Consider the following 72,089-nt stretch of genomic DNA (forward strand, 5'->3'; position numbering starts at 1 on the left):
AAAGTCAGATTTAAAAATTGAAAAAAGTATTAAGTTATCATGGATAGATTAAGATGATATAACAGAAATAATAATTCCATCTAAATTAATTTGCTTATTCCATGCCATACTAATCAAACATCCAAAAACCTTTTATGGAACTAGAAAAATAATAATAAAATTAATCTAGAGGAAACAAGCTCAAGAATATCATGGGAATTAATGAAAAACAATGCAAGGTATCCTAGCTTGTTGCAGTTCTAAAACCATTTGTTACTGACTAAGAAATAGAGTGGTGTACAGGGGGAAGAGATTATTTACAAAGGAAATAGTAGGAAATTCCTATCATAATCTACTGTTTGATAAATTCCAAAGTCTACCTTCTGTAAGAAGAAGAAAATGGATAAAATCTTCTGGGAAAACTGGAATATAGTAAGGCAGAAACTGGGCAAAGCTCAATATCTTAAATCCAATACCAATATAAGGTCAAAATTGGTATAGAATTTAGATTTAAAGGTTAAAACAAAAAGTCAATTAGGAAAATATAGAATCCTGTCTGATATATGGAGAGGAGAGGATATTATGATCAAATGAGATAGAGAAATGCAAAATGGATAATTTTCATTATCTTTAATTTAAAAAGTTTTGCACAAGTAAAACCAACACAGTCAAGTTTGGAGAGAACACAAATATTTGGCAAACATTTTTCAAAGTCACATTTTCTAGTAAATGACTCATTTACAAATTATCTAGAAAACTGAGTCAAATTTATACATTTAGAACAGTCCATAGTTTTGAGGTGAAGAAATCTAAGATATCAAGTGTCACATGAAAAATGTTCTCAGATGAAGAAAAGAAAGTCATCTATAATCAAGTTAAAAAAAGCTCTGAATCATTATTGGCCAAAAAAATGCACATTAAAACACCACCTCACACCTATCAGATTGATTAATATGACAATGTTAGTGAGAATATGGGACAACTAGATGCATTATAGGTAGAGTTGTGAACTGATCCAACTTCTCTGGAGAACAATTTGAAGCTATGCCAAAGTTTAACAAAACTGTGCAATATTATTACTAGATCTGTATCCCCAAAAGATCATAGAAAGGAGAAAACCTCCACATGTACAAACATCTTTTAGCAGCTTTTTTGTAGTGGCAAAGAATTAGAGTCAAAGAATACCCATCAATTGGAAAATGACTGAAAAAATTGTTTTATATGAATGTGATGGAATACTATGTATTGTTCTGTAAGAAATCAAGAGCAGGTGGATTTCAGAAAAAAACTGGGAAAGTCATGTGAAATGACATTGAGTAAAGTGAGAAGAAGCAGGAGATCATTGTACGAATGAGAAACAACATATGTGATGGTCAACTATGATGGAGTTAGATCTTCTCAGCAGTACAATGATCAAAGTTCTAGAAATTTCTAAAAAATTTGTGATGGAAAATACTATTCACATGATGAGAAAGAACTCTGAAGTCTGTATGCAAAACAAAGCATATTATTTTCACTTTTTAAAATTTTGTTTTACATTTTTTTCTTTTACTTTTTACTCTTTGGTTCTGAGTCTTCTTTCACAACATAACTAATGTAGAAATATTTTTAATATGAAGGTAGTTGTATAATCTATATCAGATTATTTACTGTCATAGGAAGGGTTGAGGAAATGGTGGTAGAAAATTATGGAACTCAAACTCTTACAGAAAATGGATTTGAAAATTATCTTTACATACAATTGAAAAAAAGATATTAAAATGAAAAAGAACCCTTGTTCATAGCAAGATCAATTCTATATTAAAGAACTGAGAAATTAGAGTACTTGTAGAAATTCCAGTATTAATATTGAAGTCCCTTAGTCTGATAGAAGAAATAGATAAGAAGAAAAAAGACTGAAAACAGATACTTGACTTATTAAAGAAGAAAGAAAAATATTCTATGAGGTCAATAGGCAACTATCGGAATCTTGATTGAAAAATTTGGATTGAGTGACCCTTAGAAGAAATTACTGAACAATACTTGTAGATGTATAACCTGAAAGTGAGAATGAGGAATAAGAAATCTCTATACTCCCATATAACATCCATTGAATGAGGGTATTGGGTTTTCCCTGAGTATGAGTAAATGTGGAAAGAATACAGGAAAGTGTAGTCAGAGAAACCATCATTAGAAGGGTGTCAGGTCTCAATAATGGCCAATAGGCAGAAGACTGAAAGTATGAGGTTTAAGATCAAAGTTAGATTGACCATTAGAGAAAAATCATTCCAAAGATAACAACAGAATTCTGAGTCCAAATTGTTCTCAGAACTTCTACCCATTATTCTCAATTTTTTATTAGAACAAGAGGAATAAGACTTCTAATGCTAGCTCTTCAGTTACATGAAGAATTTTTATATTTTTTCCTTATCTCCAACCTAGAAGGTTATTTTTTTAACCTAAACATCTACAGCTTTCTCAATTGATCTTTTCCTCATATTGCCTTATTACCATTGCCATCTCCATCCCAGTCTCTTTCTTCTGGATAATATCCAACTTGGGGATTTCTTTCCTAAAATTCAATGTTCATTGTGAATATATTATTTGAAATGTATCCTGGTTAATTCAAGGGATGGTCAAATGTTGAATTGAATTGTGTGATCTATTAATCCAGCTATATCTGCAGGAAGCAAATTCCCTACTCATGAATCCTTTAATACTTCTTTTGATCCCTTCCTAAATATTTTAACTAATATGCCAGTGGTGAAAGGGGAAAAAGCAGTTCATAATGAAAACCCAGAGATTTTAATTAAGCAGCAGTGAGACATGGAAGCCAAAAATCTTTTGAAAACTCAGCCCACATTGCTCTGAGGATGTCTCTTACTCTAAATAAGAAACGTTGTTGTTCTATTGCTCTCTGCCCTATTCAATTCATGACATGGATATTTTGTTTACTTCTGAACATCATATTATAGCAAAAACTCTGCCAATATGTAGAATTTCCAGGAGAAAATGATTATGTTGTTAAGGACATAAAACCAAGACAAATCAAAATCAGTTGAAGTAATTAAACATTTGTTTTCTCTGAAGATGACTTAGTCATCTTCCCTGTAGAAGAAAATGTAGATGAGTCAGAATAGTTGCCTTTAAATATTTTGCTGTTACTAACCCCAATAAACCAAAATTAGTAGCAATGAGCTTAAGTTTTGTGAAGGCTTATCTTGGTTCTATTTTAGGAAGCATTTCAGAAACTGAATGGGATCTCTTATCATGGTCATGGAAGATTTTCAAGAGGAGACTGAACACTAACATTAAGGATTTCACTTAGGAGATTCATACTCGGATGCAAACTGAATTTAATGAACTCTAGGGAATGCTCCAATTCTGGATTTTTTAATAATTGTAAATGTTCTGTTTACATAGCTCTAAAAAGTAAGCAAAATATCAAAAAAATAATACTATTTTGGAGTTGGGAGATGAATAGTTTAGAATTTGCGAAGTAAATAGATAAAGTATAATTCACATAAAAAGAATTTAATAATCGTTTCATACAAGGAGCATTCTATATCAAACTAATTTTTCTTCACCTTTTCCTATTGAAAAATATTATTATTATTATTATTATTATTATATTGAGAAATACTTTCATTTCCCAATGAAACAAGCTCAATATATTACGAACTTTAAAATGCCATATACATTTTTAAGATCATAGCTCAAGTACTAGAACAGACCTCAGAACCAATTTAGTTCAAATATCTCATTTTGTCCGTCATTTGTTAGCACTTTATTTGCTCTGACACAAAATAGTATTAAATAAAAAAGACTCAAACATAGTAATAAATAGAAAAATATTTCAAATAACCCATTTTACTCATTCTACTCCCTTCAAATGAAACCCTTTGTGGGACTAATGGACTGATATTTCAATATTTTTTCTTTGAACTGTCTCGTAGATGACAAGACCAAAATCTCTTGGCCAGTCATTCATGACCACTTTTAGTCCCATTTTCTATTCTCCATCATCTTTTTAACAATGTCTTTATGTTTGATTGATAGTGTAATCAAGACCTACAGATTTCAGAACCCTTAAACATGCCATTAAAGATGGAAATACAATGATAAAGAGGGTGAGTCAAAGACCTGTTCTGAGGGAAGAACATATAAAAGAAACAAAAGATTCATGGACATAAGGTCCCATCTAAGGTTTAGCGAAGCAGTAACAGAGCATTCAATATTAATATATGCTTCTCATGTATGTTGGCAATGCCATGAATGTGGTGAAATGTGGGGACAAGGATGGATCAGCAAAGACAAAGATGTAAGCCTTTTGTTATAAAACCTATAGTAAGAAAAGTCAGGTGCAGGAGAGAATAAGGACCTCAAATCCTATAGTAGATTGGTAATCTGCCTGCTTGTCATTGCTAACATTCCAAATACATCTTTAAGTTGGGGATCAATTTTTTGAGACAATAAATATGTGTATGAGACTTGGGTAGATCCAAGGAACTTGGAATCAGATTGACAAAAAACAGAACAAAGGGTCAAATGAGTTTTGTTGGTTTGTTTGTTTCATTTTTAAACAGATGAAAAATCTAAGGCCAAGATATTTAAGTATTTTTTCCCTCTGGGTGAAACATAAAATAAACAAGAAATTTAAGATTGAGTGATTAGGATCTACTTCAGATCAATAGTTTAGACTTGGAAAAGATCATCATGGAGGCCAATATTCTGCATTTTAGAAATGAAACAAAGGAAAAGTGATACCCCAGTAATAAGCATAGCAAATGGTAGGGTCAATATTTAAAATGCTGATCTCTAAAATAAAGATTGAGATCACTTTATATTTTCCATACTTGCTTTATTTCTCCCTCCTCTTCCTCTACATCTTTACTATTTCTTAGATAATTATCATACTATGTTTTTGCTCTTTTTTTTCTGCTTAACCAAAAAAAGAGTTCAAGGCAGGTAGAAAGAAACAGAATTTCAAAATCAAAGGAATACAGAGCACATGAATTATCAGTATGATTTAGTATATTTTATGTAAGTCTTGTGGAAGAAAGGACAGAACAAAAGGGAAAACATGAAAAATAAAAAAAAACCTAAGTGCAAATTTTAAAAAGGAAAAATGGTATATTTTGGGTTCCATTCAAATGCCACAGTTATTTCTCTGAATGTGGATAGAACTTTTCAACACAAGTGTTGAGGAATTGTCTTTGATCACTGTATTGCTGAGAAGAACTATCATTTTTGATCATCATATAATTCCTGTTAATGTGTACAATATCTTCCTGATTCTGTTCATTCTACTTAACATTACTTCATATAACTTTTTGTAGATATTTTTTTCTGAAATTTGTCTACTCATGATTTCTTAAAGAACAATAGTATTAATTCTACCAAACATTTAAGGAACAATTAATTCCTATTCTACATAAAATAATTTTTAAAAATAGGAGAGGAAGGAGTTATGCCAAGCTCCTTTTATGACATGAGCATGATGCTGATACCTAAACAAAACAGACCAAAAACTGACAAATACAACTATAGACCAATCTCCCTAATGCATATTGATGCAAAAATTTTAAATAAATTTTTAGCAATGATACTATGGGAAGTTATTACTAGGATTATACACCATGGTCAGGTAGAATTTGTACTGGGTAGGTAGGAGTGGTTCAATATTAGGAAAACACTCAACTTAATTGAACATATCAATAGCAAAAACAACAGAAATCATAAGATCATCAGACTAGATGCTGAAAAGCCTTTAATAAAATATACATTAATATTAAAAACACTACAACATTTAGGTACAAGTGGAGTTTTCATTAAAATAATAAATAGTATCTATCTACATCCATCAACAAATATTATATGACTTGACAATTAACTTGAAGCATTTCCAATAAAATCAGGGGTGAAACAAGGATACCCATTTTCTACCACTGCTATTCATGATAGTATTAGAAATTCTAGCAGTAATGAGAGAACAAAAAGAAATTGGAGGAATCAGAATTGTCCATGAAGAAGCAAAGCTTTCATTATTTGCAGATGATATGATGATATACTTAGAGAACCTGAGAAAATCAACTAAAAAACTCCTTGAGAAAAATTAATAAATTCAGCGTAGCAGCAGGATATAAAAATAAATCATCAGTATTTCTATATATTAACAATAAAGTCCAAAAGCAAGAGATAGAAAGAGAAATTCTATTTAAAATAACTATAGACAACATGAAATAATTAAGAATCTACCTCCCAAGACAAACCCAGAAAAAAAAAAAAATATATATATATATATATATATATATATATATATATATATATATATATACACACACACAATTATAAAGCTCTTCTCACCCAAATAAAGTAAGATATAAATAATTGGAAAAAATTTCAATTATTCATGGTTAGGTTGAGTTAATATAAGAAAAATGGCAATTCTATCCAAATTAAATTGCTTATTTAGTGCCATCAAACTACCATATACCTACTTTACTGAGTTAGAAAAAAATAGTAACAAAATTTGTCTGGAGCAATAACAGGGCAAGAATAGCATGGGAATTGATGAAAAAAATGGAAAGGAAGGTGGCCTAGCTCTACCAGATCTAAAACTATATTATAAAGAAGCAGACATCAAAATTACCTGGCACTAGTTAAGAAATAGAGCAATGGGGGGGGGGGGAAGTTAAGTGGCACATTGAATGAGGCACCAGCACTGGAATCAGGAGAACCTGAGTTCAAATCCAGGCTTAGGCACTTAATAATTGCCTAACCTTGTGACTCTGGGCAAGTCACTTAACCCCATTGCCTTAAATAGATAAAAAAAATTTAAAAATAAAGAAACAGATGTATGGATCAGTGGATTAGGAGAGGTTCAACAGAAACCATAGTAAATGACTACAGCAATCTACTGTTTGACAAACCCAAGCCATCAGGTTCTGGAATATGAACTTACTATTTGACAGAAATTATTGGGAAAACTGGAAAGTATTATGGCAACACTAGGCATAGATCTTCATCTCACACCCTATAGCAAAATAAGGCCAAAATGGGTACAAGATTTAGATATAAACAGTCAAAGCATAGATAAATTAATAGACCAAGAACTATTTTATCAGATCTATGGAAAGAGGATACATTTATGACAAAACAAGAACTAGTGTACATTATAAACTGAAAAATGAGTGATTTTGACTATATTAAATTTTAAAAAATTGCACTAATAATTTCTATAATATATAGAGAACTGCATCAAATTTATATGGTTATAAGTCATTCCTCAATTGAAAAATGGTCAAAGGATATGAATAGAAAGTTTTCAAATGAAGAAATTAAAGCTATATATAATCATATGAAAAATGCTCCAAATCATTACTGATTAGAGAAATGCAAATTACAACAACAATGAGGTATTACCTCATGCCTATCAGATTGGTCAAGATGAGAAAAAGGGAAAATGATCAATGTTAGAGAGGTTCTGAGAGGATTGAGATATTGATGCATTGATGGTGGAGTTGTGAATGAATCCAACTATTCTGGAGAGCAATATTGAACTGTGCCCAAAAAGTAACAAAAGTGTCATTCCCTTTCACCCAGCAATTTCAATTGTAGGCTAATATCCAGGAAAAAATCATAAAAAAGGGGAAAATTCTCGCATGTTCCAAAATATTCATAGCAGCTCTTGTTGTAATGGAAAAGAATTGCAAATTTAGGGGATGCCCAACAATTGGGGAATGGTTAAAGATATTATTGTACATGAATACTATGAAATACTTTTGTTCTCTCAATAAATGGTCAGACTCTAGAGAAGCATGCAATTATTTTTGGGGATCTGATGTTGAGTGAAGTGTATAAAACCAAGAGAACAATGCACACATTAATAATAACATTGTGAGATGAACAACCTTGATGGAAGCAGCTCAGAGAACTAGGATAACTATATTAGACCACCTATGAACAATGTTATCCCCCTCCAGAGAAATAAAAACAAAACAAAATAACAACAAAAAAATTCAGAAAATGATGAATACTTTATAAAAATTATCTCTTATGTATTTCTTTCCCTCAATCATATTTCTCCTTACTGAAAATGACTTATCTGTAAATATGTTTATGAAAAATATGTATATGCAATGCTAAACTGAATGTTTGCCACTAAGGAGAGGGGGTGAGAAGGGAGTGTAGAAGGAAAGTTTGTAACTTAAAAATATACATATGCATATGGATGCAAAATAAATAATTTTTTTTAAAAAAAGAATAATGTTGCTCCTTTACATTCATATACCACACCTTTTTTAGTTATTTCCCTCATAATGGACATACCTTCAGTTTCCAATTCTTTCACAACACAAAGAAATGTTATTCAATAAGATTAAACCATTTTTCCTTTTCTATTACGCTTTTTATAATTTCTTGAGTATTCTATTTGAAGATTGAATTTTCTGTTCAGCTTTGTTTTTTCATTAGCAAAATTTGAAAATTCTCCTAATTTATTAAGTGTCCATCTTATCTCCTGAAGGAATTTGCACAGGTTTTCTGGGCAGTTCAAAGTTCCTTTTGCCCTCCAGAATATCATTTGCCAGGTCCTTTGCTCCCTCAATGTTGTCGATATTAAGTCCTATGTAATCCTGAGCATGACTTCTTGGTATTAGAATTCTTTCTGATTACCTGCAATATTTTCTCCTTGACCAATTAATTCTAAGAATTTGACTGCAATTTTCCTTGGAGTTTTCATTTTGGCATCTCTTTCAGGGGATGATAAGTGGATTCTTTCAATGAATATTTTACCTTGTGGTTCTAGAATAACAGAGCTTCCTAATCAATTCTTGACAGATATTCCTTCAGTCTCTGTTTTTTTGAACATGGATTTTAGGTAGTCAAATAGTTCTTAATTTATCTCTCCTTGGTCTGTTTACCATGGCACATGTTTTTCCAGTGAGACATTTTATATTTTCTTCTATTTTTTCTTCTTTTGATTTCCTTTAACTGATTCCTAATATCTTGTAGTAACATTAGATTCCACTTTCCTAATTCAACTTTTTAATTTTTTTTCTTCAAATAGCTTTTGTATTTCCTTTTCTATTTGGACAATTATATACCTCTGGTTTGTTGTGTTTTGTTTTGTTTTGGGGTTAAGTTACTTGTAAAAGTTCATACAGCTAATAAGTATTAGATGTCTAAGGATGGATTTGAATTCAGGTCTTCACTCCAGGACTGGTTCTCTATCTTCTGTGTCACCTAGCTGCCCCACCAATTATACTTTTAAAGGAATTTCTTTTCTTTGGTAGAATTTTTTTCCATTTTCTATTTGATCAATTTCATTTTTTAAGGACTTGTTTTCTTCAGTCAATTTTTGTGCTTCCTTGTTCAAACTGTTGACATTTTTCATAATTCTCCTGCTTAAATCATTTATTTTCCCAGCTTATTATCAATCTCTCTTACTTGATTTTTTAATTCTTTTTCATATGTTTCAAACATATGGGTCTGAGACATCTCCATTTCTTTTTTACCACAGTTATCATTATAGATAGTTTTGCACAATATGTCCTTTTAATTTTCCAATGAGCTTTCTGGTTTATAAACATAAAATTAATATTTCAGGATCAAAGGCTGCACACAATTTTAAAACTTATTGTAGTTAATTCTGAATTGTTCTTAATTACAGTAGTTTACAACACAATCAGCTCTTCATATTTCAATTTTTCTTCATGTAATCCAGAATTTTTATTTTTCCTCTTATATTATGCAATCAGACATATGTGAGATGGTATATGAATTCTTTTCATTTGTGTTTCAATAATAGGTAATGCTTTAGAAAATTTTTGATATCTTTGACTATTGATAGATTATTTCATCTCAAAACTACCTATTTATAATACTTTGACTATTTATCAATTGGGAATGGCTCATTTGATTGGCTCTGATATATATTTAAGAAAAGAGACCTTTATCAGATCACCTTGCTATAATTTTTCCCTAATTCTCTTTTATTGTTTTTCTTCTAATTTAGACCACACTAAAAGACAAAAGTCTTTTAATTTTATCAATTAAAATTATCTACTTTATTTGCCTTATTCTTGTCTATCTTTTGTGGTCATAATCTCTTTCCTTATCCACAAGTAGAAGAGGTATATTTTTCTAGCTCTCCTAATTTACTAATGATATCACTTTTACCGCTAAACTCTTAATTCAGTTTAAACTCATCACTGTATATGGAATAAGATATTAGTCTCTGCCTAGTTTCTGCCAAACTGCTCTCTTGTGTTATACTAGCATTTTGTTTTCTCAGGTTGTAAGCCTCAAAAGTGTGCATCCCTAGATTTATCAAACAGAAGATTACTATAGTCATTACTATCATTATATTTTGTTCTCCTAATCTATTCTAATGATTCACTCAATCTGTTTCTTAATTCAGTAGCAGATTACTGCCGTGTATTATAGTTTTAAATCTGGTACTTCAAAGTGGCTTTCATTTGCATTTTAAAAATGATTCCTTTCATATTCTTGATTTTTTTCTCTTACAGATTAACGTTGCTGTCACTTTTAACACTATACAATAATACTTTAGAAATCTGACTGATATAGCACTGAAAAGTAAATCAAATTAATTAGTATGCAATTTTTATTATATTGACTTGACCTACCCAAGCATAATCAATATTTCTCAAATTATTTAGATCTTATTTATGTGAAAACTATTTTGTTATAAAAGTTATATAATCTCTGTCAGGTGAATAGACTCTACAGTGATTTTCAATGGGGTTTTTTGGGGGGTTTTTTGGTTTTATATGTAGTAATGTATTCTTGATTTTACTGTAACTTCAGTGAAATAGTTAACAATTTATTTTAACTGATACTATAGAATTGTCTAAATATATATTTTATTTTCTGCTAGAGTTTCATTTTAATTTTATTCCCTCATGCTTTTTTTCTGCATCTTTTCAGAATATTATATGATTTTTGTTTTTCATTATTGATATGATCAAGCAGATTAATAATTTTCATAATATTAAACCAATGCTCCATTATTTGTATAAATCCCAAATGGTTACAGTAATACACACATGTACACATATGTGATACCTTTGTGATATATAACTGTAATTACCTTGCTTATATTTATTTAAAAATTCATTAAGAAAAATGGCCTATAGTTTTCATTTTCTGTTTTTGTTCACACTCATTAGGGTATCAATACCACACTTACCTATTCTTCAAAAAGATTGGGTAGTATTGACATAATTGTTTTCCAGAAATGTTTCAGTGAATATTGGAAATATATATATGGTCCTGGGGATTATTTCTTCTCATTAGTGACTTGCTCAATTTCTAGCACTAAAATAAAGTTATTCAATTATTTTATTTTTTCCTCTTAATCTAAGCTGTTTATATTTCTGCCATCATATTTCCATTTATATTTCTGCAATTATATTTCAATTTATTTCACTTAGATTTTTAACTTTACATATAATTGGGCAAAATAATATCTAACAATTGCTATAATTCCATCTTCATTGTTGATGACTTTATGATTTTCATTTTTGATACTGGTAATTTCTCTTTTTAATTTGCAAAAATCAAATTAACCAATAGTTTATCTACTTTTTTCCATCAAACTTGCATCTAGTTTAATATTTTAGTTCATGGGTATTTTTTATTTTCAACTTTTTAAATGCTTCCTTTGATTTTCAGTATTTCCATTTTGGAGTATATTTTGTTGATTTCTAATTCAATTATTCAAGTTTAATTAGTTTCATTCATGATTCAGTTATCAACTTTTTTTTAAAAAATGATACTAATGTTTAAAGGAAAAAATTCCCATATATGTTTCTTTGATTATGTCACCGAGATTTTATTTCCCATTATCAGTCATTTTAGTGAAATTATTTATTGTTTTCATGATTTCTTTTTTGAATTACTCATTCTTTAATAGTAGATAATTTAATTATAGTTATTTTTTAATCTAGGTTTATATAAATATTAACTATGTTTTGTATTTTATAATGATCTGAAAGGGGGTATTTAATAATTCTGCTTTTCTTCATGTAGTTATGCAGATTCTAGGCAGCTAGATGGCACAATGGAAAGAACACAGATCTTGTAGGAGGACCTGAGTTCAAATTCCTTCTCTCAGACACTTGATATTTACTAACTGTATGACCTTGGGCAAGTCACTTTACTCTGCCTCACATCCAGGAGTTTCTTCAGTCTTCTTGATTCATATCTATCCCACTGCACACATATGACTCTAAAGGAGAAAGTGAGATTGGTAGCTTATCACAGCCCCACCTCACTCAAATCCAATCCATGTACTTGCCATAGCATCACCTCCCTGAGGTCATTGGTCTTCCTCAGGAATGGATAACAAACATCATCATCATCATCATCATCATCATCATCATCATCATCATCATCATTTGCAATAATATGTGGTTTATTTTTGTTGAAGGTATTATGTGCATTAGAGAAAAAAATGTTTTTCTCCCTATTCCCATTCAATTTTTTCAGAAATCTAGCTAACTTTTTATAAAACTATCTAAGATAATATTCATTCCCTTTACTTCTTAATCCATCATTTTATGCTTCCATTTATCTATCTCTGAGATGAGAAAAATTTCAATATCTACTTAGTATAGTTTCAATGTCTACTTCCACCTTTAATTCATTTAACTTTACATTCAAGAATTTTTGTTATGCTATTTTGTGAATATATTTTAGAACCAATAATATTTCATTGTTCATGACACCTTTTAATGAGATTTATACCCCTATGAGGAAAATTAATGTCATCATTTCATAATTAATAGTATTCTGTGATTTATACTTTTCCTCATTTATCAATACCACATCTCTTAAACTAGTTCAAAAGGAAACCTCTTTCAGACTGAACTAATTTGTGGTTGAGGCATATGATCACTGCTAGTCCTTGGGGCATCTGCTTGTAATTCAATTTAAATTGGAACCCCAGCTTTGGTTTATACCGTAAAAGGAGAACCATTTTGGATTAGTAGAAGAATCTCTTGTTCTTGCTCTCCTCAAAGTTACAAATGGCCGGATCTTTTAGGGTGAGGTCAAGCTGAGGGAATCCTGATTGACAGGTTCTTTCTGTCTAAGATTGAGCAGTTAGGTCTCATGAAGCAGTTATCTTTCCCTAAGTGTCAGAGAGAGAGAGAGAGAGAGAGAGAGTTATTCAGACATAACTGAAAGTCAGCAAACTTTTTCCCACTTCCCTATTACCTGAGTACTACTCCAGGCTCTAACAAAGTAAGTTATAGGGAAGGTCTGAGGTAATTCTTAACCTACTTCCTTATTAAAATATCTACCAATTGAAATTATCTTATCCTTGTCAAGTGAAGTCCAAGGTTACTCAGAAGGAAGACAAAACTAGGTTTAAAAGATCAGTTCAGCCTTCACTTGGGGACTTTGGTTTTTTGAAAGAGAGAATCTTGACTTTATCTCTTTGTTATTACTATTCTAACTAAAAAATTGATAATAGTCAGATTCCTTAACTTTTTGGCTGCCATGATCCATTTTATTAACAGTTTATGCATTGTTCTGGCTAAAACTGTCTCAGAATGCTGTTGTTGAAATGTTCCTTTCTACACCTGCTTATGCTTTTTAGTTAGGACTACTTTTCCTTTTACTTCTGAGATCATGATTGCTATTCTTACCTTTTTTTCACTACCATTAAACAGTAATAGATTCTACTCCAGTCCCTTATTTTAATCCTGTGTGTGTGTGTGTGTGTGTCTTATTGTTTCAATGTGTGTGTTTCTTATAAACAACATGTTGTAGAATTCCAGTTGCTAATCCATTCTACTATCTGTTGCCATTTTATAGGTGAGGTCATTCCATTTCATGGCAGGGGAAAAATTGCAGTTGGCTAAAATTTCAGAAGGAAAATGAAAGAATTCATTTAAAAGACTGATTCTGACTCAGTTGACATTGTATAGACCAAAAAGGGATATTCAATATAGCTCTGGTACATATAATATATCTGTAATATACTAGAAACTAAGAGAAAGACAAAGGGCAGGAAACTACTGCTCCTCTAAGCAAGTTAGACTCAGCAGCTACATCAGTAGCCTCACCAACAACAAAAGCCACTATGAGAATATGAGCAATAAGGAAAGGTATAGGAGCATGAGAGGTTACCTGGGTAATCACACTCCCAAAGAATGGATTAGACTCACTGGAAGAAGAGCAATTAGAGGATAAGTAATAAAGAAGGGTATAGGAACCTGAGGTTTTTGTGGGGACCATTATCTATCAGAGCGAACTTCCCTTTCAAAGGAAGATATGTCCATCAGGGAATAAGTATTAAATAAGGACATAGGGGTAGAAGAGTTTAGTTGATGATTCTCCCCAAGCGCAGGTTGTCACAAAAGGAAAATCAAAGAATAAATGTAAAGAAAGGCATAGAGGTGTGAGAAGTCATTTGGAGGATGATGCTTTCAAAAGAGACAGTTAGTTTCCCAAAGGAAAAGAAAAGCAGCTCATTTGAGGCGTGAGTGAACTTTTAAGGGACAAGAAGGTGAGGTAATTAGGTATGTGTAGATATCTAACTCTGAGAGCAGAGATGAAGTAATTAATTAGGGAGATAGATAGATAGATAGATAGATAGATAGATAGATAGATAGATAGATAGATAGATAGATAGATAGATAGACAGACAGACAGATAGATAGATAGATAGATAGATAGATAGATAGATAGATAGATAGATAGATAGATAGATAGATGAGGGATGGTAAGTCAAAGACAATACTTTCAGGTAAATGCAGGGATCCATAGTTTCTTGATAGGGGCTTGTTTGCCTGGATGCATGAATTTACATGGAGTTCTTACCAGGAAGTTACAATGAACTTACTAAAAGATAATTGACCTCATCTCATAGTTTGGACAATAGAATGAGGGTGGTATTATCAGTATCAATGTAAGGCATTGAGTCCGTGCAAAGGGAATAGACTTATCATAAAGCTTGTTTTTCTGCCCATTATTTTCCCTACTTCACATTGACATGAACATTATCTTTATTTTATGACCAAATAAGAAATAGAGTATTATAAATTGCAAAATGGATGATTTTGACTATATTAGTCTTTTTTTAGTTTTTGCAAGGCAATGGGGTTAAGTGACTTGCCCAAGGCCACACAGCTAGGTAATTATTAGCTGTCTGAGGATGGATTTGAACTCAGCTACTCCCGATTCCAGGGCCCGTGCTTTATCCACTGAGCCACCTAGCTGCCCCGTTGACTATATCAATCGTAAAAGCTATTACACTAATAAAACCAATGTATTCAAGATTAGAAGGAATGGAGAAAGTTAGGAAACAATTTTCACACTAGGGATTCTAAAATATTTCTAAAATATATAGAGAATTGAATCAAATTTATAAGATAACAAGTCATCCCCCAGTTGATAAATGATCAAAGGATATGAAAAGGCAGATAAAGACATTAAATCTATTTATGATTTAATATGAAAAATATGAAAAATTGCTACAGATCATTATTGATTAAAGAAATGCAAATTAAAATTACTATAAGGTACCACCTCAGACCTATCAGATTGTCCAAGATGACAAAAAAAGAAGAACTGATTCACTCATTCTGCAGAGCAGTCTGAAACTATTCCCAAAGAGCAATAAAACTGATCAAACTCTTTGATCCAGCAATACCAATACAAAGTCTATATCCCAAAGAAATGATAAAAAATTTTTTCTAATATGTCTAATATGTTTAAAAATATTTATAGCAACTCTTTTTGGAGTGACAAAGAATTTTAAATTGAGATGTCCATCATTTGGGGAATGACTGAACAAGTTGTGGCATATGAATGTTGCGAAGACATATTGTTGTATAAGAAAACATAAGCAGTCAGATTTTAGAGAAGCATGGAATTACATGAACTGATGCGGAGTGAAGTGAGAAGAACCAAGAGAATATTGTACGCCTTAACAATAACATTGTAACTTGACCAATTATGATGGATGTAGCTTCCCTCAGCAGTTCAGATTAAGCATAACCCTGAGAGACTATTACTTCTGAGGGAAAAAAAAACTATTGAGCCTTAATACATACTATCTTCACTTTTCTAAAATTTCTTTGATATTTTCCTTCCTTTCTTATGTTTTTTCTTTTCCCTTATTTCAAATTCCTCTTTCATAGCATTACTAATATGTAAATATATTAAATATTAATGGATATTTACAACTTCTACCAGACTATTGGATGTCATGGGGAGGGTGGTTAATCTCATAAATTTGCAAATGGATGAATGTTGAAAAACTACTGTTGTATGTTATTGGACAAATAAAATAAAATTTCAATTAAAAAAGTTTCATTTATATTCATATATTCATTCATATATATTTTTCTGCTTATCCTTCTACCTCTATATAATTATCCTGTTTCTTTAAAATGTTTTTGTTTTTGGACATTTCCTTCTGTCATTTGTCATTCATTTTATCACCCCGCCTCCTTATCTGCTTCGCTTTATCCTTCCCTGTTTGGTTAGATATATTTCTATTATCAATTGACTGTATGTGTATACCTACATTCTTACACAGATACATACATACATACATACATACATGCATATGTTTTTTTTTCTTCTTTGACAAACAAAGATGTGTGTGCCTCAATTACCTCCCCACTTCCCCACTGGCTCCAGTGCAAAAGTACTTCCTTGGATGCTTCTTTATGTGAGACTATTTTTGCCACTCTTCTTCTCTCTTCCACTTTCTCCCAGGGCATCCACTTTTATTTATTTTATTTTTAAAAATTACATGTATTTATTTAGTTCCCAAGCTACATGGAAACATATTTTTCAAGATTCATTTTTATTACTTTCATTCTTTTTAAGGCAATGGGGTTAAGTGACTTGCCCTAGGTCACAAAACTAGACAATTATTAAGTGTCTGAGGCAAGATTTGAACTCATGTCCTCCTGACTCCAGGGGCCAGTGCTCTATCCACTGTGCTACCTAGCAGCCTCCAAGTTTCATTTTTTCATTAAGGTTTTGAAATCCACAATTTTCTCCTGCTCTCCTTTCTCCATGCCTTCTCCTTGACACAGAGTAATATGATTTGGGTTTTATATATCTTTAGATATAGATAGATATAGATATAGATACAGATATAGATATAGATATAGATATAGATAGATATATAGATATACATATACATAATATAGATATGTTAAATATATTTTCATATTAGCTATGCTATGAAAGAAGACTCAGAACTAAAGAGAAAAAGCCATAATGTAAACTTTTAAAAATAGAAAATAGTGTACTTTGGTCTGCATTCAAGCTTTATAATTCTTTCTCTGGATATGAATGTTATTTTCCATCACAAATCCTGTAGAATTGTCTTTGTTGGTTTCTTCAGAATATTAGTACTCCATCACATCCATATACCACAATTTGTTCAGTCATTCCCCAATTGATGGAGATCCCCTCAATTTCTAATTCTTTGCAACTGCAAAAAGAACTGTTATAAATAATGTTGTACATATGATTCTTCCCCTTTTTATGATCTTTTTAGGATAAAGACCTATTAGTGATATCGCTGGATCAAAAGGTATGCACACTTTTATAGCTCCAAATGACTCTCTAGAATGATTGGATCAGTTTAGAATTCCACCAACAGTGTGTTAATGTCCCAGATTTTCCACATTCCATCCAACATTGATCATTTACCTTTTTTTGTCATGTTGGTCAATCTGATAGGTGTGAAGTAGCACCTCACAGTTGTTTTAAATTTGCATTTATCTAATCAATAAGGATTTAAAATATTTTTATATGACAATAGATAAGTTAATTTCTTCATCTGAAAACTAGGTCTGCTCATATCCTTTGACCATTTATCAATTGTAGAATGCTTTGAATTCTCATAAATTTGACTCAGGACACTTGTATATTAGAAATAAGTCTTATCAGAAATACTAGATGTAAAAATTATTCCCTTTACTCTTGGTTGCATTGGTTTCATTTTTTGCAAAACTCTTAAATTTAACATAATCAAAATTATCCATTTTGTCTTTTATATTGTTTTCTATCTCTTGTTGGTCATAAATTTCTTCCCTCTCCATAGATCTGATGGATAACTCATCCTTATTCTCCTAATTGACTTATGTTATTAACATTTATGCCTAAATATTATACTCATTATGACCTTATCCTAGTATAGAGTGTGAGATGTTGTCCTCTGTCTAGACTCTGCCCTATTTTCTAGTTTTCCCAGCAGTTTTGTCAAATAATGAGTTATCTGAGAAGTTAGTCTTTTGGTTTATGAAGCAGCAGATAACTGTAGTCATTTACTACTGCTTCTTTTGTATTTAAGGTATTCCCTTAATCCATTACTCTATTTCTTAGCTAATACCAATCAGTTTTGATGCCTCTTGCTTTATAATATAATTTTAGACCTGTTATGACTAGATCAACTCCATTTGCATTATTTTAATTAATTTCCTTGATTTCATTATTGATTTTTGTTGCTCCACATGAATTGTTACTATTTTTCTAGTTCAATGGAATAATTTTTGATAGTTTAATTGGCAGGTCACTGAATAAGTAATTTAATTTAGATAGAATTGTCATTTTTTATTATATTAGCTTGCTCTACCCATGAGGAATTAAAATTTTTCCAACTATTTAGATGTGATTTTATTTGTGTGATGGGTTTTGTAATTGTTATCATTATAGTTTCTGGGCTTCAGATACAGTGAAGACTCGCAAGTATTTTATGTTGTCTACAGATACTTCATTTTTAATGGTTTATTTATTTTCACTTTACTACAATAATCGTGTTGTGAAAGTAAATATAGACTTGCCCCCCCAAATAGAGAAAACTCAAAAAAGTAAAGTGAGAGAAAAAAAGCATACTTAAGTTTGTGTTCATATATTGACTCTGTATCTGGGATGGGTTGCAATCTTTATCATAAATTGATCACACAAGTTAATTAAATATTTTCCCCATAGTTGCTATTTTTAACTGTATTTCCCTCCATTCTATTTCTCCCCACTGCCATTTCTCTCTCTCTCTCTCTCTCTCTCTCTCTCTCTCTCTCTCTCTCTCTCTCTCTCTCTCTCTCTCTCTCTCCTATCATCCTGCTCCTCCTCCTCAGAAGTATGTTGTATTCCACAATTTTGTCTCTCTTCTATCAATTAATTACTCCCCCACCTCTTATCCTGTCCCCCCTAATTCCATTCCTTTCCTCTCCTTGTTCCTCTAGGATAAGATAGATTTCTATATCCCATTGAGTATGTATGTTATTCCTCTCTCAACCATTTCTGATGACCTGAAGGTAAACTCATTCCCTCCTCACCTTCCCCTGTCTAAAACATTGCAAAAGCTTTTTCATGACTCCTTTATGTATATCTTAGTCTACCTCTTCTTTCCCTTTCTTCCAGTACAATCCTTTTCCACCCATTGACTCCATCTTTATATTATATTATAACATTATATTCACCTCTCTCTGGTGCCTTGTCTATATATGTTCCTTCTAACTGTTTTTCTAAATGAGGTTTCATAAGAGTTATCAGCATCTTCTTCTTTCTGAAGGAATACAAGCAGTTCAAAATCATCAAATTCCTCATGATTATTAGCCCTTCTTGTCCATACTCTCTAGGCTTCACCTGAGTCCTGTACTTGAAGATCAAACTTTCTGTTCATATTTGGTTATTTCAATAGGAATGTTTGAAAGTCCTCTATTTCATTGAATGTCCATCCGAAATATGAAGTTCAGTTTTTCTGAGTAATTGATTCTCAGTTGTAATCCAAGCTCTTTTGTCTTCCAGATTATCATATTCCAAACCCTTTGAGTTCTTAATGCAGATGCTGCTAATTCCTGTGTAATTCTACATGGTAATTGAATTGTTTCTTTCTGACTTCTTGCAGTATTTTTTTATTGCTTGTAGTATTTTCTCTTTGACTTTGAAGTTCTGAAATTTGGCTATAATATTTCTGGGTTTTTTTGTGGGGAATGGATCTCTTTCAGGAGGTGATTGGTAGAAAAATTTCTATTTTACCATCTGCTTCTAGGATATCAGGACAATTTGTTGGAATATTTCTTGGAAAATTAAGTTTAAAAAAAAATATCTAGACTTTTTCCTGGTTATGAGTTTCAGGTAGCCTGATAATTTTTAAATTATCTCCTCTGGACCTGTTTTCCATATCAGTTGTTTTTTTCAATAAGATATTTCACATTTTCTTCTAGTTTTTTTTCATGCTTTTGGTTTTGCTTTATTGTTTCTTGATTTCTCATGAAATTATCAGCATATCAACATCCTTTAGCTCCATTCTATATTTGAAGGAGTTATTGTCATCAGAGAGCTTTCTTATCTCCTTTTCCATCTGACCAATTTTGCTTTTTAAGGTATTCTTTTCATCATTGATCTTTTGAACAGTTTTTTTTTTTCATTTGACCTAACCTTGTTTTTAACTTCTTTTCTTCTGTATTTTTTCACCTTCACCTAGCTGCTGGTTTGGTTTTCATGATTTTCCTATATGACTCTTATTTCTCTTCCCAATTTTTCCTCTATCTCCCTTATTTGCTTTTCAATGAATTTTTTTGAACTTTTCCATAACCTGAGATGACTTACTATTTTTCTTGGAAGCTTTGGATACAGAAAATTTGACTGTTATCTTCTGAGTGTATAGTTTGATCCTCCATAGTTCCAAAGTAAATTTGTATAGTGAGATTTTTTGTTTCACTCATTTCTCTAGCCTATGACCTGATTTTGTAGTGCTTACAAAGTTTGGGGTTTTTTTTTTGAGACCCTTCCCTCCAGGATCTTAATTCTTCCAATGTCTTCTGAGAGTCACTGACTGTTCTCCTGGCCTGAGCTCTTGCTTGTGGATGATCACAAGTTCTCCCCTCTGGTCTGTAGCTGTGAGAAGGGTCCCTGGACCCAGACTGGGACTTAAGTATGGAAAAAACAGCAGATTCCTGACCCAAGGATAGTGGAGAGATCTTTTCAGTCTCTCCCCACCCTGTTATCGTCAGTGGGCTGAGTACTCTGGAAGTAGCTGCTGGGGGTCTTAGCAGGTTCCCGTGACTATCCTAAGGCCTGTGCTAGTCTGGGCTCTAGGTTCACTCTGGTGTGGCAGAGTTCTATAGACCCTCTAAGCTGTCCCCAGTGATCACTGGGTAAAGAGGTATGGAAAATTCTCTTGCTGCTACAGACCAGGCACCACCAGGGACCAGGAACTCTGTGGCCTCTTCTGGGGAGACTGAAGCTGGTTTCTTCCCAACCAGACTGTGCTGCAGCTCTTTATAACACTGGTCCAGGTGAAATAGACCTTTCTTGTAGATCTACCACGATGTTTTTTTGCTGGAAAATTGTTTCACTTAGTCTTTCTGTGGGTTCTGTTGCTCTAGAATTTTGATAGAGTCATCATTTTATGGCATTTGGAGTTTTCTGAAGAAGAGTTTCTGGGAATTCTTGCCTTCACAACAAAATCTTGGTTCTGCCCTCTAAAATTAGTTTAATTTAAATTTCTCTTTCTATCACCTGTTGCTGTGTTTTGCTGATATCATATAGAAATGCTGATTATTTATGTGGGTTTATGTCCTGCAAATTTGCCATTTTTGTTAATTGTTTCAAATATGTTTTTGCTTGATTTTTGAGAGTTCTCTAAGTATACCATCATATCATCTACAAGGAGTGAAGGTTTTGTTTCCTTATTGTCTATTATAAATTCTTAATTTTTTTTGCTTTTATTATTGCTAAAGCTTACATTTCTAATACAACATTGAATAACAGTGGTGATAACTGACATCCTTATTTCAGTCCTGATCTTATTAGGAATGTTTTTGTCTTATTCCATTTATATTTAATGCTCACTGATGGTTTTAGAGATATCCTGCTTATCATTTTACAATTTTTTTTGCAATCGGTTTTTTTTTTTTAATTTTTGCAAAGCAATGGGTTTAAGTGGCTTGCCCAAGGCCACACAGCTAGGTAATTATTAAGTGTCTGAGGCCAGATTTGAACTCAGGTACTTCTGACTCCAGGGCTAGTGCTCTACCACTGCACCACCGAGCCGCCTCCCTGCTTATCATTTTAAGGAAAATTTCATTTATTCCTAAACCCTATAATATTTCAATAGGTATAGTTGCTGCATTTTGTCAAAAGCTTTTTCAACATCTATTGAAATAATCATATAATTTCTTTTAGTTTTGTTACTGATATTGTCAATTATGCTGATAGTTTTCCTAATATGAATGAATTCTGCATTCCTGGTATAAATCCTACTTGATTGTAGTGTATTATCTTAATGATAATTAGCCATAATCTATTTGCTAATATTTTATTTAAAATTTGTTCATCAATATCCATTAGGGAAATCAATCTATATTTTTATTTCTCTGTTTTGAATCTTCCTGCTTTTGGTATCAACAAAACATTAATATAATAAAATGAATTTGAAAAGGCTTTCTTTGCTGTGTCTGAGAGTCTATGACTTGCCTTCTCCTCAGTCTCCTGAAGTTGGTTTGCTCTCTGCACTGAACTCTATTATCTATGCTGGCCATCTCCCCTTCAACCCTAGTGAGACAGACTTTTTCTTAAGCTAGAAAATGTTCCACTTCTCTTTTGTAGGTTCTGTCACTCTAAATTTAGTGTACCTGGAGTCTTGATTAACATTGTTTCTAAGGGAAGTCCTGGTGAGTTTTGTGAATTTCCTGGTTTTCTGTCTGCCATCTTATATTGATTTTTTTTTTAAAAACATTAATCCAATTTAGTCTACCCACATTTGTGGGGATTCTTCTTCTAACTCCTATGATAATGATAAAATTCTCAGAATTTACAAGTATCGTCTTTCCACATAGAAATGTGATCAGTTTAACCTTATTGAATGCTTTATGCTTTTTCTTTCCTGTTTACCTATTTATGCTTCTCGAGTCTTTTATTTGTCACTTCAACTCTCGTCTTATCATTGAGAATGATTGAAAGTCATCTATTACATAAAATATGCTTCTTGTTTGTTTATTTTGTTTGTTTGTTTGTTTCTGAAGTATCACACTCAGTTTTACTGGGCAGGTTACTCTTTGTTGCAATTCCAGTCCTTTTGTCTTCTAAAATATATTTCACGCCCTTTGATCCCTTAAAGAAGTAGCTGCTAAAGACTAGGTGATCTTGACAGTTTCTTCATGGTATAGGAATTGTTTCTTTCTATGCATGAAGATTTTTCTCTTTGACCCAGGAACTCCAGGCTGTGACTAGAAGATGAACTTTTTTATGACCTACATCCGATGATAAGTGGAGTCTTTCAATTTCTATTTTATACTTTTGTTCTAGAACATGGATGTCCAATCTTTTCATTCTTCTGAACTGCATCATCCAACAAATACAATATTTATTAATATTTTAAATTTAATATATATTTATGACTACCATGTAACCCATATTACCAATTAGTATACTAATAAAATGTAATAATGCTGCATGAATGAACTTTTAGGGCTGTATACACTGGATACAAATATTCTGTAATAGTAAGAGAGTATTATTTGATAATACTCTCTTTTTACTTTGATTATGGTTTTAATGTAATTAATCTATTTTCAGGGCCATTTATCTTTTTCTCATGAGATATTTCACATTTTTTCATCATTTAGATTTTGTTTTATTAATGATTTGATGTTTCATGGTGTTATTAGCTTCCTCTTACCAAATTTTAATTTGTGAAAGATTACAATGCTCAGCAAATGTTTTTACCAATTTTTTTTTCCATTGGCTAAATGTTTTATATGTTATTTTCATTATTTTTTGCCTCTTTTATCAAACCTCTTTCATATTTTAACCAAAAGATAGAAACAACTTTTACACAGGTGTTCTCATTCCTTTACTAAATTTCCTTTACCACTCTTATGTGATTTTTAAAAAATTTTATTTTTTTATTTATTTAATGAAACAGGGTTAAGTGACTTGTCCAAGGTCATATAGTTAGGCATTTATTATGTGTCTGAGGCCAGATTTGAACTCAGGTCTGCCTGACTCCAGGGATGGTGCCCTATCCATTGTGTCGCCTAGCTGCCCCTCTTATTTGATTTTAAAAACTTATTTTTTAGCTTTTCTGGGAACACGTGATATGTTTATTCACATATTCACATATTCACTTCATATTTTTTTAAGGATTGTTTATTTTTTTTTCATTTTTATTTCCTTATTTATTTATTTATTTATTTATTTATTATTTTTTCCTATTTTTTATTTCCTTATTTTCTGGGTTCCCATCATTATAGTAGGTCATTTACATTCAGTTTTTTTGATGTTGTGTATAGTCATTTTCCCAACATTTACCTTAATTTTCATCTTTTATATCAATGTTTAACATGTTCCTGGTTTGGGGAATGAGGGAGAAATGAACTCCACTGTTTCAAGCTCAGATTATTTTATACTACATATTTTTTGAGTTTGTTCTGAGAGATTGAAAGCTTTCATAGCTTTCATGGTGGTATAAACTGGGGAGAGTTATGGTCATGGTTATTCTGTTCTTCATTCTGGTCCTTAGCCCAGAAGGGATTTGGACCCTTTGAATTTCAATGAACATTATTCTGCAGTTTCCCTCCTTTTGGGGCATTCAAAATGATACCATTCTGGAAGGGGCCTGATTCTTTGGTACTGGTACACTTCTATTCCTTTGGTTTTTGATCTTTTGTGACCAAAAATGATACTGCTCCTCAGGTTTCCACTCCCTTTTGACTAAAATTTGTCCTCTGCAATGGAGATGCTAAACAGCATTCCCTCTGGGCTCTCTATCCTTTTTGTCTGAAGGTGCTCCTTTTTACTCCTGAAGTATAATTCAGAAGCGGATTCACCAGAAATAGATATTGGTGATAGAGTTGCTGAACAGCATGTGGCCCTGTATCTAGTGCTATCACTGGGTCCTCTGTCATCTCTTTATGATGAGTTGCCCTCCCTATCTCTAACTTGAGAGCTCCCAAATCTGCTTCTTCTGCTGCAGTATAACATCTATGAGGACTGTGGATAAGCCTCTACTGATCTTTCCTTGTGACTTGCTAAGTTGTCTTGGCATAGAAAAAAGTCTGAATCAGATCTTTTGTTGACTTTACCACTCCAGAATGCAAATTGAGGCATTTTTAAAAGCTTACTCCAATAAGAATGTTGGGAGATTGTTTTACTGAGTGATTTACTTCTCCACATTATCCAGAAATATATTGTCAGAGTTAGATTTAGGCTCGAAATTTCCCTCTGAACTCAATGCAATTTTTTTGCTTATTCACTATAGACGTTTTCTTCTATTTCCTTGTTATGTCTTAATAATACATGTACCCTATACATACAGAATGGTGAAGGTTGACCCAGATATCCATCTGGTTTTGGAGGTATATATGAGAAGAAACTAAATCACTGCAAATGCTAAAACATGGGGTATAAGCATAGTCAATTTAGCAATTGTCATGGTAGTCAGGTAATCTAATTAATGTTCTTTTCTGAATATTCCAAAATGAAATTGGAAGATCAAACAGTAAGTTCAACAATGCTTATACATATATATATATATATAAGATTTTAATTATTGAAAAAAATTAGATCTAAAAAAAGAAACATTTTAATTCATTGTTTTATGAGCTATTATCAGAAACCGCTGACCTAGTTCGCATATTCTGTAGTTTATATTTAAACATTCTGTGTTTTAGAGTTTCTTCTGGGAATATAGATTGATGTTATAAGATCTATTTTTTATTTCTAACTTTATGTGCTTTATTTATTTATTTGTATTCCTTCTGGTTCTAACATTATAACTGGTCCCAACTAATAGAATTTCTTTAAGAGATGGATATCATATTAAATGAAGTTGATCATTCAATCAAAAATTCAGACGAAATAGAATTAAATTAGAAGAAATTGGGTAGAATAACAGTCAAATGGTAATTTGTGGCTTAGTATTACTTTCATATCATGGATCCAGAACAGACTGAGGATCCCTCTGCTTGGAGTGTTACTAACAGATTTCAAAGGACAACAGACCATAAGTTGTGTGCCCAGAGAGGATCAAATTCACAAGCAAAGACTGGTTATATGCCTTAAGTCCCTAGAGCAGAAGAAAAACTCAACTTTTAGTCCATTGGAAGCCTATAGCTTCCTAGAGGAAGGACCAAGGAACACAGTCCAGGCCAAAAAGAAGTTTGAAGCTGTAAAAGGAAGTCCAATTCTGATAGCAGTTGTCTATTCTTGTTCAGAACTAAACACAGGTCAATAATTTAAAGATTTCAGACCAAATGGATAATGATGAGATTTTTGTCATCATTCAGAACACTTTGGGAACATTTAAAGTTTCAGATCCCTAATAACACAAATGTCTGTCTTGTAAGAACCTCACAAAGAGAGCAGTCCAGACATTTTTCTTAGAAATACTCAGTACCCAGAACTCACATCAAATTTGAATTCATGAAATAAGTTAAATAATGAGAAGAATAGTAATAATTGATGATATTACACCAGAAATATACAGCATAATAACTATTATCCTGAAAAGAATGCATATAAGACACAACAAAAAGAAGAAAAAGATATATATATATATATATATATATATATATATATATATATATATATATATAGCAGAACTTCAGTTCAGTGAGATGAGAATCGATGAAGTGAATGAAAAGAAGAGGATTGTTTTATATTTTTTAATGAAATGAAAGCACTAAAGAGAAAAAAAATGTAAAGAAAGGAGAATTTACATCTAGGCCAGGAGACACAAAATTTTGGACAAGAAACAAACACCTTGAAAAGCAGAATAGATCAAATAGAATTCAATGACTCCATGGCAAATATGAAATATTTAAACTAGCAAAAGACAAAAAATAGAAACTATGCATGATTTATGGATATTGCATATGATTTATTCTATATATATATATGTAGGTATTATATGTATTAATTGTATTCTTTATGATAAGTATAAATATATGGGCTAATGTGTCTACACATATATACTTCCATCCTAAAAGGAATAAATCTCTATATACATGAATGTATATATTTCTTTAAGAAAGATTTTATTTATTTTGAGTTTTACAATTTTCTCCCAATTCTTGCTTCCCTTCCCCCCACCCCCACAGAGGAAATTCTATTAGACTTTACATTGGCTCCAATGTTATGCATTGATCTTAGTTGAATGTGAGGAATCATATTATTAAGGAAGAAAAATAAAGTTGATACAATAAAATATAATGGCTTTTTTCTAATTTGACTGTAATAGTCTTTGGTCTTTGTTCATTAATAAAAGTCCATAATTCTTTCTCTGAATACAGATGGCATTCTCCATCACAGATAACACGAAATTTTCGCTGGTTGTTGCACTGAAGGGATGAACAAGTCCTTCATGGTTGATCATCACCCCCATGTTGTTGTTAGAGTGTACAATGTTTTTTCTGGACCTGCTTGTCTTGCACAACTTCAGTTCATGCAAATCCTTCCAGGCTTACCTGAATTCCCATCCCTCTTGGTTTCTAATAGAACAATAGTGTTCTGTGACATACATATACCACAGTTTGTTAAGCCATTCCCCATTTGAAGGACATTCATTACAATGCCAATTTTTTACCACCACAAACAGATATACTATAAATATTTTTGTATAAGTGATGTTTTTACCATTTTTCATAATCTCTTCAGGGTATAGACCCAGTAGTGGTATTGCTGGATCAAAGGGTGTGCACATTTTTGTTGCTCTTTGTGCATAATACCAAATTGCTCTCCAGAAAGGTTGGATGAGTTCACAGCTCCACCATTAGTGTCCCAGATTTCCTGCATCCCTTCCAATGTTGGTCATATTGGCCAGTCTGAGATGTGTGACAGGGTATCTCAGAGAAGGTTTAATTTGAATGTCTCTAATAAGTAATTATTTGGAGCAATTTTTCATATGGTTATGAATTGCTTTGATTTCCTCAGCTGTCAATTGCCTTTGAACTTTTCTCAAATGGGAAATGGCTTGTTTTTTTGAAAATTTAACTCATTTCTCTGTCTATTTAATAAATGAGTCTTTAGTCAGAAATACTAGTTGGAAAAATTGTTTCCCAATTTACTACATTTCTTTTGATCTTGGTTATAATGGTTTTGCCTATGCAAAAACTTTTTAATTTAATGTAGTCAAAATTATCTTGTTTGTTTTTAATGATGTTCTCTAGTTCTTACTTGGTCATAAACTGTTTCCCTTTCCATACATATAACAGGTAAACTATTCCTTGATCTTCTAGTTTGCTTATAATATTGTTTTTTTTTATGTCTAAATCCTGTATCCATTTGGATCTTATCTTAGTCTAGGGTGTGAGGTATTCGTCTAATTTAAGTTTCTTCCATACTAACTTCCACTTGTCCCAACAGTTATATCAAAGAGAGAGAGAGTTTTTATCCCAATAGCTGTACTCTTTGGGTTTATCAAACAGGAGATTACTATAATCATTTCCTACTATTGTACATAGTCTATTTCACTGATCCATGACTCTATTTCTTAGCCAATACCAGACAGTTTTGAGGACTGATGCTTTGTGATATAATTTTAGATCTTGTAATGTTAAGCCACCTTTTTTCACTTTTTTCATTGAATTTATAGAAATTCTTGACTTTTTATTTCTCCATATAAATTTACTTACAACTTTTTCTAACTCATTAAAGTAATTTTTTAGAATTTTGATTGGTAGGCACTAAAGAAGTAGTTTAGTTTTGGGAGAATTGTCATTTTTATTATATTAGCTTGACCTAACCATGAACAGTTGATGGTTGCCTAGGTATTTACATCTGATTTTATTTGCATGTGAAGAGTTTTGTAATTGTTTTCAAAAAAGTATTTGAGTCAGCCTTTTCAGGTGGACTCCCAGGTATTTTATTTTGTCTGAGTTTACTTTGAAGGGGATTTCTCTTTCTAGCTCTTCTGCTGTATCTTGCTAGACATATATAGAAATCTTGAGGATTTATGAGGGTTTACTTTATATCCTACTATGTTAAAGTTGCTAATTAGTTCTAGTACTATTTTTAAATGACTTTTTGGGATTCTCTATGTATACCATTATGTCATCTGCAAAGAGTGAGAGTTTTGTCTCCTCCTTCCCTATTCTAATACCTTCAATTTCATTTTCTTCTCTTATTGCTGAAGCTAACATTTCTAATATGATATTGAATGGTAGTGGTGCTTAATGGGCATCCTTGTTTCACCCTTGATTTTGTTGGGACTGCCTCAAGCCTATCCGCATTGCCTAAAATGCTTTTTGATGGTTTCAGATTGATACTGCTTATTATTCTAAAGAACAAACCATTTATTCCTACACTCTCTAGTGTTTTTATTAGGAATGGGTGTTGTACTTTGTCAAAAGCTTTTTCAGCATCTATTGATATGATAATATGATTTGTGATAAGTATGTTATTGATAAAAGTAATTATAATAACAGTTTTCCTAATATTGAACCAGCCCTGCATTCCTGGGATAAATCATATTTGATCATAATGTATTATCCTAGCGATAACTTGTTGTAATCATTTTACTGAGATTATATTTTAGATTTTTGCATCTATATTCATCACAGAGATAGGTCTATCATTATTCTTGCTCTGTTTTAACTCTTTCTGGTTTAGTTATCAGCACCATATTAGTGTCATAGAAAGAGTTAGACAGAGTTCTGTCTTCACCTATTTTTCCAATGTGTTTCTACAGAATTGGAACCAGTTGGTCCTTAAATGTTTGATAGAATTCACTTGTGAATCCATCTGGTCCTGAAGATTTTTTCTTAGTAAGTTCAATAATGGCTTGTTGAATTTCTTTTTCTGTGATAGAGTTATTTAGGTTTTTAATTTCCTCTTCATTTAACCTGGGCAACATATTTTTGTAAGTATTCATCCATTTCATTTAGATTGTCAGATTTTGTTGGCCAAAATAATTCCAAATTATTACTTTAATTTCTTCCTCATTAGTGGTGAATTCACCTTTTTCATTTATGATACTAATAATTTGGTTTCCTTCTTTCTTTTTTTAATCAAATTGACCAGAGCTTTATAAATTTTATTTGTTTTTTTCATAAAACAAGCTCTTGTTTATATTTATTAATTCAATAGTTTCTTGCTTTTGATTTTATTAATTCTTCCTCCAATTTTTACAATTTCTAACATGGTATTTAATTGGAGGGTTTTAATTAATCATTCTCTAATTTTTTAGTTGCATATTTAGTTCATTGATTTTTTTCTTTCTCTAATTTATTCATGTAAGCATTTAAAGATCTAATACATCACCTTACAACCACCTTCAGTGTATCATATAGGTTTTGGTATGTTGTATCATTATTGTCATTGTCTAGAGTGAAATAATTAATTCTTTCTACAATTTGTTGCTTGATCTATTCATTCTTTAAATTGTGGTTATTCAGTTCCCAATTAGTTCTGGGTCTGTTTCACCCTGGCCTAGTACTGCATATGATTTTTACTGCATTATGATCTGAGAAAAATGTATTCACTATTTCTGCCTTTCTACAATTGATCATTTGGTATTCATGTCCTAGTACATGGTCAATTTTTGTGTAAATGCCATGTACTACAGAAAAAAAAAAGTATATTCCTTTCTATCCCCATTCAATTACCTCCATTGGTTTATCATATCTAGGTTTTTGTAACAATCTATTTACCTCCTTAACTTCCTTTATGATTCAATTTATCTAAATGTGAGAGTGGGAGGTCGAGGTCTCCCACTAGTAGAATTTTGTTATCTATGTATTTCTCTATCTCTTTCAACTTCTCCTCTAAGAATTTGGATGCTGTCCCATTGGGTGCATACATATGTAGTATCAAAATTACTTTATTGTCTGTGGTATCTTTTAGGAGGATGTAGTTTCCTTCCTTATCCTTTTTAATGCTATCTATTTTGCAGATGCTTTGTCTGAGATAAGGACTGCTACCCCTGCTTTTTTCACTTCAGCTGAAGCAAAATATATTTTGTTCCAACTTTTTACCTTTACTCTATATCTGTTTGCTACAAATGAGTTTCTTGTAAGCAGCATTTTGTAGAGTTCAGGTTTTTAATCCACTCTGCTATTTGATTACATTTTAAGGGAGAGTTCAGTCCATTCAAATTCAAAGTTACAATTACTAACTCTTTATTGTCCTCCATGCTATCTTCCTTTGGTATCTTCTCTTTCCCCCCCTTTAGCCATATTCCTCAGTGTTTCTGAATACTGTCACCTTCAGTGTGTTTGCCCTCTTATATAAATCCCTCCCCCTTATCCCCCTTTTTTCATTTTTCCCTTCTTCCCTTCTTTCTATTAGTTCTCTTTTTTGTCCCTCTCCCCATCCCCCTCCCCTTTTCCCCTTTTAATGCTTGAATGGTAAGGTAAGTTTCTTAACTTGATTAAGTGTGTCTAAGTTAACTTTAAGCTAAGTCTTATGAGATGAAGATTCAGGTGGTTCCCACCTCCTCCCTTCTTCCCCTCAATTACAATAGGTCTTTTGTACCTCTTGATGTAATGAGATTTACCCCATTCAGTCTCCCTCCAACCTCCCTTCCCCTTACTGCTCCCCCCCTTTTAAGGAGGTATTGTTTTAAATCATTCTATTGGAATCACAGAAAAGTTATGAACATCCATCACTTCTGGCTATGTATATTCTCTCTAATAGAGTTACAATTCTCAAAAGTTGTGAGACTGTTTCTCCCAAGTGGGTATATAGCCACTTCCATCTTATTGAATAGCAGGTTTTTAAACCTTTTCATGTGTTTCTTGAGTCTCCTGTTTGATGTCCAAATTCTCTATTTAGCTCTGGTCTTTTCATCATGAAATCTTGGAAGTCTCTCATTTCATTAAATGTCCATTTTTTTTTCCTAGAAGGGAAGGCTCAGCTTTGCCAGGTAGTGGATTCTTGGCTACATTCCAAGCTCCCTTGCTGTTCTGAATATCCCTTAATGTTGCTGCAACCAGGTCCTGTGTAACCCTTACTATGGCTCCTTGGTATTTCAATTTTTTCTTTCTGGGTGCTTGCAGTACTTTTTCTTTTATCTGATAGTCCTGGAATTTGGCCACAACATTCCTTGGTGTTTTCATTTTAGGATCTCTCTTTCCTTTTTTTAGGTTTTTTGCAAGTCTAATGGAGTTAAGTGGCTTGCCCAAGGCCACAGAGCTAGGCAATTATTAAGTGTCTGAGACCAGATTTGAACCCAGGTACTGCTGACTCCAAGGCTAGTGCTTTATCCACTGCGCCACCTAGCTGCCCCCAAGTTTAGGATCTCTTTCTGGAGGGCATCGATGTATTCTTTCAATAACTATTTTGTCCTCTGTTTCATGATATCAGGGCAATTTTCCATCACTCAGTTCAGGTTTTTTTTCCTCTTCAAGGTTTTCAGGAAGGCCAATAATTCTCAGATTCTCCCTTCTCAAATGGTTCTCAATGTCAGTGTTTTGCTCATGAGGTATTTTATATTTTTCTATTTTTTTCGATGTTTTGGTTTTATTTAATAAAATCTTGTTGTCTCATGAAGTCATTAGTTTCTGCTGATTCCATTCTCTTTTTTAGAAAAGATTTTTTCTTCATTTATTTTTTGCAACTCCTTTTCCAGTTGTTCCAGTCTATTTTTGAAGGACTTATCTATTTGCCCAAATGCACTTTTGAGAGAATCATTTCCTTTTTGCATTTGCCCATTTGAAAATCTAAGAGAGTTAGTCTCATTTTATATTTGCTCAATTGTATTTTTCAAGGATTTGCTTTCTTGTTGCATGATGCTAATTTTCTTTTGCAAAGTGTTAATTTTCTCTTGGGTTTCTTTTCCCAATTTTCCCAATTGATTTTTGTACTCCTTCCTGATTTCTTCAAGGAAGTCTTTCTGAGCTGGAGACCAATTCATATTCTCCTCAGTAGTGCTAGTTCTCTCTGGGTTAGAATCTATTTCTTCTAAGTATTTATCCATGGGCCCCGATTTTTGGCCTTTTTCATCTTATTTTGGGGGGAGCTGGCTTTCAGAGGTTTGCTTTTGAAGATCCTAGAGGCTTTGTTCACTTGGCTTAGTAATTACAAAGGCCAGCCAATAGGGGGTGATGACTGTTTTCTCTGGAGTGAGGTCCTCAGTAGTAGGGTCTGAATTGACCTTGAACAATGGGCTAGGTCCTGGGGGAGGGAGTTAATTTCTGTCTGTTGAGTGAACTCTGTTGCCCTGATGGTAGTGGTGGGGAGGGGGTTGTTTATTGTTTGTGTTCTGGGCAAAGGGCACTGCTTAAAGTATGGAGCTCAGGTCCTCAGCCCAGCTGTTTCTTCTCCACGTGTGCTCTGAGACTCTGTGCTGGGATCACCCTCCTTTTGCTCTTCTCCCCGAGGCCAAAATTTCTGCAGCTAAAGTTGGATTTCACACCTACCATGCACCAAAGTATCTATGGCTATGGCCTGTCATCTGGCTTCCCACAGCTGCTCTCCCCTCACTGATCCTCTGCTCTCATCTCCCAGTTCACCCATTGTCCCCTGAGACAGACCTTGGTAGGTGTTCGCCTAGCTTCTCTTTCTGTGTTTTGTTGATTGAATTTCTGTTAAGAGATTCCTCTCATGTTATTTCTGAGGGGAAAGAGAGATCATCTATCACAGTTCCTGTCTTCTCTCTGCCATCTTGGCCAGAAGTCCATGTATATATTTCTATGTAAAACAGGAGGAAATTCTTTAAATGTTCTATGCAGAAATGTATTTTTCTTAACTATACTTATTGATAATAGGGATGAAGATGAATAGAAAAAGAAGGCAAAAAAGAAGAAAAGAGAAACTGAAAGGTTATGAGGAATTAAAAATTAGAAGACTAAAGAAAGGAAGTTGAAAGAAGAAAAGGAAAAAGAAAAGAAAAGAGAACATATGAGGAGAAGGGTCAGTAGTGGAGGAAGAAAAGGAGTAGAAGAAATGGTGGATCCTTACTCAGCTCAGAACTCTCCACTATTTATGCAATATATGCAACTATCTTTAGAACAGCATCACCACAAGCCATGGTCATTTGGCCTCCTGAGCACTGTGATGAATGTATTCCATGTCCGCTGTAGTGGTGGCCTGTCTACCTTGGGAAGCTGAGTGGAAGCCATGGACTTGGGGGGGGGGGGGGCAATACTTGGTGTGGAGCTTTTGGTTCTGGCAACTCAGTCTGCATTGGGCCTTACTAAGGGCAGAGTCACCTTGTTCTTCAGAATTCCTTGAAGAAAGCGAGGAAGGTTTTCACACAAGTAGAAGCTTTGGGAAAAATTTAACGTGCTTTTGAAAATTTTCCTAAAATTGCCACTGACCAGAAAAGGAAGGATGTCCCTAGTTTGGGGTTTCCAGTGATGCTTGTTCTCTGAGCAGCTCATTAAAGGAATGGTCAGTGGGGATGACCACAGATCTCTTCTGGAGCTTATTAGGACTGATCCAGTTTTGGAGGAAGAGAACACTTCCCTGGCTAAAGACCAGCTTGGGGAGAGAGCCCCTGGCTGCACCCCAGCTACAGATGATGCTATGCCTCCATTCTTCCATTGCACAGACTGTTTGGGAAATAGTTTCTTGTGGAATTGGGGACTAACCCACCCCTGAGAATATAATTGATTGTTTTCTTGTTCAATCAAATAGAAGAGACTAATGAACACACTGAAATGAATCATTAAACATTTTTCTGTTGAATCCAAAATAAAAAAGAAAAAGAAAAAAAGAAAATGGTGAAGCCCATATTAGAAAGCAATAAATGGGGAAGGGGGTTAATATTTAGAACAATTTTTTCAGGTAAAAATTTTCATTCATCCACATAGAGAAATGAGTAAAATTTATTTTAAGGAAAAGGGTCAACCAGTGGAAGGTGGAACCAAATGGAAGCAGGAGAAGAGTTTCTCTTAGGTGCTCTCACCAAAATATTTCAAAAACCTTAAAATTATGATGCTAAATGAATTTTTGAGAAAGATAACACGCAGAAAGACCCAGTAAGGCAATTCTCTGGCCCCAGATAACCTGGAAAATAGTGGGAAAACTGTGTTCCATGGGGCTGTATGGGCAGCACCCACTGGAGCGAAGGGACTTCAGTAGCTTAGTCAAGGAGAAAAAAAATTCTGAAGAAAATAGCATGTGAAAACCAGTTTAGGTCAAATAGATAAAACAGTTCAAAAAGTTACTGAGAAGAATGCTTTAATAAGCAGAATTGGCCAGATGGAAAAGGGGATAAGAAAGTTCTCTGAGGAAAACAAATCTTTCAGATGTAGAATGGAGCTAAAAGAAGCTGATAACTTTGCAATAAATAAAGACACAATAATTCAACACCAAAAGAATGAAAAATTAGAAAAAAACCTGAAATAGGTCATTGAAAAAACACCTGATCTTAGGACAGCTAGGTGACACAATGGATAGAGAGCACAGGCCCTGGTGAGGAGGACTTGAGTACAAATCTGACCTCAGATACTTAATAATTACCTAGCTGTGTGACCTTGGAAAAGTCATTTAATCTGATTGCCTTGCAAAAAAAACATTTTTTTTTTAAAAAAGCAAAAAAAAAACTGATCTAGAGAACAAATTCAGAAAAAATGATTTAAAACTTATTGGACTACCTGAAAGTCATGATCAGGAAAAAAGCCTTGACCTCATTTTTAAAGAATTTCTACAAGAAAATTGCCCAGATATCCTAGAAGCAGAGGGCAAAATAGAAATTTAGGGAATCCACAGATCTCTCCCAGAAAGAGATCCAAGAAAAACAATCCCCAGGAATATAATTGCCAAGTTCCAGAAGTCCCAAGTCAAAGAAAAAATATTACAAGCAGCCAGAAGGAGACATTTCAAATATCATTGAGCTGCAGTCAGAATCACACAGGACTTAGCAGCAACTACATTAGGGCTCATAGGTCTCGGAATATAATATTCCAGAAGGAAAATGCAACTGAGAATCAACTACCCAGCAAAATTGAACATGATCTTCCAGCAGAAAAGATGGACTTTCAATGAAACAGAGAACTTTCAAATGTTCCTGTTGAAATTACCAGAGCTAAAAAGAAAGTTTGACCATAGTTTGAAGCATAGAGAGGGTGGAGAAGAAGGGCAAATTATGAGGGACTTAATGATGATGGACTGTGTGTATTCCTGCATGGAAAGATGATGCTGATAATACTCATATGAACCTTCTCATTTAATAGAGCAGGTAGAATGAACTTTTATAGATGAGGCACAGGGGAGAGCTGAATTTGAAGATATATTATAATGTAAAAATGGAGTTAATGGGTGAAAGGGAAATGTACTGGGAGAAAGAAAAAGGAGAGGTAGAATAGGCTAAGATATTTCATGTAGCTTTTGCAATCGTATGGAAGGGGGGAATGAGGGAACCTTCATTCTCATTTGAACTGGCTCAGAGAGGAACCATATTCATATTCAATAAGGTATGGATTTCTAGAAGAACAAAGAAAGAAGGGGGGACGGGGGAGGGGAGGGGGAGATGTGAGTGATAGAGTAGAGGGTAGATCATAGGAGAAGATAGTTGGATATGAACACATTTTCTTTTTTACTTTTGCAAGATGTTGGGATTGGGCCCCTTGGCCCCAGGGCCGGTACTCTGTCCACTGTGCTACTCAGCTGCCCCACAGTGTATTTTTGAAGAGAGACAGAGTGAAAGGAGAGAGAATATAAAATAGATTGTAGTAGGGAGGAATGGATAGAGGGAATTACAATTAGCAACAGCAACTGTGGAACACTATAGAAGTACTATGATGGACTTATGATAAAGAAAGTGATCCACCCAAGACAGAGCTGATGGTATCAGAACACAGACTGAAACACATTTTTTTCTGTTTCTTTTACTTTGTTTCTCATGAGTTTTTATATTTTTGTGGGGGAGGGGGTTTTATGTTTACTCTTAAACAAGAATATTTTAGAATGTGTAAATAAATTACAGAAAAATTTAAACATTTTAAAAAAAGGAAAAATAATTCTCTCCTATGACAGTGATAACAACCTAAATAAAAAGGGTCCTGTTGCTGTTGATATGTGGTAAAAGGATTGAAACAGCCAGAAGTAGTCAATAGTATCTATTGTCACATAAAAAAAATCTCTAAAGCATTAATGCTTAGAAAAATGCAAATTACAACAACTCTGAGTTGTCATATCACATGTACCAGGTTGGATGGCATGAGAGAAAAGGAAAATGACAAATGGTGAGGGAGGTAGAACAATAGGGACACCAATGTATTTGGTGGAGTTGTGAACACAACCATTGTGGAAAGTAATTTTGAACTCTGTTCCAAGGTATATAAAATTTTTCAAACCTTTATTCTACTACTATCTACTACTCATTACTATTTACTACCAGGTCTGGATCACAAAGAGATTAAAGAAAAGGAAAATATACCTAACTATACAAAATTATATATAGCAGTTCCTCTTATGGTAGTTAAGAATTAGAACTTGAGGGAACACCCACCAATTGAAGAATAGCTGAATAAGTTTTGGTATCTGATTTTGGTGGAATACTCTTGTGTTATTAGCATGGTTTCAGAGAAATCTCCTGGGAAATCTCCTATGCTGTAAAAGTGAAGTGAGCTGAGCCAGACAACTATTATATTCAATAAGAGAATATTACAACTATGATCAAAAGTGAAAGATTTCACCACTCTGATCTAGACAATAATCTAACACAATTAAAATGATCCATGATTTAAAATACTATCCACCTGCAGAGAGAGAACTAATGAACTAAGAATGCATTGTATTGAAGTATACTTTCTCCCTATTTTCTTTATTTTTTCTTGTTTTGAATGTGTATGTTTTGTAACATGTTTAATATGGAGATATTTTATATCTTTGTATATAACTTGCCTTCTCAAGGAGTGGTAGTGGTGTCAGAAGGAAGTAGAAAATTTAGAAAAGATTTTTTAAAAAAATAGATGCTAAAAATTAGTGTCATTTGAAGTAATGAGAACCTGAATAAGGATGGCAGTATGTAAGTGGAAAGAAGGGTGCAAATGATGTAAATGCAGAATTGGAAAGACATTTTCCATGGAGTTATGTAACCTAAGAAAGATTCAACATTAAAATTTAGGTAAAACTTCTCAGTGAAAAGATAATCATTTCCTACTCAGAAGTTGGTAAATCTAGGAGAGAAATGAATTGGACAAGGGCAGAGCACAGTTTTTAATAAGCTTAATTCTTTTTTTAGTTTTTTTTTTTTTTTTTGCAAGACAATGGGGTTAAGTGGCTTGCCCAAGGCCACACAGCTAGGTAATTAGAAAGTTTCTAAGGTCAGATTTGAACTCAGGTACTCCTGACTCCAGGACTGGTGCTCTATCTAATGTGCTAACTAGCTGCCCTGGGAAATTAGGAAGATTTGGGTTTAAATCTTAACTCAGACTGATTAATTGTCTGGATCTGGACAAGTCATTTAAGCTCTGAGTGTTTCTTCAACTCTAAAAATGGGATAATAGCAGTTCCTACCTCATGGAATAGTCATGAGGATAAATAATATTTCTAATACATTTAGCAAGTTTCCTTGAACATAGTAGGTATTTTACAAACCCCAATTTTACCCTCCCTACATATAAAATTGTTCTTTCCTTATATATTTATCTATTGTTCCACTTTCCTCCTGTTGACCTAACAGTGGATTTCATTGCTCAAGGAATTCTTTGGTACTCTTTACTGTCTCTTCTTTCTCTTTTGGTTACTTCTTTAGAAAGGTGTTCCATTTCCTATTTCCATGACATTTCAAATGACTTTTCCCCATTTATGAATAATGGATTAAATGTAAAGAGAGTGATGGTGAAGCTGTTACAAAAAAAAATTGAGAGAAAAATTGTTAACTAGGAATTGAAAAGATCAAGAAGGGTTTGGCACAGCATTTGTTGCTTAAGTGCAGTCTTGAAATGAGAGAATATTTGTATGGAGCAGACATGAGGAAGAAGTATAGTCCACATAGAAAAGTAGAAAGTTCCTTTCTCTTGGCAATTTTTACAATCAGTCAATACCTGGAAAAATCCATTAATCAAAGATATACGTATAAATAATAATCCATTTGGAAGAAATATGTGCTTTATTCTTTAGATTAAGACAGGTGATGGTGGTAGGAGTGGAGTCAAGATGGCAGCAAGAGAAGAGCCTCTCTTAGGTGCTCTCTCCAAAATATTTTAAAAACCTTAAAATTATGACTCTAAATTTTTGAGAGACAGAACCCACAGAAAAATCCAGTGAGGCAGTTCTCCAGCCCAAGATAACCTGGAAAATAGTGGGAAAACTCTGTTCCACAGGGTTGGAGAGGGGGCATTGGGCCTAGTGAAGGAATTTCACCCACCTGGGAACAGCCTCAGGGCACCTGGGAATGCCAGCTCCCGGCAGCAGAAGCAGTTTCCTGACCTACACCACAGGGAATACCAAGCACAACTTGGAAGATCAGCAGGGAGAGCTCTGCCAGAGTGAGCACAAAACCCAGGCCCTCGGCACTGCCGCAACAGCCCAGATCCATGAAAAGGAGGCAGGCTTGTGTAGCCATCCAGCAGGAGCCTCCAGGAAGCACTCACCCCACCAAAGGTAAGGGAGTGGAAGGAGACTGTCGAGGTCTGTCCTCTGTCCCTGGAACAGGACTCTGGGGTTTGGACCACATTCAGACTCAGGTCACAGTCTAGGCCCCCCCCATAGAGCAGGGACCTCCTCCCCCCAATCCCATTGTGGAGGGGTGAACTTGTGGTCATTCACAGACCAGGAGAGCAGTCAGACAGTCAGAGACTCACACATTGAGGTCCTTTCAAGGGGTGTCCCAATAATACTCAAAAGCTCAGGAAGCACCTCAAAACAAGACACAGGTTGGGGAAATGAGTCGGGAAACAGAAAAAAAAAGGAACCTGACCATAGGCAATTACTTTGGTCCCAAGGAGGTTTAAAATACTCAATCTGAAGATGAGAAAGTCCAAGCTTCTGCCTCTAAGGACTCCAAGAAAGATAAAAGTTGGACTCAGGCTATGACAGAGCTCAAAAAAGATTTTGAAAATTAAGTAATGGAGATAGAAGAAAATTTGGGAAAAGAAATGAGATAGATGCAGGAAAAACATGACAATATAGGTGATGTTATATAGGAAATGAATTGCTTGGTTATAGAATCTCTTGACCTATTTATATTACATTATTTATATTACATAGCGAGCCAGTTCATATGAGTTCAGTGTTGGTCCAATCTAGAGGGGAAGGGATCCTGAGAAGAATTTGCCCTGGGTTGGTGGAAGAATCATTTCTTCTCAAAAGTTGATCAGATATTTATGTTGTGAAATGAAATGTTTGGAACAAATGCAGTTTCAATCATCTTCAGTGGCAATATACACAGACAAGCATGAATAGTGATAGAAAATGTTCATTATGCAATGATTATGAGATTATTAGAGCTTAGAGGAAGATCTGCATCTAAAGTCAGTATCATGGAAACCTCAACAAAATGCAACAACTTCCAATAGTTTGAATCCACTCTGCCAACAATATTGTATGTATAAGGTGAGAGTATGTGTGCAGTTTGTTGGGAGTTTTTTAAATTATAGCTGGTATACTTTTCTAGGAAATATTCTTTTTAAAAAAACCAATTACATGTGACTAATAATGGGAAACAATCTGGTAATTATTATTATTATTATTTTTAAAAATGTTAGAATGCTGAGGGATTAGTGATCTGCAACTATAATATGGGAAAAAGAATTTGGGAAATAATCCTGGAGCAGTGTTAAAGAGGCCTATGGATGGTCTGCCAAGGCATGGACAGAATATTTTGGCACCCTATGTGAGAAACAAAACAGAACAGTCTGACTGGAATAATAAAAATAATTTGTTTGTAAGTTGCTTTACATATATTGTATCATTTAAATCTCATAACAATCCTGGGAGATAGATTCTATTATTTTTTTTCCATCTCATAGATGAATGCAGGAGAGAACATCGTGTGTGTTGGGATAAGGTTCTGGAACACTTTTTAAAAAAAAGTAAAAAGTTGATGAAATGGTCAATTACCAGAATTTATCGAGCAAAATCATGACACAATCAGATTTAGGTTCAAGGGAAAATAACCATAGCCTAAATGTTGAGACTAGACTAGAGTAGACAGAGATTTGGCCCAGTGAGAAAAAGTAGAAAGATGTTGAAATAATCTAGGTGAGATATGAACTAAGATGATGTTGCTGTCAGTGAAAACAAGCATGATATAAAGGATATTGTGGAATGAAAAGTGAAAGATTCAAGAAATAATTGATTGTAGCCTGAGGGAGAATCAGGAATTGAGGAATGAATTGTGGTCACTGAAAAAAAGGAGACAGCTTAAATAGAACAGGGAAGTTTGAAGAAGGGAAACATTTGAGGAAAAAGCAAACAAGTTCACTTTTTAAGATATGCTGACTTTGAGATGGCTCCAGGAAATTTATTTTAAACTCAGAGGAGAGAATATTACATATCTTTAAATTATTTCTACAGAAAAAATAATTTACCATGGCAGCTTAAGATGTCATCAAAACAGAGTATAGAGAAAGAGGAGAACAGGTCTCAGGACAGAGTGTGATCACAACCAAAGTTAGGGAGAATGCTGTTGATGAGTTACCAGCAAAGTAGAATGAATTGTCAAACGTATACAAGATAAACCAGGGTATAGTAGTTTCAAAACCATCAGTTATCTAGAAAAGAGAGTTTCTAGAAGACAGGGCACCCGATAACATGATATAGACCAAGGAGGATGAATACTGAAAAAAAAGATCATGAGATCTGAGAATTAGAGATTCTTGATCACTTTAGAGAAAACAGATTCAGTGGAATAATGAGCTCAATAAGCAAATTGCAAAGGATTGAATAAGAGAAAAAATAGAGGAAATGTTTATAGATTAATTTTAATGGGAATTTGGAAATGCTAAAGGAAGAAGAAATACAGGATGTAACTTGAAGGAATGATAGGGTCTTGATTAATGGGCAGATAAGAGTGGACTTAGTCCTGTTACTGGAGTCAAGAAGACCTGAGTTATAACTGGCCTGTGTATCCCTGGGCAAATCACTTTACCATGTTTACTTCAACTTCTTCATCTGTAAAACAAGCTAGAAAAGAAAATGGCAAATCTCTCCAGTATCTTTGCCAAGAAAATTCCAAACGAGGTCATGAAGAGTCAAACACGACTGAACAAATGGAAGTATCATTTTGTTTTCTTTTATTTTCCTTTAGAACCCAGTGGCAGGGGCAGAAAGGGATGGTTCAGAATGTTAGAAGGCAGGAGGGTTTTAATTGCTAGGGAAGACTGGATGAAATGGAATCAAAGGGATATGAAGAAGAGCTAGCTTTGTGAAGAAGTTCTACATTATTGTCAGAGAGTCAACAAAAAAGGATAAAAATAAACAGTGATGACAATTAGTTTAGTCTTAAAGGTGAGCATTCGCTTACTTCTATTAGCCACATTTTATAAGGTCCTCAACTGAGGACAAAATCAGAGGGGATGTCCAAGAAGAACTGTAGAACTCAAATTCAGGGTATCTTTCATATATATCATACTATGCCTAGGTCTATTATATTTTTATGACTTGGTGCAGGATATTATTTATTAAAATGATGGTTAGTCTGTTGTGAAGGGAAGGACACCTTTCAAGTCAGTCAGCTATCTTTGTACAAAAAAATAATAAAATAAAATCTATCAGAATTGGAAGAAAAATCTCCCAATTCTTGTGTCTTTATACAGTTCTGCAGCTAGCAGATACCCCAACGACCCTCTAAGCTGTCAGGGACTGCTCCATGATAAAAGGAGGATTGATAAAGTAGAATGGGACCTTGGTGCTGACCATATAAGAGTAAAAATTCTCCTGGGATTTCTGTATACAAAAGATAGGTTTAGTACTTTCTTAAGAACATTGGATCACATTAACTTATTCAAATATGAGGTCAGATCTCAGTGTTTCAGTTTAAAGCTGTCCCACATGCTTCTTGATAAGGGGGAAAATTGACAAATCATACCTTTGAATAAATTCATTTTAATCCCTTTCTTCCTTTTGAAGCAATAAAAATAGCCTTGTCATGCCGTTACGATTGCATTTAATAGCTGTCATTGCAGGGAATGGAAAACTGATATCTAAGCATAATACCTTCAAATATAGCTAATAGCATTTCACATGAGGGAAAAATACTTTTATTTTCCATGAATAAGACCATTGCTCCATGATGATTATTGAAAATTCAGCAGCTCCTCTTATTACAGTGTAATGATCAGAACTGCTGTTGCTCTGTCATTTATGTAAAAAAATGATAATCCAAACCAATCTATATTCCTAATGTTGGGTATAACCCTATTAGTACTCAGACAAGTTCTTATCAAAAGTCTTGCCTAATTATTGCCACTTTACATGATTTTAATCTCATCTTTTAAATAATAAAGATGTTTCCATCTGATATATTTTAAAATGACCTAGTAAATATGTGACTGTGGGCATGTTACATGCAGGTGTGTTTATTAAGCATTTCTTAATGTATAGGATGTGTCACTTTGGTAGTCATTCACTGCAACAGTTCTTGATAAGTGGACATTAATTAATGCAAAATTACAATGGAATTTTTTATGGAATTACAGGTGACATCCCAAGCAGTAGCAAATGAGTTCATCGTGATTAAACTTATTACCATTTCTAATTAACCTTGAGTGCCCCTTGATGTAAGCTGCATATCCATGAAGTGAACATAGCTGGCAGCTTCTGGAGAAAAAACAGATTCTGCCCCTCATATAGCTACAAGTGGACTTCAACTTGGATTTATATATATGAGACATAGTTGTGTGCCCTCCCTTCCCAATTGTATATATTTCATAAAACAAATCACAATGAAAACAAAAGCAATTTTTACTCCGAAAGGACTCTGAAATTATTAAATAGAAAAAATTCTGAGAATAGTCATGTTATAGGAGAGATGGCACAATATAATGGATTTAATGAATGAATGAATGAATTCAAAAATATTAAAAACTTACTATGTGCTAAGAATATAGGTAACTAGGTGGCACAGTACACATTGATGAATCTGAATATTCAAATATGATTTCAGATGCTTCCTAGCTGTATGACCCTGAGCAAGTCACTTAACACTCTTTGCCTCAGTTTCCTTATTTGGAAAATAAACTGGAGGGAAAATATGACAAATCACTCCAGTACCTTAGCAAAGAAAACCCCAAATGGAGATGGGAAAAATTGGTCAAGAGCACTAGATATACAATTACAAAATCAAATATTTTCTGCCTTATGGAGTTTGCAGGAGGCAATAAATAAAGAGAAGTGGCAACCTAAGGGAGATTTATATTGTTTTAGAAAGTTATTAATACAGCATTAAGAAAGTTGACAAAGGTTTATGGATTTTTATTATAGTTCTATACTGAAAACTGGGAAGGGGAAGAGGGGGAAGGAGTTTGTAGAATGGAGAATAAACCTGTCTATATTCTGGAGAATATAGGGCATGATTTGGGTGGGGGAAGGCTTTAAACCCTTTAGATCCTGTACTCTGGTCCCAGTTCCTCTTAAATTTTTCTATTTTATTCTTCTATTGATATTCTCTGATTTATCCTGAATATAGTTGGTTTTTATATAGCTCTTTGCATGTTGTCTTCTTCATTAGACTGATCTTCTCAGCAGTAGAAACTATCTTTTGTCTATCTTTGTATAACCCTTGGATCAAAGTCCGATTAATAGAGTAATAGATTCTTTAACTTATTAAATGAATATTGATTCACAGACTGATTGTCCCAAATGGTTAGGACAACAGATGAATAAGTAGCAAAGTAGGAGCTTTGAGGTTAGGAAGACTCTGGTTCAGGTATTGACTCTTAATACCTGTATCTTAAGCAAATCCCTTAACTTTTCAGTGAGCTTGATAGCTCAATAAGACTACAAAGGTGCTTAGAGTTGCTTATCCATTTTAGTTTGAGGGGTTTTCCTTATTGAAAATTCCCTTGATCAATGAAATCACAAGTCAGAAGCAATCATGAAAGCATCATCCTAAAGATAACACATTTTTTTTAGTTTAAATATTTCTTCTCACTAAAACCATATAGGTGGCACAGTGGATAAAGTGCCGGCCCTGGAGTCAGGAGTATCTGGGTTCAAATCTGGTCTCAAACACTTAATAATAATTTCCTAGCTGTGTGGCCTTGGGCAAGCCACTTAACCTCATTTGCCTTGCAAAAACCTAAAATAACTATATAGGATTGATGGAATGAATCTTATTAAATCATCTTCAAATGAGGAAACAGATTCATAAAAGTTTTTGTGGACATTAATCCTAGAATTAACAGACCTGTGACTCCATCTTCTGACTACCACAATTCTGTTTATTTATGTTAAACTGTTTCATTCAGTGAGAAGTCAACATTTTAATAAATTCAAAGTTCTATCAAATTCATGTGAGGGCAGAGAAGACTTAAACAAGTTGGTAACCTGAATTTTTTGCTGAATTCCAGCAAACATTCATAGCTCCAATACATAGCACCTTAGTTGTATAGAACACTTCAACAGCAAACTCTGGAGTGAAGAAGAGTCGATTGTTCCTCCCATTTTAATAGATAGGGAAATAAATTCATCCATTAAAATGGGATTAACAATCAGTTCTAACTTATTCCAAGAATTACTTTCCTCAACTATTAAAATGAGAGTAACAGAATATCCAGAATTTGAATCTATTTATCTCTTTAATCTTTATCTAATGCTCTTTTCACCTACATCTTAAATTTAGACCTCAATTAAATCCCTTTGCCCTTCCTAGAGGTGCTTCATTTCTACCTTACTTGGTTTTATACATACATATATATATGAAATATATTAATCATTCAAAATTCTCAATTTCAAATGTGATCAAGAATATATTACTCTTCCACTTTGTTTTTCCTGGAGCCTCCACCACTCTGCCTTCCCTTATGTCTGTGTCAGTTCACTGATAGGACCATCATTTTTGCCCTGTGGTGTCAGTAGGCTATGTGGACCATCTAACAAGAGCCTGGGTTTTCAAAGTATTATGTACCTCTCCTGACTTCCAGAAAAGGATAAAAGGATTTGCTTTTCCATCATAGAACAAATTAAATTTTAATTGCCTGTTAAAATACAAATGTCAAAAGCAAATCTTCAAGGCCAGGTTGTGATCCTCTCATATATCATGTTATATTCCCATTTACATGTAAATTAATTCTTTTCTTCATTTTAAATATATTTTTCCAAAGAATATATTAATTTTTTAATTCTCAAATATTATGCCATTACAAATGTACAGAGAAGAAGCTATTGAGTATTGTGTCATATCATCAATGCTGAAAAAAACAAAATAAGACTTTGTTCATGCTTTCAATGACTGTCCTGTCACTGCTAGGAAACATAACTGTATAAACTGAAGGGACTTTGAAAGTCTAAGTTATAAATTAAATGTATTTCAAATTTAAGAAATAAACAATTTAGCTTGTTCATTTCAGTACCAAAGTTCATCTTATTTGGTTTTATTTGTAAGTTATCTGTATTTTTAAATTGTTTAGGTAGTTACTCTTTATTTCACTGAATATATATTTTATTTTTCTGTAGGAGGGAGATCACATATATAGGTTCTGACCCTATATCTATCTTTGACTTTTCCATTGACCTTGATCAAGTTTGCTTTCTAATTTGCAAATTTAGAAGGTGTATATAGACGGTACTGAAAAATCTCTCCCATATCAAAAAATATTCATTCTAACATTTGATTCACTTACATTTTGTGTTTTAAGATCTATTTCAATTCCAATATACTACATTTTAAATTATTTTCTAGCTCTAGCAATCTAGATTTTATTAATCTATATGAGGGAGAATTTAAACAAAAGTATTAGTTCTAAAATTATCAGGAAAGCATATATAAGCATAATTATTTAGTTTCATTCAATTATCATTCAAATATGGCATGTAATTGTAAAACTTATGGAACTATGAAAGTGGAAATTTATAATGATGCAGTCTTAATTTCATTAATTTAATGCATAAAGCACATATTACACAGAGACAGACGTCAAATTAAAAACTCTCAGACTCTAATTAGCTTTAGAAGTCTCTTATGTCTAATTGATATGGCTGTCATAATTAATTTAAATACTGATTTCAACCTGGCTATGATGCAGAAAAATACCCCATTCACTATTAATCTTTTAAGAAATGTTTTGTAGAATACGACTTTATAATCTTATATACTATATGTTCTTACACTTAAACAACCTGGAAACCACAAATGCAAAAGGTCTTGGATAAATGTATTACAGTCACTAAAGTGCTCTTTCTATCTTAGTCCTTGGAATGGAACTTAGGGAGATTATTTAAATTTTTTAAGAAGTAGCACTAAAAACAATGAAATTTATGTAGCTCTTTTTTAAAAGATATATTTACAGTTAAAAGAGGTTTCAGGAGGATGGAAGAGCAATGAACAAATCCAAAAATATAAGAAACAAAGAAGATGATGATGGTGATGCGGATAATTTAATATAATCATATGCATTTTTTGTGGTCAAGTTACTGATGACATTCAAAAAAAATTCATCATAAGACTGTGTTCATAGCCTTCTTGAATTAGTGGAGATTTCTAAAACTTAGGTGCTAATATTATGGTCTTCCAAACCCTAGGACCACTTCCATTCCAGGAGAAAGCATAAGAAGAAGATAAGTAGATGAGTGGAATTATTATTTCCTTTATTTTATTGCTGTCAAAACAAAAAAATAGGCAGAGAGGAATCATGTAATTCATTGTACATGTATCTACAGTAATGTGTTTTGTTCTTGGAATATAATTTAAAAAGTACTTGCTGAATGATAGTTTAAATGATCAAAATAAAAATGTTATGAATTGAAGTAATTATTACTTGTAGCCAAATCTTTTGAAAGCAAATCAAGTTTGTCTCTTTATATAACTTAGTGGTTTCTTAAGTGCCAATATCTGCTAAGCATTGCCTCAATGATTTTCCATAGAAAACTGAATTTATTTCACCTTTCATTGCATGCAAATTATTCTAATGATAATGGTTCGCATTTCTATAATAGGCTAAATTTATATGGTATTATCTTCAAAGCAACTAAGAACTGACCCCCTTCCAATGGGACAGGTTTAGGAGAAAAGAAAAGAAAATGCAATAAAAACCCCAAAACTTTAGGAACAAAATTTGATCATATACACATCAATTGTCTTTGGGCTGGATAAGTTTCAATATCTTAATGTTGTTTTAGTGGGGGAAAACTGCTGAATTCTTTCAGTAAACTAAAGAGAGCTAATTTTGTAAATAGCATGTTGGTCATAAACTCAAGCATATCTGAGTTCATATCCTGCCATTACCAATTAATGGTTGTTGAATAAAACTAGACAAAATCTCTTTCAATATCAGTTTCCTCATCTGTAAAATGAGGATAATAGCAGTTTTATAACGATTAAATAAAACTTTATACACATATATATTAATATTTGTTCACAAATACGCACACATGATGGATGTTCATATATTGATATGAATATATGCAAATATATAATCTTAGTTTTGCATATATTAAAATACAATATAAAAACTAGATATTATTGGTAGTAAGTCATTAAACATTTTTAATTACCATTTATTATGATCCAAGTATTGTGATAAATGATGTAGAGTTAAATAGGGACAAATAGCATTCCATGTCCTCAAGAGGTTTGTAACCTAATAGAGGAAGAAAACACACAAGGAAGCTTAAATGTGGGAAGGCAGAGAATATAGCAATGTTGTGAAGTTCATAGGAGTTTAACAGAGTAGGAAATGAAGAGAGTGAGACTCTGGATGCTTTATTTAAATAAATGTTCTAGAAAGAGATCTTCAATATGCAATCAGAGGTCAGATCCTTTGCAGCAAATAATACTAAAAGTTATGAATTCTATACCCTTAATTCTTCAATTCCTTTAATTAAGATATCTTTTTCCATTACTCTTAGTTTGTCAGTAAGCATTTCAGATAGGAGTCGGAAAAGCCCAAGTTCAAGCCTTGCTTAAGACAATCACTAGATCCATGACTCCAGACAAGACATCTAACCACTTTTTCCATCAGTTTCCTCAACTGTTAAATCAATATAGATAACAGCACCTACCTTAGAGTGTTATGATGTCCAAATGAGATAATATAAGTAAAATGTATGTAAATCATAAAAATAATTATGTAATTATTATCATCATCATCATCATCATTATTTTTCTTATCCAATTCTTATGAGTAATATTAGCAATATATTTTAGTTTGTGCATAATTGTAATGGAGAATTTTTATTTTTCTGAAACTTAGGAGTCTATGATTCACAATCACATACATATATACACACACAAACTTCTATCTTATGCATTGTTAGCAATTAAAAATATATGTTGACTGAAGAAAACAGATTGGTTCCTTAAAAGACTTATATGTATAAGTTATAAATAGAATAATGGAATTTAACATAAGCATCCTGTTATTAATTTTTTGCATTTTTACATTCTTTCAAGATATTTATGTTTCTCAAGATAGCATTTTGTATTTCAATAACTATTTTAGGTAATGTTATCCCTGATTTGTGCTCATGGTGCAATAAAAAGTTTTTAGATTTCTAAGTAGTTCTTTGCTGTCCTTCCATTTTCTGTAAGGATTACAGATTTTTCTTCTTTCTTTCAGTTCTTCCTATCACCAAGTCCACTCCCCACAAATGTCAGTAGCCTGGGAGATTTATTTTAAGAAATTTCAACCCAAAAGATGTTCAGGGTCATTTGTTCTCTCTGACATACTCATGTCAGTTGATAGCGAAGCATGTGTTGACATTTCTCTTAGAAGGGGACCTATTGCAGAAGAAAGAAAAAGCCAGCTTCAGACTAACCAAAGGACAAAGACTAATGGAGTCAGGGGAATATACATTGAATATCATTTCTTTGTAACATTATTGGTAAAGGGGTTTTCAACATCTTATGCTTGTTATCTAAGCTGGAGAGGACCATTCATATGAAATAGCATGTTGCCTACATTTTTTTTGCTCAGTGTTGAAAAAAAAGACATTTTAATTTGTTATTTACAGTGAAAAGGACCTGAAAAAATTCAGTTGAATGCATGAAAGATTTGGAAAATGCCTAGTCTATCCATGATCTTCTTCTATGTATTGACTAAACAAAGACAAAAATGAAATGGTCCCCATCCTGAGGGAACTAGTATTCTATTGGGAACACAGTTTTGGAATATCACCAAGTAAACAAGCATTTATTAAACAATTAATATATGTCACACACATTGTAACTATGAAGTATTTTTGAAGTAATACATTAGTCACTTCAAAATACAAAAGTAGCAACAATGAGGGGCAGGGAAAGTAAAATACACATGTAGAAAGAGAGATGTGAGCTATGGGAAAGTGATAAACACCTCTCCTTAGATGCTCAGAGGTCCCAAAAAAAATCTCTGAAAATAGCTACACAAAACTCAAAAAGTTTGGAACAATCCACTTTCCAACCTGGAAGCAGAGTCCTTTGTTAAAAAAGAGTTGAAATCAAGGCATAGACTGGGAAAATGAGCAGACAATAGATAAAGAAGGGGGAAAAAACCTGCCCATAGGAAGTTACTATGATGACAAAAAAGTTCAAAATACACAATCAGAAGAAGATAGCAGAGTCAAATATCCTACTTATATTCAATAGCTCCAAGAAAATATGAATTGTTCTTAGATGACCAAAGACTGAAAAAGTATTTTGAAAATTAAGTAAGAGAGGTAAAGGAGAAATTGGGAAGAGAAATGAGAATGATGCAAGAAAATCATGAAAAACCAAGTCAACAGCTTGTTAAAGGACACACACAACATGCACGCAAATACTGAATAAAATGCACCTTTAAAATAGACTAGGCAAAATGATGAAAAGGTCTTAAAAAACCAATAATAAGAAGAATGCCTTTAAAACAGAATCGATCAAATAGAAAAATAAAGTGAAGAAAAACTCTTTATAAAGTAGATTTGGTTCAGTGCAAAAGGAGGTACTATACCTCACTGAATAAAATACTTTAAAAATTAGAATTGAATAAATGGAATATAATAACTTTATAAAGAATCAAGAAACAATAAAACAAAACCAAAAAAATAAAATATTTAATTGGATAAACAAAATTGACTGGGAAATAGATACATTTAAGTAGATAATTTCATAATATTATATTCCACCTGAAAGCCATGATCAAAAAAAGAGCTTACACATTATAAGTCAAGAAATTATAAAGGGAAGCTTCCCTGATATTCTAAGACTAGAGATAAAATAAAATTTGAAAGAATCAACCAATTAGCTCCTAAAAAAGATTTGAAAAATGAAAACTCCTAGGAATATTATAGCCAAGCTTAAAATTCAGAAACAAAAAATGTTGAAGTATCATGGAGTCACAATCAGGATAACACAAGATTTAGATTTCTACATTCACAAGTTTTTTACATCAAAGGATTATAGGGTATGAAGTATGATCTTCCAGAAGACAGAGGAGCTTGGATTGCAACCAAGAATCAACTATCCAACAAAACTGAGCATACTCTTTCAGAGGAATTGATGAACATTGAAAGAAATAGGGAACATTCATTCTTTCTTGGTAAAAAGATCAGAGCTGAATAGAAAATTTGTTCTTCAAATATAAATCTCAAGAGAAGTATATAAAAAAGTAATTAAGAAAGAGAAATCATAAAGAACTTAATGATGCTGAACTGTCCCTGTTCCTACATGGGAAGATGATATTGGTAATACATCATTAGTGCAATTAGAAGGATTTTGTGTGTGTATGTGTAACTGTGGTATCTTTATATATACATATATATGTATATATATACATATATATGTATATATATATATATGTTTGTGCGTGTGTGTGTGTGTGTGTCTGTACACACTTGTGAGTTGAATAGCAAGGGATGATACCTAAAAAATAAAATTAAGGGATGAGAGAGGACTGTACTGAGAGAAATTGGAAAGGAAACGTAGAAAACAAGTAAGGCAAAACATTTATAGTGCAAGAGAAGAGGGGAGTGGTGACTTTCCCAGTTTCACATAATCCACATTTGTCTTAGACACAGATTGAAGTCAGTTTTCCCAACTTCAAGTTTATACTTCCCTAATTTCACATGAATATTCTTGAAAGATTTACATAAAATGTATACAGAATTGAAAATTCATGTAGCGTATCTGATACTAGTTTTCTCCCCAGAGATAATGTAAGCTCCTTGAGAGTAGGGACAGGAAATGATAAGTGATTTCATTTATTTGTGATCTCTCAAGGGATAAAATTACCTCTACCAAAGTAGTAGAGGGAATTTGCTACTTCTCTTGTCTAAGAGGTTCCTAGATCAATGGGAGATGAAGTAACTTCCCCAGGATTTCACAGTTAGTATGTATGACAGATGCAATTTGAGACTGAATATATCTTTCAACAAGGGCCCATCAAATTCTCACAAACATAAAATATTATGAAATTAGCTCATCTCTCCCCACTAAATTTATTTATTTTATTTCATTAATTTTTACAATTTTGAGTGATCTATTAATAGCACATTTTATTTTTTATTTTTAAGAATTATTTCATTTATTTTCAGTTTAAAAATTTTCCCTTATTCTTGCTTCCCTTCCCCCACTCCCACAGAAGGCAGTCTGTTAGTCTTTACATTATTTTTATGTTATACATTGATCTAAGTTGAATGTGATGAGAGAGCAATCATATCCTTAAGGAAGAAAAATAAAGTATAAAAGATAAAAAAATTACATAAAAAGATAATTTTTCCCCTAAATTGAAGGCAATACTCTTTGATCTTTGTTCAAACTCCACAATTCTTTCTCTGTATACAGATGGTATTCTTCATCGCAAATAGCCCAAAATTGCCACCAATTGTTGCACTGATGAAATGAGCAAGTCAATCAAGTTTTATCATCACCCCCCCCCATGTTGGTGTTAGGGTGTGCAATGTTTTCTGGTTCTGCTCATCTTGCTCCACATCAGTTCATATTTCATTATGTTTTAATGATTTAGAATGACCTTTTATCCAATGTTTCATGGTCATTCCCTTGGCTTTATCTTTGATTATTCCCTGTCCATTATCTCTCTAATCCAAATAATTCAGTCTCCTCCACATATTACCCCCAACTGATTCTGCTCTATTCTAGGACAAGTTCTGTTGTTTTCTGTGATGATTCCTTAAGATTTTCTACTTTCAATTTTCTTTTTACCCTCTCTAAACCTTCCTTTATACCACTGTCAGGATGATATTTCATGTATCTTGAACTGATCTTATCTCTCATTTGCTTATTCAAAAACATGCAGTTAATTGCTTCTATCTCTGTAATCGAATTCTCTCAACAGCATACAGCATCAGTATAATTCCTGATATCTGAAGATTTGGTAAAATGGATTAAATAAATCTTTCTAGGATTTTGACCAGAAATATATCAGTAAGATAATTATGTCACCAGCCATACATTTTACATTTCTTTTAATTTCTACTATGCTTGTATTAGTTTGGGGGGCTTCTATAAAACACTGTTTACTCTTATTGAGCTTATGATCCATTTGAGTATTAATTAATGATAAGATAGACTGGATGAGGATAATTAAGATGCTGGAAAGTCCTGAAAACATGCAACAAGAATATTAGGTTGAAGAAATTAGGGATATTTAGTATGGAGAAGGGAATATTTGGTGAATAGCTAGAGTGCAAAACCTGAACTGCCTCAAAAAGAAATTAATCACGTCAAGAATAGTGCATTGCCCATAAGTAAATATATTCAAGCAAGATGGGAAGAACAGTGAAATGATTATTGAAATGAGTAATTTGTCAGGTAAGAACAGTGTAATGATTGTTCACATGAGAGGTAGGTTAGACTATGTCAGGTTCTTTGATTCTAGTGTTTTATAGAATACATCTATATGCATACTTTCATAATTAATAAATAAAATGTTGTTAAAGTAATTACTATGTACAAAACACAATATAAAAATGTGGAAATAAAAAGAAAAATTTGAGACATATTAAAAGGTGCCAGGATATATATAGTGATGCAGCAAAGCAGATAGCAATGCATCCTCATTAATGTCATGTCTACTGATAAAATCATTTAATTTTGGTTGTTGAACTATTTGAGTGTCTAAGTACTTCCATCGTGGGGTCTTCAAAAGAGAGGACCATGACACCAACAGGAAAAGGTGCATCTCCAACATGAATTGTTTCCTATGATGATAATGAGACTACTGAAATGGAAATATCACTACTCCCAACAATCTCAGGCTCTGGATACTAGAATATCTTCATCAAGATTTCAGGGAAGATAATAAACAAGAAGGTGGTGATAGTGCTTTGACTAATCTAGAACATACTGCCTTTTTCTCTCCTTCATGATACCTTGCTGCATTAGCTAGACTGTCTTGTATGCTTGTGAATGACTATTGATAGGGGTGGGATGGCTGGATTTTCTCCTCAGGAGCTATCTCCCAGGATGATTTCTGTGAAAGATGATCAGGAAGCCAATACCACTAGTGATCTGGGGAATGTAATTATTTCCATAAATCCTTTATCCATTTCCTTCTGTTTGTTAGATGGTGGTGGTGGTCACAAGGAAGTTGACTTCTTTCTCCTCAATGATTTATAGCCTTAATAATGGTTGTAAAGGCTGAGGTTGGATCAGATCTTATAGTATAGGAGATGCTGTAAATCTCAAGTCTCTTGAATTCAGGGTTCTGGCCCATCTCTATCTAATTTCTAATGAAAATGGTTGTCAAGAGTAGTGATTTGACACACTTGATATTTGCAATCTCCATTTTCTCCACAGAGCTGTGCTACTGCTTTAGCTAATTGACTTATTTACCTTGTGAATGTCATTTGATTGACAGCTGCTATTTCCCAAATAATGGCAATAATGCTACAAGATATAAATTTGTGTGCGTAAATATTATATCTATATATAGACATGCTCATAAACACATCAAATAATCATAGACATATCAGTCATGCACATTTATTGCACATGCATGTGCATATGTGTATTTGTGAATACTTATCTATGCATAACTAAATTCCTATGTATTTTCAGCCTATCATTTGCTCAATTCTATATTCTTTAATTTAAAAAATCCTCAACATTTCCGATGGCACAAATAACATCATATAGGATGAAAAGTAGCATAAATAGACTGACTGTTTATCATGAATGAAAAACAAGTGTTTTGTCTATGTTCACGCTTAATATATATATATGAAAGTACACTGCATACACACACACACAGACACACATGGAAACAGACACACAATTTTGCAAAGTAGCAGAATCAAACACTATTAGAATACTACCTATGTGTGTTCCTTTACTATATATATATATATATATATATATATATATATATATATATATATATATACAAACATTCATTTTTAAATTATATATAATTTGAAATGCCTTTTAAAAACAAGGAAAATTTCATATGCATTGCAAAGTAGAATCAAAGTAATACATTTTGCTAATTTGTGACCTTTACTGTAGCATTTATTTGAGTGGGAGCAAGGTATAATCAAAGAGCTTTACATTTGCTTTCAGAGGACTCAGGATCAAATTTAATTTTTGTAACTCGTGAGTTATACCTTTTTTAGCAAGTCACTTAACTTTTGAGTCTTAGTTTCTTCATTTGTAATGTGGTGACAATAATATTTTAACTAAGTATCTCAGAAAATTTTGTAATAATTGAATTAATGGATAAGTTGTCTTCTAATTATAAAATCCTACTAATATGGAGAAGTATATAAAAAGCTTCCTTGAATTAAAAAATGCATAGAAAATTAGATGATGCAATTGATAGTATATTAGGCCTCAAGTAATCAATATATGAATGCTCAACTTTTATGAGATTGCTTACTAGCTATGACTTTGGGCAAGTCATCTGATTTGTATCTCAGTTTCCTCAACTATACAAAGGGGATAATACTAGCAGTTACACCCTAGCATTGCTGTAATGGGAAAAATGAGATCATTATAAAAATCTCACTATAGTGTCTAGAATACATAGGTACTTAATAACATATTTATTTCTTTCCTTATATAAGGATTTGGTCATTATATATATATATATATATATATATATATATATATATATATATATACACACATACACACACATACATACATACATGTGTACATATATACATATATGCCTATTTAATGAAATGCCTCTGTGTGCATGTATGTGTGTAATATTTTATAAGCATAAAAGACAAATGTAGTTTTGTGAGCTATTTTAGTAGGCTCAATGTACAGCAATACCATTTATTATTGTAGTCTTTCACTAGCAAAAAATATGGATCCTTCATGGTATGTCCCCTTTAATCATTCTTAATAACATTTTTCCTCTTAATACTTCTCAATGGAATCACCCAGTGAGAGCAGAGATTCTCCAATCATACTCTACTCTATTGTATTTCATGTGTCCAACAAGGTAGGTCAATCTCCTTTTCTTGGCATAATCATTAATAGACTTTATGTCACAACATGTGTTGTTGAAGATAGGAAGCAGAATAAAACTGAGCACAAACATGGTGCAGTGAATACATTATTAGTTTCAGCATCAGAGCAAGGTCTGAGCCCCAGACCTTTGAGTTACTACAATATGATTTGGGGTAAGACACATCCCTCAGGCTCATTTCCTCATCCTTAAAATGAACAGATTGAACAAAATAATCTTTAAAATCCCTTATATCACTAAAATCAATGAATCTGTGAATTTATCAGTTTTTCTTAGAACGTGCTATTTGTTTATAATTACATATATTTTCTCCAATCAACAAGAAACCAAGAGGAAAAAATCGATTTCATGTGGTAGACATTGAAATTACGTAACACTTCATACTGGACAACATTTTCTTCATTTTTCTGAGTATCTTATAATGACCAAGAGAATGAATGACAAGCAGGAACAAAAGTAGTTTTACCACTTTTCTCTGCCTGTGAAAAACTTTCCATGTAATGTTCTTCAAAGAATTAGAGATTACATGCAAATTTTCATTTTTAAAGTGGCCTTCGAGTAGTGAATTAGATAATTGTATGAAAATGAAGAGTTTTAATAAGCTGTGGCAACATAATAAACTGTCATATAAGACTAATTATCACTTTTGGGGCTTACAATAGCTGTCATCTTTTCATACTGAAAACACGAACCCTAAACACCAGAAGAAAGGGAAAAACAATTAACAACCACAGAAGCATGGAAAAGAGCTATTTTCTGCCTTGCTAGTAGTAATAAAGGGCTTGAATATGAATAGTCATTCATCATGCAAATGAATGGAGTCATTTGTTAAATTTATATTTCATAGGAATGAAAAGATGCTCAGAATCTCTTCATTAAAATTTAGACAAGATTTTTCATTTTTCCATTGTTACAATTCATTTTGCTCTTCCTCAAAAACAGCTTCGGCCCTTCAAGTTCCCTTGGAAACATCAAGTTTTTCTCTTGAAAAACCTGTTTTGTTTTGAGTTTCTTATTACACCATTAGGCTTCAGTTATCTGAAGATCTGTCACTTTAAAAAGTCACACTGTTTGTAAATAGGCATCAGAACGACCTGATTATAAAACAGATGCTGAATATTGGAAGGAGATTTAAACAGACCTGTCAAAATGTGAGAAGACCCTTCCAGAAGATCCTGCTGTTGAGCTTGACAAAGTTAGGTGTGACAGTCTTCATATTCCTGTAAATTGTAAAATAGAGTATAATATCTTTATGATTGACAGAAGAACAGAAGTAATGGAAGTAGCTCAAAAGACAATCAGTCAGTTAGTCAACAATATCCATACATGTCTCCCTGAGGGGTTCTTGGTATTCTCTCCCAGCAATGATAATCTGGCTGATGTATCACTTTCCCTGTCTCTCTTTCTCTAAACACAGACTCAGACATACAGATGCATAGTCACACATATTTTTGTACATAATGAATTGAGTATGTGTAAACCAATGGATTATCTGTGATGAAACTAAACAAATCAAAACCACTGATTTACCTTTGAGGGAACAAATGACCTTCATGCTAGTGTTCTAAGCCTTGGCTAGATTTGTCATCATAAAAAGCTTCATAATGAACATAACCTACAAAGGTCTCCTTTCCAGCTTGCTCTCACTACATAAAGACTCACAGTGTGGGTGGAGACTACCAAATCCCTTCTACTTTCACAAGACAGGTAGAAATAGGCATCCATTCGATCAGGGTTTGATGCCACTTTGGGCTGCCTACACATAATTAGCCATATACCAGTGACAAGAGAATAGCGCTACTTCACTTAGTCAGACATGGAAGTCCTATCACCAAAGATATTGGACTTGTAAAATTCTCCTTTTTGTCTTTCTACAACTACTCGCCTTGTACTGTTGCATCTGTTTTTTTAATACTATTTAGCTTCCGATAATCACATTCATCATTTACATTTATTGTCTACTACTTGCCCTGGATGCAACAGATGTGTTAATGCAATTGTTGTTGTTGTTGTTGTTGTTGCTGCTGCTGCTGCTGCTGCTGCTTAGGTCTTTAATTCTTTTTTTTTAATTTTTTTTAAATTTATTTTTTATTCTCATTTTGTACAAATGTTTTTTTTACATTAATAAAATATACTTGTTTACAAGTAAACAAAATACCCCTCCCCCCATGTATATAGATAGACTTGCTTGGGCGAAAAAGTAAAGGGGAGAGATTAGTCTTTAATTCTTAAAGAGGATGAAGACATCAGTTGATGTTCCCTTGACATGCAACTGAATTAATTGTTTTTTTTAGAATTTTCAAAGAAATGAATGGGGTTAAGTGACTTGCCCAAGGCCATATGGCTAGGTCATTATTAAGTGTCTGAGGTCAGATTTGAACCCAGGTACTCCTGACTCCAAGGCTGGTGCTCTATTCAATGACCACCTAGCCACCCCCAACTGAATTAAATTTAAGTGAAGGAGCACCAAGCAAAGTCATCAGTCTCACTTTCTCCTCTAGAACCATCTGGGCACAGTTGGGCATTATAAGGATCAAGTCAACTGCAGATGACCCTGAATGCAGAGAAGTGTGGTGGAAGACATCTAAGAAAGAATAAGCAACAGCAAATAACTTCAAAATTTTGGAATGTTCTTCAATGTTCCTATACATTTACTTATATTGACAGTCCTTTAAATAATGAACAGATCATATTTGTCCAGGCACTGACTTTATTTTCCTCTAGTTACAGTCCACTACAGTACAATTAATACAGAGTTTATTTTCAGATTTTTTAAAATATTCAGCAATAGCTACTCAAAAGCAAGAATTGTGTCTTCCTCATTCAAAACAGTTACCTCTACAAATTTATGATGAGGAGGTACACTTTTATAGTAGCTTATTTCATTTGAACTTACCTTATTTTACCATATGCAGGTCAAGGAAATATATGTTGTAAAGATACAATCAATGGATAAAAATCAACCAATAAGCATTTATTAAGTACCTACTATGTGTGCTTTGGTAATAGAGACCTTTCCTCTCAATCTTCTAAGTTGACTTAGATTGAAAAATTGTTTTACTTCATCTGTATCTGAGCCCATGTGAAATACTAGTGATACAAAAAGAAATCAAAGAAAATCCCTGACCTCAAGAAATTTATAATCTAATAATGGAAGAAACTAAACACAAATACATGTAATTTGAGCAATATACATATAAATAAAGATAATTAAAAGAGGGAAGGAATTTTTAAGAAATGATGTTGGGGAAGAATTCCCATAGAAGGTGGGATTTAAGTTGGGACTTAAAGGAAGGCAGAGTGGTCAGTGGTAGAATTTGAAGGGAAAGAGTTTGACATGGAAGACAGCAAGAGAAGATATATGGAGTTAAGAGATAAAACATCTTTTTTGCTGGAATATCCAGAAAATCAGTCATGGAATTGAAGAATACATGATCAGGGTATAAGGAGTAAAAAGACTGAAAAGGTAAATGGAGTCTAGATTAGGAAAGATTGTGAATGTCAAACAGCATTTTGTATTAGACTCTGGATTCAATAAGAAGTCACTTATTATATCAAGGGGAGGAGGAAAGAGATTTAGGAAAATCCTTTTAGTTACCAAATGAAGAATAGATTGGAGTGGAGAGAGACTTGAGATAGACAGATCAAAGAGCAGATTACTACAATTATCTACCCATGAGGTGTTGAGAATCTGCCTAAGAGTGGTACCAGTGTCAGGGGAGAGAAGGGAGCAGGATAATTCAAGATATGTTATAAAGGGGAAATTGATAGCCCTTCGTAATAGCTTAGAAAAAAGAAAATGATAAATAATGAGGAGTCTAAGATGTCCTAGATTGTTATTCTGAGGGACTGAGAGGTTGGTGTTTCCAGGGAAGGAAGAAAAGAGGGAGAGTTTAAGGGGACATATAATGATTTTTATTTTGGACATATTAAATTTAAGATGTCTTCTAGACATCTAGTTTGAGATATCGGAGGGGCAGTTGGACATGTGGGTTTGGATGCCAGAGAAGGTTAGAGGCAGGATAAGTAAATTTGAGTATCAACAGTATACCCACCTCATTTTAAAGGTTTAGAAAGTTTTTCTTCCTTCAATAATCTGATCCTAAGAATCCACCTACTTTTAAGTCCTTCCTCCTTCACTAGCTGCTAGTGAGTTTTCCAAAAAGTATCAGCTTTATATCACTTTTAGAGATTAATTTGATATAATAACCAATTATATTATTATTACGATGCTAATAATTCTAAATATTGTCCCCTTTGGTACAGAGAGCCACAGAGCTAAAAATGTGAAATAAAAGTAGGTACTACTAGAGCTCTTCCCTAAACCCCTGTAAATAATAACAAAACAAATTCTAGAGTGGCAGAATTCTCAAGAAGACAGAATAAAACAATTGTTCATTTCAACACAACCTGTCCTCAGCAATCTAAGAATAGATAGAAAGTTGACTGAATCAGTAGCAGCAGTGGTGGCCTCCAGAACTCTTAGTCCATGGATGCCAATGACAAGTTAGAAGGGAGGCAGAATAGATCTGTTAGAATGAAGCAGAGTCCAGCAAAGTCCAACTGTGGCCACTTCAGTGCAGCTCTAGCCCCAACCATACCAGAAGCAAATCTCTAGTTGCACAAAATCAGCAGCAGTTGCTTCTAGAACTCTCAGTCCACTGACACTAAGAGGGTCAGTATTTTTGCTAGCAGTGAAACAGGACTCTGTTGTTTTGCCTAAACTCAGATCTGGGTCATCATACCAGGGAAAGGAGGCATACTAGCCCAGCAGAGTTTGCTTCCAAGGGGAGCAGGACCCTCTTCCGATTTCAGGGGCAGAAAAATAGTGTGATCTCTCACAGAGTAGAGCACAGGTCAGGAGAGGAGTAAATGAACTTCTCCTTAAATCTTGCCTCTTTGCAGGTCCCTATAAATGTCTCTGAAAACAGCTCCATGAAACCTTAGAAACTTGGAATGGTTTGCCCTCAAACCTGGAAGTAAAACCCTGTTTTAAAAAGAAATAAAATCAAGTCATAGATTGGACAAATGAGCAAGTACAAAAAAAATACTGATGTGGAAATTGACTAGGATGATGAAATCGAAGCACACACTGAGAAAATAACAAAGTCAAGAATCCTACATTCAAAACCTGAAAGAAAAGTATGAATTGGTCTCAGGCCATTGAAGAGTCCAAAATAATTTTGAAATTCAAGTAAGAGAGGCAGAGGAAAAGTTGCGAAGAAAACAAGGATGCAAAATAAAATAATGTAAAATAAGTCAGCAGCTTGGTAAAGGAAACATAAAAATATGAAAGAATAAATCATCTTAAAACCACATAAGGCCAAATGATAAAAGAATCATTTAAAAAATGGGGAGGGGGAACCAGGTGGCATAGGAACCCTGAAGTCAGGAGCACCGAAGTTCAAATCCGACCTCAGACACTTAATAATTTTCTAGTTGTATGACCTTAGGCAAGCCACTCAACCCCATTGTCTTAAATAAATAAATAAATTTAAAAATAAATAAGGAGAATGCCTTCAATATCAGAATTAGAATAATTAAAAATGCGACACAAAAACATCAGTGAAGAAAAGCCTCTTTAAAAAGTAGAATTGCCCAATACAAAAAGAGATACAAAAGTACACCAAAGTAAGTGATCACTTAAAAATTCGAATTGAGGAAATGCAAGTTAACAACTTCATGAGAAATCAAGAAGCAATTAAAAAAACAGCAAATGAATGACATAATAGAAGACAAAACAAAGAAATATCTCATGGGGGAAAAAACAACTGATGAAGAAAATAGATCCAGGAGAGATAGTTTAATAGTTATTGGACTACCTGAAATCCATGTTCATAAAAAGAACCTAGACATTATCTTTCCAGAAATTATCAAGGAAAATTCTCCCAGGTCAAGGAGAAAACATTATAAAAAGTCAAACACAAAGCAAAAATATCATGGAGTCACAGTTAGACTACTACAAGAGTTAATAGTTTCTAAATTAAATGACTTGCAGGGCATGAAATATGATATTCCATAAGGCAGAGAAGCTTGAATTGCAACCAAAAATCAACTACATACATGAACCATACTCTGCAAGGGGAAAAATGAATATTCAGTGAAATAGAGGACTTACAAAGCTTTTCTGATGAAAAGATCAGAGCTGAACAGAAAATTTGATCTTCAAAGGTAAGATTCAAGTGAAGTTTCAAAATCTAAACAGGAAAGGGAAATCAGAAAGAACAATGATGTTGAGCTATTCATATTCCTACAGAGGAAGATGATACTGATAGGAGTATATATAGCAGAGAGCATATTATGAGTTCTATATTAAGGGATGATAGATATCTTAAAGTAATAAAATGAATAGATAAGAGCCAAATATTAGAAGTAAGGGGAATGGGGTAAATAATCTCACAAAAAGGAGGCAAAAAAAAGATTTTACAGTGGAGTGGAAGCAGGGGAATGAGGGGGATTGTGTGAACATTATTCTCATCAGAATTGACTCATAGAGGAATAACATACATCCTCAATTGGCAGAAACTTATCATGCATGAATGTAGGAGGATAAAGGGATAAGAGAAGGGAGAGTGATGAAAGAGAAAGCAGTTTGGGAGGAGCAGCTGGTCAGAAGCAAAGCACCTTTGAATAGGAACCACGTGAAAGGAGAGAGAAAACAGAAATATTTAGGGTGAGGAACAAGATAGAGGGAAACACAGTTAGGAATTATAAGTGTGAAAAAAATTGAAGCAAGTTTCTGTAATAAAGGTCTCATTTCTCAAACATAGGAAACAGAGTAAAATTTATAAGAGATAAGAACCATTTCCCATTTGATAAATGATCAAAAGAAATGAACAGTCTTTGGATTAGGTTATCAATGCTCTCTATAATCCAATTTAAAAATGTTCTAACTCACTACAGATTGGAGAAATATAAATTAAAACAATTCTAAAATACTACCTTATGTCTTTTAGGCTAATAGGACAGAAAAGGAAAATGACAAATGTTGGAGATGATGTAGGTGAAATGAGACATTAATACATTATTGGTGGAATTCTGAAATGTTTCAATCATTATGTAGAACATTTTGAAATGATGCCCTAAATCCATGCCTATCTTTTGACCTAAGTAATGTAACTACTAGCATTACTAATAATGAAAATAAAAGTATAAAGAGTTGAAAGTTGAAAATTAAAAGCTCCTCTATGTACAAGGATGTGTATAGTAGCTTTTTATCTGGTGAAAAGAAATTATAAATTGAAGGGATAAACATCAGTTGGGTACTAGCTAAACAATAATGGTATGTGATTATAATGGAATGCTATTCTTATATAAGAAATGATGAACAGGATATTTCAGAAAAATCTGGAAAGACTTAAATGAACTAATGCAAAGTGAAACAGCATAGTATGAACAGCTATGAATGACTTATATTTTCTCAGCAATCCATGACCTAAGATAATTTTGAAGGACTTATGTATGATAAAGAATGCTATACATATCCAGAGAAAGATCTTATGGTGCCTGAATACATATTAAACTATACTATCTTTTTACTTTATTATTCTTGAGGTTTCTTTTTGGGAGGAGAGTCTATGTTTTCTTTCATAAAAAATTATTATGGAAATGTTTTGCATGACCATACACATATAACCTATTAAGTTGTTGGCTCTCTCAATGAGGAGTGTTGGGCCAGGAGAAAGGGAGGGAATTGTTAAAGATAATTTTACACGTAATTGGGGGAAATAAAATATAAAATACAAAATACTCAATCAATGATTAAAAAAGAATAAAAAGCACCAACTAATATCACTATTATTCAAAAGATTCAAGAGTACAAGGAGTTTCGAATATGTTGGGCATCATCCAATAAACATAAATCACTCAATAAATATTTATTAAATGTCTACCATGTGTCAGACACTGTTCTAGGAACTATGTTAAGTGTTAGTGACAGAAACACAAAGGAAATGGCACAGTCCTTGAGTTCAAGAAATTTACATACTTTATGGTAGACATCATACCGTCAGAAAGTATCAGAATACATCTTATGTAAAAAGTGGGTTTTTTTAGGCAGAATATGGGATTGAATTCAAGTAAGGGAGAGTTGTGATCAGCACTGATCAGCATCACCATATTAATAAAAGTCCTGTATATGAAGAACCACAACAAGAAGGAAAATATAAATCCTTTGAAAGGAAATTCTTCTTCATTTTTGTATGGGGGGGGCACTGGTTGTGGCTCTAGTAACTAGAATAGTAACACCTGCAAATGGTTATTGCTAAATCAATACATGTTGCTTACTTAAATAACGATAGTTAGTTTTTAAGATTAGAAGTTCAAATATTTTGAAGAGGGAATGTAGATCATGGAGAACAGAAATAGAAATAATGACTGGAAATTTCAGAGGCAATTTTTGGCTGTGTATGAAGGAAAACATCACAATATAATTATAATAATGCTGAAGTGGAATGGATTGACTTGCAAAGTAAAGAATTCCTGTTTACTAGAAATATTCAAGAGAAGGCTAGATACATGCAGAATGCTAGAGAGTAGATTCCTACTCAGCAAAAGATCAAACTGGGTCAAAAGTAGTGAATTGGTTTTTAATTAGTCAACAAGCCCTTATTTAGGACTTCCTAAGTATAAGATACTGTGCTGAGCACTGCAGAAACACAGAAAAGCAAAACTTCTGTTCTTCGTATTCTAATGTAGGTGACAACATGCAAATAATGATGCTCTTACAAAATATAAACAGAGTAGGTAGAATATAATTTCAAATGAAAGTCACTAACACATGGTTGAGAGACTGAAAAAGGTTTCCTGCAGACCTGAGCAACATTTAACCCAAGTTGCTAACAAACATTAAAATTTATGAATTCATATTTTGCCTTTCTCTCCTTTAAAACACATTGAAAAGAGTATTCCCAACGATAGATGAGGATGAATAGAAAAATTTCGTGACCTGGTCCTGTTATTCTCACTCTTCACCTTTGGATTTTGTTCTCATTTCTTATACATATCTAAGGAAGAGATATTAGGGGATGGAATTTTCAAGCATAGAGCATTTGCCATTGAAAACAGAATGCTGATGCTATAAAGCAATTTAGAACATACAATGTTAGCATGTACATAGAATGTGAGAGCAGAAGGAAGCCTCAGATCATAGTTTGAAAGAATTCAAAGAGCCTTTGAAATTAAAAATGTTATTATGTAAAATATCCAATTGCTTTCTTCAAGTTTTACCTAAAATCCCATCTCATCTAGGAAAACTTTTTCTATTCAGCTTCAATTCTAGTGTTTTTCCTCTGCTGATTTACAATTTATCTTATACTTATGTTGTTTGTATGTAATTATTTATACATTATCTCTCCAATTAGATTATGACCTCCTTAAGGACAAGGACTTTATTTTGCCTTTTTTGTTTCTATCCCTAGCACTTAACACAGTGCATGGGTAAGTAGATGGCATATAATACATTTTTATTGACTAAAAGACAATGGCAAAATGACCTGGAATCTTACAAAATCAAATGTTAAAATACAAGACAGCAAATGTTAAACATGAAGTGGCTCTTAGGAAAAATTTAGCACATTCCTCATTTTATATCTATACATAGGAACTAAAGGCCTAGAAAATGGTATGACATGTTGATGGCCCAATAGAATGTCAAAATGTGCTGCTGCAAGTTTCTTCAGTGTACTGAATAATTCTTTTACCCTAACCCTGAAAGAACCTGATTTCTTTGATTGATAGAGTGCTTAAAGGGAATAGAGTGAATAAAGGGCGTAAGGTTTCTTAGAACCAGATTATAGAGGACTGTAAATGCCAATGTATGAAGTTTGTGTTCTATTTTATAAGTGATAATCACTATCACCCCCCATCCTGACCACAAGACAATGATATGACCCCATCTGTGTATTAGTAACCTCATTTCAAAAGCCATGTAATAGATGGAATGGAGAGGACAGAGAGACTAGAAAGAGAAAAACTAGTAAAGAGGTCATTAAAATAGTCCCTGAGATCTTGAAAGCCTAAAACTCAAATGGTGGTAGTTGAAATGAAAAGAATAGGTGAAATTTAAAAAATTGCAAACACTTTGAGATCAAGAAAAATATACATCAGAAGTCTTTTTATCTCTAGAAAGCCTCAGGTGTTATCTTGTTCATAGTAAATGCTCAATAAGCTTTTTTTTATTATTGGTTTAAAAGTTATAGGATTTAGAAGACAGCTGAAGTCTTTAGATCATTGTTAAGATCAAAGGGTCTTAGAGTTAGAATGTTGAAGGGACCTCATGGGCCATCTAGGCCAATGACCCCATATTTTTTTTAGCATAGGAGCCTGAGACCCAGGGTAATAAAATTACTAACCTATGATCTTATACCTAGAAATCAGAGCTAGGATTTAGAAAGAAAGGAAAAAAAACAAGGGCTATCTAATAATGCAATGGAATATATAAAGGGGAAGTATGTATTCTTCCATTGCATGTCTTTAAGGTAAGATTGTATGATTACATATTGAAGATATAAACATGATTCATGTGGTAATCAGTTTGATTATAAATTCTGGGAATATCCTTTCAGGTCTCTCTCTCTCTCTTTAAATTAGGGTTCTATAGTTACATATGATTGCAACTAAAAAGATGATTAAAACATAATATTTTGAAGATAAATTATAGAATATGAAATGAAGGGTATTTTAAATACCCTCCAAGGTAAAAATCATTTCTTTTTTATTGGGAGGAAATTGAAGAAAATTAATGCTTTGTATCAATTATTACGTATATCTCTTTCTTTAACTCATTCATTTCTTCAGACCCCAACCTTTGAAGATCAGGCAGATTTTTGAAGTCCATAATAGAATAAGGGTTGTATAAAACTTTGTCAATCTCAAGGTCTTTGCTCCTGTCAGTTGTGAGAACTTCTGGAATATCATTTTAAATTGGGTTTCTTGGAGAGATTCATTAGTATTGTATAGTATTAGTATGTTCAATGACAGCAAGGTTGCATGAGTTTTAGATGAAGAATGATGCATTCACAATTTTCCATTTACTAATAGCGTGAAGCAAGGCTCATACTTCCTCCAATGCTTTTAGCCTAATGTTTTCAAAGGTATTGTCAGATGCCTTCAATGAGGATGAAAATGACATCAAGGATAGCTAATACAATGATGATAAATTATTTAACTTGAATTGATTACGAGCCAAGATTACAATGGAGGAAAATTTGGTGGGTGAATTTTTATTCACAGATGACTTCACTCAGTGCTGCCCATGAATCTGAAATGCAGCAGAGTGTGGATTGATTCTTTCTTGTTTGTGCTAATTTTGATCTGACAATTCACATCAAGAGAACAGAAATTCACTACCAGCCAGCACCACAAACATTCTTAAATTTTACCAATGATTTCAGCAAATTAATAAATTTTGAATGCTGTGGATAGATTCAATTACCTTGGTAGTATACATTTCAAAAATGCACAGATAGTTGAGGTACATTCATTCATTGCTGGAGCTAATTCAGTGTTTGGGAGATTCAAAAGAAAAGTGTGGGAGAGAAGAGATATTAGACTGTATACATACCTGAATATTTGTTGTGATGACGTAATAATTGTATTCCTGTGAAGTCCATACCATCTACCAACTCCCCACCAGAAAATTGTTTTTTTTTTCTTTTGAAATGTTCAACAAGATTCTAAAGATCATCTAGCCATTTAAAACACCAGGCACTGAGATAATTTCTCAGACTGAATGGCCTGCCAACTATTTGAGGGCCTTTGTAAAGAACCCATTTGTGATGGATTGGTCAAGTTGTTTGAATACCAAATTTATACTCGAGTTGAAGCCTATTTTATGGAGAGCTCATAGAAGGCATGTGCTCACATGAAGGCTAGAAGAAGCAATACAAGGAAATTCTTACGGTCTCTTTGAACTTTGGTATAGATTGTGAGATAGGGAGGCACTGACACAGCATTGTACCATATAGGATGCCCAAATCAAAGAAACTGTTTTGCTCTGTGAGCAAAGTAGAGTTACAGTAGTTCAAAAGAAGTGTAATATGCATAAATTGAGACACAACTCCCTCTCAAATGGTATTCATATGATCAGTCACAGCCAGAAAAATATACATTGCCCTCAACATTGTGACATAATTTGGGTACTTTTTGAGCACAAAAGACAAAAAACAATAGTAATGCTTAGCCCACCTCCTCATTAAAATGTCCACCAATCTGGGTTGCCTTGTGTTTATGAAGAAAGATTTAATTGTTACACTGGGTCAATCAATAGAAAGACACAACTAGGCATAAAAGACTCTATCTTCATTCCAGGACTGTGGCACTGATGTAGAATAGTCATAAGACCCCTTTGTTACTAGGCTACATGTTCCTCTTAATATGTGATATTTCCCTGAGAAAATTGCTTCAGTTTGCTCTTTGTTAAATTCTGGCCATTACAGAATTTAAGACCCAGAAAAATAGAAGTTATTGGGTTACTCACATAAGTAGCAAATAATACTGGAGTGTGTATACTGTGTTCAAAGAAAACTATTGCTTATGGTATGAAATACAAAAGAAATAGTAATAAATGGATATAGTAATCTACTGTTGGATAAACACAAAAATTTCAGGTTCTGGGCTAAGAAGTCACTATTTAACAAAATCTATCAGAAAAATTAGAAAATAGTACAGGCATGGAAAATAGTCTAGGCATAGACCAACATCTTACACCATTTATCAAGATAAGATCAAACTATGTAGACTGCTTAGATTAATACCTTAATAAAAGGTATTACCATAAACCAATTAGGAGAACAAGAAGTAATTTTTCTTTCAGATCCATGCAGAGTGGAAGAATTTATGCCAAAAACAAGAAATAACATTATAAGTTGCAAAATAGATCATTTTGATTGAATTAAATTAAAAGGATTTTGTACAAAGAAAACAAATGCAACCAGTATTAGAAGCATTGCAGAAAGCTAGGGAAAATTTTTCATAGCTAGCATTTCTGATAAAGGACTCATTTTAATATATATATATATATATATATATATAAAATTGAGTCAAATTTATAGGAATACCTGTCATTATCTAATTTATAAATAGTCAAAATATGTAAACAGGAAGTTTTCATTTGCAGAAATTAAGATTACCTATATTTATATGAAAATTCTCTAATCATTACTGATTAGAGAAATATAAATTAAAACTACTCTGAAGTACAACATCACTCATATCAAATTAACTCAAATGACAAAAAGGAAGATGAACAATGTTGGAGAGAATATGAGAAAACTGGGACACTAGTGCTTTGTTGGTGGAGTTATAAATTGATCCAGTCATTCTGGAGATCAATTTGGATGTGTGACCAAAGGACAACACTTTTGATCATACCTTTTGATCCAGCAATACCACTACTAGATTTATATCCCAAAGAGATCATGTACCAAAAAACAGATGTTCTTCGTTTAGAGGCAAAGAATTGTTAATTGAGGGATATCCATTATTGGGGAATGTCTAAATAAATTGAGGTATATGAATATATTGGAATGCAATCCATAAGAAATAATGAGCGGACAGATAAGCCTGGAAAGAGTTGCATGAACTGATGCTGAAAGAAGTGAGCTGAATCAGGAAAACATTGTGGAAATTAATAGTAACATTATGAGATGATCAACTATTAATGAAATTGAGTTTCTCTCAGCAGTTCAGTGATCATGGAAAATCCTAAAAGACTTATGATAGAAAATGCCATCCACTTTCCAGTGAAGAAACAGTGACTTCTCAATGCAGAGAAAAGCATGCTATCTCTACTTTTTAATACTTTCATATTTTTTCTCATGTTTTTCCTCTTTAGTTTCTAATTCTTTCACAACATGAGTAACATGGATATATGTAAAGCATGATAGTACAAGGGCATCCTCTATCAGAGTACTGTAATGGGGAAGAGGGAGGGTAGAGAGGATGGTAGGTGAATATGGAACTCAAAAGTTTGCAAAAAACATTGACGTTGAAAATGATCGTTACATATAATTGGATAATATAGAATAAAATAAAAACTAGCAGCCCTGAGTGAAAGAAGACTGGCAAATGAATGGTAGCTTTCTGAAGTCAGAGCTTGATAATTTTTTGTTGTTGTAGTGAAGGGGAGCACCATGAAGCTTGGGGATGTTTTGCAATAAAAATTGATCTAGTCAACAAATTTGTGTGTCTAACAAAAAAAGGATTGAATGAAAAAAAAAACTCATGAAAATGCTATTTTCACTAAGCAAGAAAATGCTACTATCATCAGTCTCTATGCTCCCACCATGATGAAACCTGATGAAGTCAAAGAAAAATTTTATGAAGACCTGGAGACACTTATCAATGTACCAAAAGAGTATAAACTTATACCTCTGTGTGACCTTAGTGTTAGGTTCAGGTTAACCAAATTTGACAGGGAGTACTTGAGAGGAATGGAGTTGGAGCAGCAATGGTCATTGAAGACTTGGGAATCTCATAACCTTCTCATCCTAAACACTGGTATTTAATAAACTCTTGATTGTAAGAGAAGAGACAGAATGTGAGAGTGACAAAGGCAATGTGTGGTGCATTGTTGGACTGATCACAGACTTATCCTCTCCAAGTTAAATCCAAAGCTGCAACCCCAAAATTACTACAAAAATTAATATCAATAGATTAGATGCCATTTCTGAGAGGGAACAGTTTGTTACTAACTTGGAGCAAAAGTTGAGTCCACACACAGTTGGCAACAGTGGAACAGAGAGGACTGGTCTGCTTTCAGAAATTTGGTATACAACACTGCATTTCCTCATCTACATCAGAACACTGAGAAATATCAAGACTAGTATGATGAAAATAGTGGGAAAATACAGAAGTTGCTAAATGAAAAATGAGAACTCTAAATGGTTTAACAGAAGGAAAGTTCATCCATTTCTAAGAAGGTATCATTTAATTCCATCAAAAGTAAGATCAAGTGAAACTTAGAGAGATGCATGATTTGTGACTTTTTCGAGAAGGCAAAAAATAATTCAGTTTTATGTGGATAGAAACAATCCAAAATTCTTTCTTGCTGCCCTAAAGGCTATTTATAAACCAAAGACAAACTCAGTCTGATGGAATCACATTGATTAGAGAAATGAGCTAAACATTTCCACAGTGTTCTTAATGTGGAAGCCATTGATATTTTACCTCAAGCTAAATTCAATTCATCCCTAGCTGAAGTTCCAGTTGAAGAAAGTCCTTAGGCTCCTTTTATGCAGCATGTTAGTCATACCATTCCAAATGAGATTTACAATGTGGAGGATCTATTGCTCATGTAAAAGTTGATTGAAATTTTCCATGTTATATGGTATGAGGAACTATTGCCCCAGGAGTTCAAGGATGTCTCCATTTTTCATGTCTGTAGAGATAAGGGAATAGATTACCATTTGACAGTCCCAAGGGTATTTCTCTGCTAGACTTTGCTGGGAAGATTTTTTCCAGAGTTCTCTTCAATAGACAGGTCATTCAGCTGGAAGATAGTCATCTATAACTAGTGTGATTTTAGAAAGGGTTGAAGAACAGTAGATATGGTTTTTGCTGCTGACAACTCCAGGAAAAATGCCAGGAGCAGAATAAAGACCTATATACATTTGTTGGATCTGGTTAAGACCTTTGAATCTGTCAGTCATGAGGATTTGTGATCCATTATCTCATATT

Source organism: Macrotis lagotis, chromosome 1 (assembly GCF_037893015.1).
Source record: "Macrotis lagotis isolate mMagLag1 chromosome 1, bilby.v1.9.chrom.fasta, whole genome shotgun sequence".
NCBI lineage: Eukaryota > Metazoa > Chordata > Mammalia > Peramelemorphia > Peramelidae > Macrotis > Macrotis lagotis.